Raw genomic sequence first — 72089 nt, forward strand, 5'->3', positions numbered from 1 at the left:
TAGCATCTACAGAAGCTATTATTAGTAGAAATAAAATAACAAAATTTTATGTTCCATGAATCTACTCTCACTGCGGAAAAAAAAGCATATTGCCGTGAAATGTTATTCTAGAAAGAGACGGATTGTTGATCTTCAAAAATTGCTTAACTTTACAATTAAAGAAATGAAAAATCTGACTGCAATAGATTTTAACTATGCAGAAAACCTGAAATCTTATGGAAGAAATAATATGGGTGATTCCTCACGAAAATTCTATAAGCATAGAAACTTTCATAAGAAGGTGTATAACAACACTATGAATATCAACTCTTATACTGATAATGAAAGTAATTTTGGGAGAGCTAAGTTCAGAAAACGGAACCCATGTGATTTTGACTCTCTGAAACGTATCTCGAGAGGTCCTCATATTGGACCTCGAGGAAACCTTTCTTCGGAAAAGAAATTCAATTAAAGAGGAATTTTTGAATGTCTTTGTATCAAAGGAAATCAGATCAAAACCTCAAAAAAAAAACGTAATAAAAGAAAGGAGAGAAAACATAGACAAAGTCACAAGAAAATGAATCTCGAAGTATCTCCATTAAGTAGTGAGACTCTATCTCACTCAATTGATTAACCTCAACAAGAGTGTCCTTGAAACTAACTTGAGAGTTACAAGGACTAATATCGAGATTGCTCGAGTCTGATTCTTGTTTGACTATTTGTTGCTACAGGATTATGTATTACAATAAACATATATCGTCTGTTATCGTTATAATAATTCCTTTTAATTAGAATAGTGTTATTCTTAGTGCTCTAATCAGTAGTGTATCTAGAACACTATTTTTATTAAGCTGAGAATCCGTTGTCATAGATAAGGTGACTAGTCTTTGTTTAGTTGTCAATTTGTAACCTCATCAGTTCACGAATCCTAACTTAAAGGAGTTAAACTCTAGGGTTTCCTTATAAAATGAGGTAAAAAATTCTTATTGTTCATAAACCTTTGGTTAAACGAATAATTAGTTGAGTTCTAGTTTTCATCTCTGCAAAATAATGGAAAGTTCAAAAAGACCTTATGAAACCATCGTTCGTGATGAGGATAACTTTAAGGAAGTAAGTTCATGCCATGAAACAATTCTGAAAAAGATTGCTTTAAGTAAAGAACACAACTCCTGGATTGTTGATTCCTTTAAGGATCTGACTCATGCTCAAAATGACTCGAAGATTGAAATTTCTAACCTCCAATTGCAATTAAATCAGCTCGTCGATGGTCAGCTCAAGATGATCGAAAAACAAAAATTCATGATCAGAAACCAGAAAAAGATAATCTGATAATATACGAAGCTCAGACATCATATTCATATTGTAAATCGGAAAGTCTACGTGCTAAGTCAGGAACTGATAGGCCTCGAAAGGGGTGTAAAAAATTATGCGCAATAAAAACGGGGAACTACAGTAATACCGCAAGTGCACGGTCGTCGGTTGTAGCTCGTGCAAGTACGGGTCGATCCACAGAGATCGGGTGTGTTTCGGAAATGTGTTTTAGCTAATTGGGTTCCTGAATTTGCTTTGGGCTTAGAAGCCCTTTGGAAGTGTTGGGCTTAATGTACTATTGGGTTTGTTCTCAATAAAAGGAACTGAGCTTGGGCTCAGTTGGTCTTTGAAAAGCAAATTGGGCTTGGCTATTTGAACTAGGCCTTTGGTCTTAACTATGGAATGGGCCTTAGTGAATTTGGGCTTTGGTCTTTAACAAATGGGCTTTGGTTAAGCCCACAGATGACTGAATTGGGCTTCAGTTTGAAGTGTGACTTGGGCTTTTGGAAGTGAGCTTTGGAGAGCAAAGCAATCAGCAGCAATGCAACAGAAGAATTGGCTTGGCTGCAGGAGAAGAAGGGGCAGGGCAGCAGCAGGAGCAAGAGCTGCACAGCAAGGCCAACTGCACTGCAGCAGAACAAGCAACAGCAGCTACAGCAGCAGTGCAGCAGAAGTGGCAGCAGAGTTGTAGCAGGAGAACTAACAGGACTGCACAACAGAAGAGCAGCTGCAGGAGAAGCAAGAGCTGCACAGCAAAATGGAAGCAACAGCAGCACTGCACAGGAGAAGCAGCAGCAGTGCTGCAGGGCAGCAGAGGAGGAGCTGCACAGCAGTGCAGCAGCAAGCCAAGTGCAGTAACAAGAAAAGAAGTAACAGCAGCACAAGGCCAAGAGAAAAAAAAAGGAAGCAATTAACAGGAAAAGAAATAGCAGCAGGGGAAACAAACAATGCAAAACAAAGATGAACAACAGCAACAGAAAAAACACAAGATGAACCAAGGCCTAAGCCAAGGGCAGGGGTGATAATGGAACTGAAATGAAGCAATACTAAGGCAAGAATACAGGCATTCCTATAGAATGGGAAGAGAACTAGCTTGCTATAAGCACTAGTTTCTCCCAATACTCAATCAATACAATGCACCTGAGCATACAAAGGGAATGGCAAGAAAATCAGCTTGCTTTAAGCACTGATTTCTTCCATTGCACAATCAGCACATTGCTTCACAGATACCTAGCCTAGCATTCCTTCAAATGTAACAATACATTAAACACAACAGGAACATTTAACTGACACTGAACATTTAACAGTGAATAAAAAGTCTAACATGAACATAAACAAAATGAAACTGAGCAGAAATTAACAAATGAACTGAAATTAACATGTGAATACACATAAACATCTAACACATTAACAGGAGACAAATAACAATTATAACATGAACATAAGCATAAGACAAGCAATTAACAGAACACAGCAACTACTAGCACATTTAACTGAAACATGAAAATTAACAATTTAACAGGACATGAGAGTCCTGGATGTTGGCTAACCCAAACATGGAACTAGAAATTACCAAACATTAAAATTAAACTAACATAAACCTAATTGCACTAACAGTTGAAAATTAAATCAAAATTAAAAGTGAGCCTAACCCAAATTGGGTGGTAACTTGGCTAGTCCAAGAACACCCCTCCATACACACACCTCACTCTCTATTTATAGCAGAAAATACCCAATTTTTATGAACCCTAATTTTGAAATTAGGGTTTTGAAAATCCTAAAATTACTCACCTAATCTTCAAATTGACGTCGACCCATCCTTCTTTTTATCTCTGTGCTCCTTCCCATGCCTTCAATTTCTCTCTAGGCTTACCTAATTCACCAATTTCTCACGCCTAGGGTTTCAAGAAAGAAACGTGAGGGATTGATGGAATAAGTAGCTAGAAGGAAGGGGTAAGTGATGGTGATGTTCGGTGGAGTTGGTGGTTTGGTGGTGGCAGAGTAGGTGGTGGCGGACATGGTGGAGATGGTGGAAGTACGGCGGTTGCAGGTGAAGGAGAAGGTGGTACGGTGGAGTTGGTGGGAATGAAAGAGAAGAAGGAAAGAAAATGTTAGGGTTTCTCTTGTTTTTGGCTTATATATCCTAGGGTTATTTCGGTGTGAGGCGGGTTCATCGAACTTTGATGTCTAGCGAGGAGATGCGTTGGATGTGAAGATGGTAGGTGGATCCAACGGTGGTATGGGGGCATGTATTGAGAGACCGTTAGATGCATAATACATCTAAACCAATGTCTCAGATTAGAACTAGGTGTTGTGGTGTGAAGTAGGAACTTCTAGCTTGATGTACCGGCGTTGAAGCGACCATTGGATGCATCTGTGGGTTGATCTGACGGCTAAGAGTGGAAACAGGCTTGGGTTGGAGATTGGGCTTGGGATAATTCTGAGCCCATGTCTTCTTTAAGAACAAATTCTTCCTTCTTGAGCCCATTTCTATCCTTTTGGTCTTGTGCGCAACATTCTTCGCGGCATCCTTGTGTGATTCCTTTTGGCTTCCACCACTTTTCTGCTCTATTCCTCTCCGCAAGTCATCCAGACTTTATTTATTACCTAAAAATGCAAAATTAAGTAAGAAAAATATTTATTCTTGAAAACAATGAAAATACAGAATATGGGATAAAATGTAGAATTACTGCACAAAAGATGAGTTAAATGCCAACAAAAAGGGATAAATATATACATTATTTGGCACTCATCAGGAACACAACATATCAACCACTCAAGGGGTGGAAGATGTTGGTGAGTCATTCTTTGATGGAATTGCCGAAAGGTATGAAGAAATAGGTGAAGTCTAAAAGTCTGAGATACATGTTATTTTTTTTATTTGTCTAGGAAACTTCTTGTGAGAATTTATTCTTACTTTTAAGAAGGATAACTAGGGTTTGGTATAGGAAAAATTGTGATTACACAAGATATTTACAATATTTTTATCTTGCATGTTTTTAGATTTATTTAATTAAATTCTAGAGTTGTTGGAAGATGAACTTGCAGTATGTAATCATTATTCGATTAATTATTGCATAAGTCTTATGAAATATTTGTACCTTTACGTTTTTCATGGATCGAGCTAATATTTCATATATACTCAGAAGTCAAATCTATTATGTTTTTTATAAACGAAAAATATAATGAACTCTTTGAGAATTTTCTCGCAGTATTGATCTACTCGTGATTACACTTTTGCGTTTTTACTTCTTGACACACTCCGTAAGATTTTATTATGTTGAGTCATATTGATCATTTTTTTTCCCGTAATTGGCGTAGAGATTTTTTTAATTCGATTTTCGGATACAAATCCATGAGATTTGTTAATGTCCAACAAAATCCTTATTTTTATAAAGCAATGTCACTCATGTTGTTCTCTTGTGAATGACATCAAATGGGGGAGAGTTCTTAAATTAACTTGTGCTTGATTGCTATATCTTTGTGGGGAGTGTGGCTGTGGAATTTGAAAGGGGATATTAGTATCTTAAATCTCCTAGATGAGCGCTAAGTATTTCTTACTATGTGATATCATCTAAAAGAGTTGATATGAGGAGTTTCCTTTTAACTATGTTATAATGTGGAATCTCAAACCTTCCGTAAAAAGGGGGAGAATTGTTTAGTAGTTTCATACTACATACATATGGTTTACGGATCATTATATAAGGAGGGAGTGAATCAATAATCTATAGGTTTCACCTATTATGAAAAAGATGTAAGTATTGATTTAAGGGGGAGAAACATATCACCGTAGTATTACTTCAGAGTTGGAATAAAACTTTGGAGAAAGGAATAATACTATGTTTTTGTATAACAACGATTGAGAATATTTGTTCTCAAAAGTTGTTATCACCATGGATACGGTTCTTCAACAACAACGATGCTAAGTTGAACACTTTCAGAATCATTGTAACTTGAAATTAAGAAGAGTTCAAGGAGTTTAAGAAGCCAAGGAAATCAAGACATGTTGGATTTGAGAAGTTTTATAAGCTTTGTTTTTTATCCATATGCATTGATAGTTTGTCACTAAAATTGACAAAGGGGGAGATTGTTAGAGCAAATGTTGTTATCTCAAGCTTTTTTTCAAATTTAGTTGTCAAAACTATATCTTGATTTCTAGTCTACAATTAGTTAAGTCTCAGACTAGAATAGAAATGTAGTTGAGAAACAGAAGATCACGGCAGTCATCATTGTGTTCTACCATTTGAAGGCGAAGATCAACCGAAGGTTTTGGAGAACTTCATCAGCAAATGGTAAGTGAAGACTGAACCACCTATTTCTCAAGTTATATTCACTTTTTTATCACTGAGGCAATGTCGCATAACTTATTAGACTATTATTCATAAACAAGAATTTCTAGTCAAGTTTATCTTGATAGTTCTCGAAATATAATGACTAAGATTAATGAACATTTTTTCGTACTTGATGAATTTAGGTTAAGGACAATTCATTGTTCGAAATCAAAATCATGATTCAAGTTTTATCTTTCGAAAATAGCCTGGAACAGTGATATGTGTCATTGATGTTATTCAGGAATGTTTTGAATCGATTTAGAGAGAACTATAGAACTACTATAGATTTAGATACAAGACAATGTTATCGGTCTTACAAACTGGGAAAACTATTATAACCCTGAACCCGTATCACATGTATTCGTACACTTAATAGAGTAGTTATATATCGACTTGCAGATTTGTGATACAAATATTCATATGTATATTATGTGAAAATCTATTCAACTCGTGAATCGAATCGGTATGCATACTTGTATGCAAATCATTTAGGAACTGTGGTTACGGAACCTGGTTAGTTTGCAAACCGGTACGCAAACCAAAATAGTTATGCGTTCCTGAACTCGGTTTTAATACCCAAACTGGTACGCAAACCATAATAGATCTGTGGACTCCAGAACTGGTCGTAGTTTTAACGTTTCCAAACAGGTACGCATACTTATAAAGTTCCGTTGACTCCGGAACTTGGTTTGGTTAAATGATTTCTATCTATCTTCAAGTGTGATCACATGATTGTGACTCAAGATTAATATCTTAAGTGTTCATGAAGATAAGTATTAAGCTTCAAATCGGCTAGTTTCGGCTAACCATGTTGAACATAGTTTTTGTGCATGGTTCTGTTACGGTCTCACCTAACCAAAGTGTATATCTTGCTTATGTAAATCAGATTCAAAGATTCATCTAATGGTGGATATTGATTGCTTGGTTCGAAAGCTTATCTTAGCTTAAACCTAAAACAACCTATGCTTTGATGTTTATAAAAGGGGAACTTCAAGAAACTGGGATCTTTTGAATCCCAACACTACTTTGGTGTGTCCTAGTTGTACATAAAGTCGTCCTATTATTAACCCTTTTAGGTTTTAGAGACTACAAAGACTTCATAGGGGTTCGTGAAGCCAGGTCCAGTTATCTTTCTTTGATAACTCGTGTATCCTGATCGTGATTGTTTCTTGAGCTTGCTCCCATCGATCAAGATAGATATAAATCATCAAAGTTCTCTTCGTCTCAAACTTTGTTGATTCCACAGGTTTTATACTTGTGAGGTGAATAACAATCTAGGATGCGCACTTCGGGTTGCATGAGTCTGAATTTTGAGGTTAGCTAGGCTTTGTCTATTGTTATCGATTTCCATCACCTTTGATCAAACTATTTGATTGTAAGAGGAAATCATATATAGGATTAATCTGTCGGAGGAAGATTGGTTCAAAGTATTCAATTGAGTTGAAGAACCTCTTAGTCGGTGTAACGTCATCAAAGGGAATCAATTGCACGGAGTTCTGCTGGGATTCAAGAGGCGTAAGGAGCGCAACTGTACCTTAATCGGTGGGATACCTTTTAGGGCTCAACTACATTCCAGTCCGAAGTTAAATTGGTAGTAGGATAGTGTCTATAGCGGCTTAATGCAGTTTGGTGTACAATCTGGACTAGGTCCAGGTTTTTTTTTTTGCATTTGCGTTTTCCTCGTTAACAAAACTTCTGGTGTCTGTGTTATTTCTTTTCCCGCGTTATATTGTTTATCTTTATAATTGAAATATCAAAAGTTGTACGTTGATCAATCATAGTAGATACATCCGACCTAGTTTGTTGGATACGACTGGATTGATTCTTGGACATTGGTCTTTGGTACCGTCCAAGTAATCTCTTTGTGATTAGGTTCACAGACTTGGTTCTGTAAACGTTTTAATCGCAAGAGAGAGATATAACTCAAGATATTATTCCTTGATTGAGTTTAACTCTCGGAGTTGTATTGAGTTTGTCCATACAGATTGCCTAAAGAAGAAAAAAGTGGTGGTGTATTTTGGTACCCCCGCGTTTTCAGATAGAAAAGATTCCAAATGCAGCATAGTGTGCCAGGCTGCCATAACATAGTAAGAAATCAAAGGCAGGTACAACCTTGAGTCAAATAAAAATGCAGTTATCCTTTTTAATAGCCTAAAAAAATCAGCAATAAAAATACTAAGAGGGTGTTTGCATTCCATATAAGAATTATATTTTGAACTTAATTAAGCTGAAATTCAAATGTTAATTGGGAGCACAATTTGAAAATAATTTTTAAAAGCAAAAAAAATACAGTTATTTTGGAATAAAAGGATTCTGATGTTTAATTGTAATAAGAGCATCCAAAAAGCGCAAAGTAATATGGGACTAGCGGTGGGTATAATTTAGTAATTTCTTAAATAAGCATTCGTAGTTGAAAACTGGACGTAATGATTTAAACCCTCACATTAAATTATGTCGTTGTTTAAAACTAAGAATAGAGTTTAAATCACTTTCAAACAGTAAGCGTCATTTAATCTCTTAAATGTCAAGTTAAGTTTAAGCTTTTACAGTCCAGCCACCCCCAAGATTCTAAATCTAACCTAAAACTTTATTATTCAAAGGTAATGTTTGGATAAAATTAAGTAGCCTCCCTGAAAATTTGACATTTAGTTCATCAAGTTATTTTGGCCCACATAGATTGTCAATATCGTTTTCGTTGCTGGTGCCTAAAATACTGGCGTTGTGGTTTAAACTTCGTGCGTGATTTGAAAATCCGTCAAAAATGAAATAACAATCCCACCACCATGGTGAATAAAAAATAATCATATTTCGAAATGGTAGTATACACTTTTAAGATAATTTTTTTACTTCATAATTGCAAATGCTCATAAGAGATGAAAAATTACCAGATCACCTTCTAAAACTTCCAAAACGACTTCTGAAAAAAAAATGTAGTTCTTGCGGATGCTGGAAAAGGCGACGCTGTAATTAAAACACCTCTCAAATACCGACGGATGAGTTTATATCACCGTCTAAAATGTAGGTATGTTTTAAAACACCACGTGGTATATCGCTGTATTTTAAACTTCGCACGGGGTTATAAAATATGTCGAAAATGAAATAACAAGCCCACCACTTTGATAAATGCAAAACAATCATGTTTTGAAATGATATATATATACACTTTTGGAATAACTTTTACACTTTGTAACTGAAATTGCTTTAAGAAACAAAAAGTTACAAAAACACCTTCTGAAACTTCATAGTAACTTCTGAAAGCGAATAAGTAAAGTTTTTATGTACCAAGTAAAGAACCTCCGCTTTTGACTCCTAAAATTTACTTCAACTTCTCGAGAAATAAAAAGTTACCAAAACACCTTCTAAAACTTACAAAACGATTTCTAAAATCAAAAAAAATAAAGTTTTGACGAAGAAAATAATCTCCCACTGCTGAAATTTATTTGTACTTCTCGAGAAACATAAAGTTTCCTAAACTTCTTATAAAACTTTTGAAAGTAAAAATGTAAACTTCTTATGAGACCAATAATCTCCACGCTTGACTCCATAAATTTACTTTTAGTTCTCGAGACACCGAATGTCGGACCTTCTAAAACTTCCAACAGATGAGTTTATATCATTGTCTAAAATGTAGGTATGTTTTAGAACATCACGTGGTATGGCGTTGTATTTCAAACTTCGTGCAGGTTTATAAAATCCGCTGAAAATGAAATAGCAACCCCACCACTGTGGTGAATACAAAGTAATCATATTTAAAAAGGTATGTATGAACTTTTTGGATAACTTTTACACTTGGTAATTGTGGATTCTTTTAAAAGACAAATAGTTGCCAGAACAACTTCTGAAAGCAAATAAGTAAAGTTTTTCCTTGTTCTTGACTCTTGAAATTTATTTCTACTTCTCGACAAATAAATAGTTACCAAAACACCTTCTGAAACTTCAGAAAGACTTCTAAAACAAATAAGTAAAGCTTTTACGAACAAAGAATCTTTGTTCTTGAATCCCGAAATTTATTTATACTTCCCGACAAACATAAAGTTGCCAAAACACCTTTTGAAACTTCAAACCGACTTCTGAAAACAACAAAAATAAAGTTTTCGCGAAAAAAAATATCTCCAATCTCGATTCCTCAATTTTACTTCTATTAGTAGGCGCAATTTCAAATTTCTCATAAATATAATACACATTTTAAACATTCTCATATGCCGAAAAAGGTGACGTCATAAATAAGCACCTCTCAAATACCAACGGATGAGTTTATATCACTACCTAAAATATAGGTGTGTTTTAAAGCGCCACGTGGTAGGGCGTTGTATTTCAAATCTCGCGCGGGATTATAAAGTCTGCCGAAAATGAAATAACAAACCCATCACCATGGTAAATGCAAAACAATCATGTTTTGAAATGGTATATATGCGCTTTTGGAATAACTTTGACACTTTGTAACTGTAAATGCTTTAAGAACAAAAAGTTACAAAAATACCTTCTGAAAGCAAATAAGTAACGTTTCTACGAAACAAAATATCTTTGTTTTCGACTTCTGAAATTTATTTCTACTTCTCGACAAATAAAAAATTGCCAAAACACTTTCTAAATTTTCAGAACGACTTTTAAAAATAAAAAAGGTAAAATTTTAGCGTAGCAAACAATCTCAGCTATTGATTCCTCAATTTTACTTCTCCAACTTAAGAAAGAAAAAGAAAAAAACAAAATTGCAAACACTTGAGGCTCAAGCAAAACTCCATCATGTGGTCAAAACGTTTTTTCTTTTTTTAGTAACGGCGGAGAGAGAGAGAGTCTATCAGAAACCAGTAAGAATTTCCTTCTTTCCCCAAAATTTTGTCCAAACAAAAACCCGGACCGGGACATTAAGAGGGGGCTGGCTCGAGCCTTTAAATCAATACCAAATTTGATCCTCACTTTCTCTCTATTTTTATCGAACCCGAAATTGTTTTCAGCCCCCAAAACCAATCGGATTCACTCGTGGCGTTTTTAGTCGTCTTTTCCTTCTTCTTCTTCCCCCTTTTTACTTTCTCTCCTTGTCGAAGAGGGTTTCGATTCGATAATTTCATTCATCAAAATTAGTATTTTATCGTACCACCGATCGATTCCCTACACCACCAATCGAACTTTAGTGTTTTTATTTGTTTAATTTGATTCAGGTTTGATTTTCAATTCCCCCCTTTTTTATTAGGGTTTCTAGTTAGGGTTTGAACCCCAAAATTTTGAATTTTTCACTTTTGTTTCCTTAAGTAATAGTTGGTACTATATTTGTGGGGGTTGTTTTAATTTGAGTTACTTATTGTTAAGGAAAAAGTTTGTGTCTTTTGTTTGTTTGAGGTTTTGATGATCTCATTTTGTTTTTTGGTTTGTGTGAATTGTAGTGATTACAAGTGATTGGGGTTCAAGTGTTTATTTTACTGACAAAGGAAGTGGATTTTTATTGAATTTAACCTTTGGGCGGTGAAAGAAGATTAGTGTTTTGGTGTGGCAAAAAGGTAAATCATTCTCTTTTATCTTTGTTGTTGCATTCAATTTTGTGAGCTTTATGATGTGATTTTTGATATTCAATAGAAGAAGTAGTTTTCGTATGAGGGATTTTGTAATATACTAGGTCATTGTGTTTCGGTAAGTTTAAGGTTAAAGTTGTTAATCGCAATAAATTCTCTTGCGAGTGTATCGGAGCTTTGGTGTTGTTTTTATGTCAATCAATCATCATATTTGGATGTAATGGTTGTTTCGTGTTAGAGTATTGTTGTGAGAGTATAAGATAAATGCAGTTAAAAATGCCCTTGATAGTTGTGGACAGAATTGTTTCTGGGCGATTATGTTGACTGATTGATTATGAAAGGATTTAGGAGGAGATTTTAGTGCAGTTCTGATAAATGCCAAAAAGGAATATATCCTGTCATCCCTTCTACGTGGTATTGTCCGCATAGTACGGGTTATATTTAGCTTTTTCATTTAATGGTATATACTACTTCCCTTCTTTTTGTGCTTCGAAGGGGAAAGAAAATCCTCGCCACTTCCGACTTTTGATTATTGTCACTTTCAAGTTCGAAGTTCACTTCTAGAGGTGCACATCTTTCCAGCAACAGTTGTTGAGTTTGTTACATCTGAAAATTAATTTAAATGTAATTATCTGGTCTATGCATTGTGGAAACTCATTGTATTTCCAAAATCCGAAGGATGGAACATGCTGATACAACCTTCTGAAACAAATTTCATTTGTATACATAATCGATAGATAGACTCAGTCAGGGTATGTTGTTACATTAACTTGAGTACACATTCCCTCTTTTTGAATATATAATGATAACGAAGGTGTCTGAATTAAGTATAATGAGAATACAGACGGAATTTAATGGATGCAATTATGCAAAATTATATCAGGTTTGCGTTGATTCTTTAGATAGAAACTTCATTACATCTTGTAACCCTACCATTTTTGTCACTTTCCGTCGTACTTAGATAAGAACTATCAGAGGTTTGTGTTGAGTCTCTATCTAGAGCGTGGAACCTACTGTTTGCAGCAGCTTTGATAGCATAGAAGATCCTTCTCGCGTAGGATGAGTTTTAGAGTATTGCACTATTAAACGTAGGGTTTTCAATTTTTGTATCACTTCTTTTAGTTGCAAATAGTCCTTTTTGTGGCATATTTTGGTCTAATATCGTTATGTACACTATCAGATTTATTACACCTTGGGATGGACTCGTCCTCTCATATCCCATATAATACTTCTTATGTAACTTGGACTGACAATCTGCAATTATCTGGTTATGTAACTTGAGCATAGATCCATAAACAATCTTTTTCTGTTATAATATCATGTACAAAATTCATGATTGGCATATATTTAAACAACCCAAAAAACCCAAAGTGGTATTCCTACTCTCTTAGTATAATACTTCTTGTGATTGCGTAAGCTATTTATGTCAAGTTTGACGAGGAGATGCATATGTTGAAATTCTGTGTTAAAGTTGTTAGTAGTATGGATGGGTATGAATTAGTTTAACTTATTACTTACTTTTGGGATTTGATTAAAGCAAACATAACTTTGTATGTTGTATAACCTCAGTTGTCACTGAATTCAGAAATTGTCATTTATGTTTCTCATGTTTGTTGTTGAATATCTGAGCTTTATATGACTTTTCCCTACAGGGGTTACTGGATGATTTCCTGCTGTAGCTGTGTGTCCCATGGAACTTTAGTTCATGAAGACTTCAGCAAAGGGTTGTTTGTGCAATACAACCCTTGGTATTAGCAGCCTCAATGGTGGAATTGTCAAAACTTGTCACAACCTTCTTAAAGTCTAGCATACAGAATAAAGATGCACGCGCAGACCCATATGTCTGGACAGATATCAGGCCAAGTAACCAACCAAGTAGGCCCTCAAATGTCTGGAATGCCCCAACATAATGGCAGCTCACTAGCTCCCCAGATGCAGAATTATACTGGTTTCATTAATAATTTGGATATGGATCCCGAGGTTGATAGGTCACGCACAAAAATGCGGGAAAAAATGTAAGTTTCTAGTTGCTATTTTTTCATTGTTGTGAGTGTTTTTGTGCATATCTGAACAAGGGTCTTGGTTCTAGATTAAATTAAGTATAAAAACAAGAAAAAAAAAGTGTCCAAGTCTCTACTCTTTATGAGTACGTCACCACATGCACGTGTACCTATATTACTTTGGAAAGGTTGGATGGTTTTTGGGTATGAGTTATTCCAATTTCTCTATTTTTGTTCATCAAGTTGCCATATTCTTCTCTTTGTCGATTATTATATGCTTTTTGAGCTACAGTTGGTTAATAGTCTATGGAAAATTTACTGAAATTAAAATTTGGTGTTTTAGTTAATTTTGCACTACCATTCTATCTTTTCCAGTTTATCACTTATGACGCAGCGGCCGGCTACTACAGAAATGCTTCCAAAGCTTAGAGATATGGTGAAGCGTTTGGATGATGGTCTATATAGGAACGCTTCCTCTCAGGTCTGCTATTCTTGTTCTTGAACTTCGTGCCTTGTAGTGAGCTTGAACTTTGGATATCCGGATTTACTATTTTTGGGTCAAATGTTGCCTAAATAATTAAGAAGAAAGTCAAGTACAGATAGTCAAACATCTATCCTCACCTCACTACGTTGACTCTTTTTTTGTAGCCCTTGTGCATTTTTTTGTTTGTTAGAGCTAGAGTATCTTTAGAGCTGCATAAGCTGCATCTATAGGTTGTGGATGATTCCAACTCATATATTCTTGTGTATATTTAGGAGGAGTACATGAACGTTGCTACATTGGAGCAGCGTTTGCGTATTGTGGTCAGGCAAACCCAAGGTCAAAATCACAACCAGCAATTGCCTCACCCCAGTTCATCTTCCTCATCCGTTGGAACAATGATACCGACCCCTGGCATGTCACATCATAATGGAAATGTGAACTCAAGTATCACGTCTTCTATGACCAATTCTATGATTGCTCCAACTGGTTCTAATACCTTGCAACAAAATACTGTGAACATGGGGCAATTGTTACCCGGTACCTCTGGTTCTAGCGGTAGTGTACATGGTGGTTCCTTCAATTCATCCAATGGTAATTCTAACTCCTATGATTTTCGAGATGTTTGAGAGCTCACTTCTTCAGAACAGGGTAATAAGGTGTGGTTTTGCAGGAGGCCTTTCTAATGGATATGAACAATCACCAAGCGGTATCTCTTTTGGATCTGGTGGAGCTAACATGATGGCACAAAGAATTCCAAGCCAAATGATTCCTACTCCAGGTTTGAGTAATACTCAGTCTTCTGTGAACCCTGAATCCATCAATAACGGAAGTGGATTTTCTGGGGTTGATTCATCAACAGTACCACAATCAAAACAGTACATTGGTGGCGGGAATAACAGTCGCATATTGCAAAGCCTGGGAGGTCAAGTAGGAATGATGAGATCTAATTTGCAGCAGAAGGCTTATGGGTTTTCAAATGGTGCTCTGAATGGTGGGTTAGGTGTTGGTAACAGTATGCAACTGATGAATGGGCCTGCATCATCTGATGGCTATCTTACCGCGTCAGCATATAGCAACTCATCAAAACCTTTGCATCAGCACTTCGACCAGCAACGTCAACAACTAATACCATGTACTCTCTCTCTCTCTCTCTTTCTCTCTCTGATATATGTGTACACATAATAGGTCAAGATCCGTTACAGAAATAGTGGTAAGTAATTTGCACAGACTGTGGGGCCCCCACATGGAGACATCTAAATGCTGATTTTGGCTGGGATGAGTTCTTCACCATATTTTATTTACCTGAAACAACTTTGAGATGGTTTTCTGTAAGGATGACCTCCCTCGTAGAACATCCAGGACAAAACAAGTCCCTGATTCATCTGCATGTGGGCCTGCGGGCGCTTAATGCTTCATGAATGGAATTCCTGGTATTCCTGGCCATGTGTGCTCGTGTATATCTATATATATGTATATATCATGCATTTAAGGTCTCTTTGTTCACACAGAAACTAAGGCAAGTATCTTTCTGTATGCAGCAGCGTTGTCCCAGCAAATGGGTCCAATGGCAGGTGATGGATATGGATTAAGTTCTGCTGATTTGTCTGGTTCTGGGAACTTATATGGTGGTCTGACCTCTATTGGGTCTGCAATGGATAACCAAAATATAAATTCTGCGAGCATGCAGCCTAAGTCAAAAACTAACCCGACAATGATGGTCAATCAACCTAATCAGCAGGCAATGAAACAAGTGAAGCCTCAGATGATTGATCATTCATCAAAAGTGAGTTTTCAACCGGCTCATTCTTCTCATCAACAGATACCAAAGTTTCAGCCGCAACAATTTCAGCAGAACCATAATCAGCTCCACCAGCAACAATTCGTCCAGCATCAAAATATGCAAAAACAGCAAAATCAGCATCACCAACAGCTTCTGTTGAAGAATGATGCTCTAAGGCAGGCTCAACTATCTCATCTAGGAGAAAATATGGTAGAGCATGGAGCTGAGACTCATAATAATGAAGTTCTACAATCACAAGATTCCGATCAGTTTCAACTTTCTGATCTACAAAGTCATTTCCAGCAGAATTCTGGTGCTCCAAATTATCAGTTACCGTTACCACCCCAGAACTCTCAGCATATACAACAAACAATGCAACCCCACGATCAAGCTGCTGAAGCTCAAAGTAATTTTAGTTGTTTCTCTGCTAGTCCCCAATCAGAAGCACTATTACAGGGTCAATGGAACATTCAGTCGCATGAGAAGGTGCAGAAATTAGACCAGCCAATGCACGAGCAACATATCCAAGAGGAATTTCGCCAAAGATTAACAGAACAAGATGAAGCTCAACGACCCCATCATTCTTCGGAAGGATCTCTTACTGGTCAAATTGCTGCTTCAGGAAGCATTATGGTACCCACAACGTCCAATGTTGCTGCTGGCGCCAGTGACAATGCAGACAAGGAGAAATTGTGTCTCCAACAGCAAAAGTGGTTGTTGTTTTTGTGCCATGCTCGTAAATGTACAGCTCCTGAAGGAAAGTGCCCTGAACGTAATTGCGTAAAGGGACAGAAGTTTTTAAAGCACGTACGAGACTGCAGTGTGCAACAACAATGTCCAGTTAAAAATTGTTCTGTTTCCAGGAAATTGATTAATCATATTCAAAGGTGTCGAGACGCAGCATGTCCGGTTTGTGTTCCTGCCCGTATTGCTGCACACAAAAGTAAGTCAGGCGGCCGCGCTCTGTCTGTCAATACCGCTTTACCAGTTAATACTGCTTTACCAAATTCAGTGAGTGGATCTTGGAAACCCGTTCATACTGGAGATAGTGCTAGGTTGATGACAGCCAAGACTAGTTCATCAACTGCTGAGGCTACACACGAGTCGCAGTCTTCATTGAAACGCATGAAGGTGGAACACCCATCTTCTTCTCATGTTCCTAAAGTTGAATGTTCTCCTGTATTAGTTCCTGCAATGAGCCAGCTTCATGTTTCCCATGTCGAACATACTCAAGCAAGTCAACATGTCGACCTTCCAGTGGCTTCAATACCGAAGGTTATTGACGTGAAAACAGAGAAAGTTTTTGGGCGAGGGAACCCTAGTTCGAAGGAGGTCCGGAAAGATGAATCTGACGATGTTTGTATAATGAGGACCGATATTGGATCCGTCATCCCAAATGAGACTGGTAAGCTTGCAAAACAAGAGAGCATGAAAGTTGAGAAAGAGGTTGAACCAGAAAGTACTGCTGTTCCTACTGAAAGTGTACCTGGGAAATCTGCAAAGTCAAAAGTGAAGGGTGTTTCTTTGACTGAACTGTTCACTCCAGAGCAAATAAGAGAGCACATCAAGGGTCTCAGGCAGTGGGTCGGTCAGGTGAGCGTACTAATATATTTGATATTTCTTCTTCATTATTTTTATTTTTATTTTTTAGTTTTAGATTGTTAGACAAACATGTATTTGTTAGATGCGCGGAAAGTATACCCAAACTGAAAGATCGTGAGACAGCACCTCTTGATTCATTCTAGTTAGAAAGGAAACTATAAAAGACCCACTATCCTATTTCCATTGCTATCCATGACATGGATTTCTTGTTTGCCTATTTCAAATGAGGCAAACATTCTGGTCTTCCAGTAGATTCGTCTATAATACCTTATGTAGAAACAAGCCTCTTTTAGTAACGCCTTCGGTTCCAAATTTGGATTCTTTGAACGCGGTAGAGAAAGTTACAGAGTTCAATGAGTTCTTGATGCATTCCCACCTGTTCTTTAAAGTCCATCGAGCAAAACCTGATTTATACAGTTGAATAGCAGAATTCGGAAAAGAAATGCACAAAATCAATTTATCGCCCATTGCCACCCTCCGAGCATCTTTCTGCAAGTTTTTTACAGTGTGTGTTGTAGTCCTAAAATCAGATGCATATAGGGTTCTGTGAATTTATATCATAATAACAAGGAAACTAGTCAATTTATTTCTTTCTTCTACTCAATTGCAGAGCAAAGCGAAGGCTGAAAAAAACCAAGCAATGGAACATACGATGAGTGATAATTCTTGTCAATTGTGTGCAGTGGAAAAACTTACATTTGAACCTCCTCCTATATATTGCACACCTTGTGGTGCTCGAATAAAGCGAAATGCAACTTTTTATACCATGGGAACTGGTGAGACCAGGCATTTCTTTTGCATTCCTTGCTATAATGAGGCTCGTGGTGACAGTATCGAGGTTGATGGACATCCAACTCCGAAGTCGAGGCTTGAAAAGAAGAGAAATGATGAAGAAACTGAAGAATGGGTAAGTACTTGTAGCTCTTTCTATTTCTGTTGCATGTTCATTGCAAGACTTAGTTATGACTATTTTTTCCATGTGCAGTGGGTCCAATGTGATAAATGTGAAGCTTGGCAACATCAAATATGCGCTCTCTTTAATGGACGTAGAAATGATGGTGGGCAGGCTGAGTATACTTGCCCGAACTGCTACATAGGAGAGGTCGAAAGAGGAGAGAGAAAGCCATTGCCTCAAAGTGCTGTTCTTGGTGCAAAAGATTTGCCGAGAACAACACTAAGCGATCACATAGAGTCACGGCTTTTCAAGCGTTTAAGGCAGGAGAAACTAGAAAGAGCGCGGTACCATGGAAAGAGTATAGACGAGGTGATTTTCTTAGTTCAGTGCTGATATAATTATTAAGAAGCTAGCCTAACCAATGGGTGGATTTTTTTTTTTGGATAAGGTGCAGCTGTTTTTGAAAGTGGTTGCACATTTGATATTTTCTTATATGTCAAACTCTGCATTATGCATGTTACTGATTTTACAAGCTCATATGTATCATATTATTCTTTGTAAACATTTCGTCCAGGAAAGGCTCCATTTACTCTCTTTAGTGTCATCAAAACAACAATAGTACATGTTTCTGAAGTTAAACTGATTGCTCTAGGATAAGTGATTTATATGAAACATCATTTCTGTTGTTATCAGTGAGGTGAGCTAACTACAGTTGGTATTGCAGGTCCCAGGAGCAGAATCACTTGTTGTCAGAGTCGTGTCTTCTGTTGATAAAAAGTTGGAAGTGAAGCAGCAGTTTTTGGAAATCTTTCGAGAAGACAATTATCCTTTAGAATTTCCTTACAAATCCAAGGTTTTTAAAACTTACCCTCGTATTTTACCATGATTTGTTGGATTCTTTTGTATGAAATATGAAAATATATTTATCTTTCCCTGATATGCGCAAACAGGCTTGATGGTACAGTAGTCACAAAATTTGTTTCTTAAATTTACAATTTATAGAAAGAATTATTTGTGGTCTTGATGGCTTCTAGAGGACCTGGATTTGATGTATTAGACAATGTTTCTTTCAGGTTGTTCTGTTGTTTCAAAAGATTGAGGGCGTAGAAGTGTGCCTTTTTGGCATGTATGTTCAGGAATTTGGCTCAGAATGTCAGTACCCAAACCAGCGGCGTGTATATCTTTCTTATCTGGATTCTGTCAAATACTTCAGACCTGAAATAAGAACTGTTAGTGGGGAGGCTCTTCGTACTTTTGTTTATCATGAAATTCTGGTAATCATTTGAATTTCTATCTGTTCAATTATATGTTTTGCTTTAATATTTTCTCATATTTTATTTTGCTGTTCACCTTTTTATTTGTTCGTACTGTAAATAGAAAGTAGGGAAAGGGACAGCGGTATGTGACCATAAGACAAGACCGGATTGTAGGTCCACATTGTCTAAGGCTGGTTCATGCTGAATTAAGGCTTAGGGGTGGAAATATAATTCTCTCGACACTGGCTATAGTGACATGTGATTTTGCTGAGAATGACCTCTATAGTGACTAATATTCTCACAAAAAATCAGCCTTAAATCACCATTACTTGGACATATGTGGTATCCATATAGAGCGAGGTTCTTAGGCAAGTCCAACTCCATTTGACACGATAGTCACATGTAGACGAAATAGAATTTTAAGTTTTGATTGAGTGTTCTACTTGCCATGTGGATCATCTTCACCAGTCGGCCATTTCTAAAATCACAGTCAATGCTAGAAACTGATTGCCTGAATGTGGTTTCAAGGCGTCACCTCACATTGCTAAAAGGACAATGGTTGAAAAATCAAATCAATAAATCTATAGAATTTAACAATTGTCAATTAGTCTCTCTTAAACTTAGATACTAAGAGCACACACGATTTGTCATCTCTGCATGCTACTGTAGCCTCCATTTTGTTTATTCATCTCTTCACAGTTGTATTTCAATATGATTTGTTTCCTGTGTATAATCCAAGACTGATCTAAAAGATAATTCTTAGACCCTTTACAGGAAAAATAACAAAACTGTCTATGCCAATACACTCCCAGGCTTAGTTTTGAGAATTTTTAACATCAAAAGTTATAAATATTTAGAGAGGCTCAAGAGGCTAAGTGATAAAGTTGGTTTTACAGACGTGACTGTAGGCATGCCTCAGAATGTGTTTAAAACTAATCACAATTTGTTATCAAGTATGGATTGACCTACTTGCGATTGTTACTTAGCGGGTTTAGAAGCGAATTGGTGAGGCTGTTTACACAAGAACTCGATTCTCCAAAAAAAAAAAGGAAGAAGAAGAAAACCTGATGTGTATGTGTTTATGTATAAACCTTCGGGTTGGAAATAATGGTGTCTTTCCTCTTCTTTTTTTTTTTGTTCCCAGATAGGATACCTTGAGTATTGCAAGCTACGAGGATTCACAAGCTGCTATATATGGGCGTGCCCTCCCCTGAAGGGTGAAGATTATATTTTGTATTGCCATCCGGAGATTCAGAAGACGCCGAAGTCTGACAAACTCAGGGAGTGGTGAGTCCATTAGGTTAATAATTGTTTTGATTCATTATAGCACTGCTGAATTATAGTCATCACTAATGTCTCTTCGGATGTTGTTGGATTCTCTCCTGATCAGGTATTTGGCTATGCTTAGAAAAGCTTCAAAGGAGAACATTGTGGCTGAGCTCACTAATTTATATGACCATTTCTTTATCTCTACTGGAGAATGTAAGGCCAAGGTTACTGCTTCACGATTGCCATATTTTGACGGTGATTATTGGCCTGGTGCTGCCGAAGATATGATCAATCAACTCCGACAAGAGGAGGACGGGAGAAAATTACAAAAGAAAGGGAAAACGAAAAAGATTATCACAAAAAGGGCTCTAAAAGCTGCTGGTCACACTGATCTTTCTGCAAATGCTTCCAAAGATGTTCTTTTAATGCAAAAGGTAATTTATACCCCAAGTGTTGCTTCAGGTTGGTCAATTACTTTACTGGTAACCATTGGTGATTTATTAGACATTAAGGTGCGGTTAAGTTCTGTGGTTTCCACTCTCAACAGACTTCGCCACCTCTACTCGAAAAACACCTACTTTCTTGTCATTGTTCGTACTATTGGTCGTTCTTATCGTTGGTGGAACTCGTATGAGTTTTAGCATGATTGGACCTCAGCTGTACAAAATGATAACTATTTCTTCTTCTTCTTGAGAATTGTTTTAGTTCTAAGTCTGTCATCATTTCTTTATTACAGCTTGGTGAGACCATATGCCCGATGAAAGAAGATTTTATAATGGTACACCTGCAACATTCATGCAACCATTGTTGTAGTCTAATGGTATCTGGGAACCGGTGGGTTTGCAACATTTGCAAAAGATTTCAGCTTTGCGACAAGTAAGCAATTCTCTATGCCCAACGTATCTAGCAATACTTCTGACTCACTTTCTCAATTTTAACATGAAAGCCATGTATACCTTCCCCACACATATCCTACCTTTAGTTTTAACTGTATGAAGGTATATAGTTTCTATTGTATCTGTACTGTAGTTAAACCCATAAACAAATATTAAAGCAGGGTGTCTGGATTAAGAATTTTACCAAACATAAGAAAAAGAACCTCACTGAGAGAAGAAAAAACAAAGACAGAAGAATCATAGAGGAAGAACTAGAAGAAAAGAGAACAGTTGGTTACCCTTTGTCTTGCTCGCTATTTCTTTCTATCTTTATTGGTCTGATAAGTTACTCGAATATTACGGAGTTTTTTTTCCCTCTTTTAAACTCCTGGCTGCATAACTGAGAAGTTGTGTGGTTTAGGATTTCGGCTAAAACCTGCTTAACTCACCTAGTAACTTAATTATATATGACCTGAATGATTTGTATTAATTGGCCTGGCCAAGTAATTAGCAGATTGACATAGTCCATAACTCTGAATATGACTGCCGAATAACATAATGGATGCAAATGAACCATTAGGGTTGTGCTTAGAACAGTGGTAACTGGTGTTCAATCCATGTCACTCACAAGATCAACGGTTATTCATTAGAGTTAACCTTATGGTCTCTCAAAATAGAAACGAAGAATTTTAAAGATAAAAAACTGTTAAAATAAGATGAAATTATAGTTCATATATGTAATCTCTCGAGTTACAATTGAACTATTGAAGCTTCATGGAAAAGTATAGTAAGTTCAATGCTTGCTGGTGATTGATGATAAATTCTGCACCTCTTCTCAAAATGCCTTTGTACTTCGTTGCAGGTGCCATGATGCGGAGCAAAAACTTGATGACAGAGAAAAACATCCTATCAATAGCAGGGACAAACATGCTTTGTATCCGGTAAGTATTCAGATGCAAGTTTCTTTGTTGATTCTTGCCATACGATGCACAACTTCGTATTTCCTCAGGTTGTTTAGATCCATTTTAGGCAATCACATGTGTTCATTTCTAGATAAACACAAACCTATCTTTAATGCAAAATACATCTGATCAGGTTGAAGTGAAGGATGTGACACAAGATACTAAGGACAAGGATGAGACTTTAGAAAGTGAATTCTTCGACACAAGACAGGCATTTTTAAGTCTTTGTCAAGGAAATCATTATCAGTATGATACTCTGCGAAGGGCAAAACATTCGTCAATGATGGTTTTATATCATCTTCATAACCCAACTGCACCCGCTTTTGTTACTACATGCAACATGTGCCAGCAGGACATCGAAACAGGTCAAGGATGGAGGTGCGAGATCTGCCCTGACTATGATGTGTGCAATCCTTGTTTCCAGAAGGATGGTGGTGCTGATCATCCTCATAAGTTAACGAATCATCCATCCGCCACTGAGAGTGCACAAAACACAGAAGCTCGACAGAAGCGAGTGTTGCAGGTACGTAGATTTCCTTGCTTCTTCTGTTTATAGGTCTTAGAGCATCCACAATGGGTATGGTTAAAACTAAAATGGTACATATACTATATAGAGGGCGGCAGTGGGAAGACCAAAACAGTATATATTAATACTATATAGCATATGCTAAATATAGCTAGACGAGGTTTTAAACTCCGCATGGCTAAAACTCTAATGGCACACAGGGTTCCGTTATAAGAAAGTCAGGCCTCTAGGAGGAGTTTCGAACCTCTCCTAAACTCTGCCTAGACTTCTAGGATATATTTCATACTGCGCTTATCATATTTAACATCCTCTCCAATGTTGAATTATGACTTGTACGCTGAAATGTGGATGCCCTTACGTGTGTGACTTTTTCTTTGATATCTTGTTGCTAGCTTTCTCTGTTGTAAACTGGTTCCGCATTTCTTGTTTCCGAGTAATTGGTAACCAAGTTTGCTGAAGACTATGTGTAATTAGATGCTTGATAAATAAAATCTGCTAGATAGGTCCATCTTCTTGCAAGGGTTATCTGGTGATGTTTAGACATTTTTCATCCAAATTTAGTATCTGGTGGCAGTCTGGTGGGTCTACAACTTCTCATATGATATTGTGTTCAATACTGCAGCTTAGGAAAATGCTCGATCTTCTGGTGCACGCCTCTCAATGTAGGTATCCACAATGCCAGTACCCCAATTGCCGTAAGGTTAAAGGGCTGTTTCGCCATGGTATACAGTGCAAAAAGCGTGCTTCTGGTGGCTGCGTTCTATGTAAGAAGATGTGGTATCTCCTTCAACTTCACGCTAGAGCATGCAAAGAATCGGAGTGCCATGTGCCGCGTTGCAAGTGCGTACATCTTTCAAGAAATTGTTTGTGATTTGATGTCGTAATACTAAAAAAAAAGACCATTATCTGGATTTGTCTTCTCATAGCTTTGCTGTTCCTTTGTTTTTGTTGTTCAGAGACTTGAAAGAGCATTTGAGAAGGTTGCAACAGCAATCTGATTCTCGACGTAGGGCAGCCGTGATGGAGATGATGAGACAACGAGCTGCAGAGGTTGCTGGGAACAATGGATGAACACCGCTTTGTACATAATTGGTGGACATCTGAATAGAGATACAGTGAAGCTGGGCAAAAGATCTTAGCTGCTCCTACAAATGATTATCCAATCAATGGAAATGTGTAGATGATGATGCCGAAAATGTGAAGAGCAAGGAGTTGGGGCAGTAGGAAACCATTCCAGTTGAAGGGGATTTTTCATTGTGGAAAGGCAAGAGTGTTTATCATCACCCTCAGATTCTTTTTGAGCAGAACAAAATGAGTTAATGGAGTATCGTCTTGGATGGTGTGATCATTCTTGCCGTGGCTGCTGAAAGTAAAATGTCCTTCCAACTTGGTGGTTGTACTTACAGAATGTTGTCTTGGGATCCCCTCTGTTGAGGTGATTCTTTGATTTGTCCTCTTTTTTGTATTCCAGTGGCCATCATCCTTGTGTGGTGGGTGTACTATATTAAAGTTTTTCTAATTTGTCGAAGCCTTCCGGAGAGAAGAGAAATAGGGTAAAGAAAAAAAAGTAAAAAAAGAACAATAGGGTGTCTGTCTATTTTGATTCTTTCTCTCTTTTTGCTGGAAAAAGGGAGGGGGTGGAGGCAAAGCATCTCCTCGTTTGTTTCCAGCTGCCCCTTTTGATTTTGTAGAATACTGTTCTAATTTAATGTTGTGGAAAAGGAAATAAGTAGTAATTCTTAAACATTTCTTCTTGTTTTCTGCTATAGGCAACCTGAATCCATTGTATCATATATTCATATAGGAATGGTTACCTTGTCATGAAAATGTTAATTCAGTTCAGTCATATTTTTGAATGAAATTGGAGCGGAATTTTGATCCATATTTTTTTTGTTTGTTATGTGATTTCTGTAATGATGGCACACCAATTTGCAAATTGGATGTCATTCATTAGAGTAACTATGATGAAACAATTTGACTTGGATTAAGAGATTACAGAGGGGCCAAAACATGGAATTGCATTACTAGCTTATTTGGTACATTGGATAGTTTGGACTTCGGATGCTGTTATATATGAATATTCAAAACTTCTGAATCACCCTAAGTTTAGCACTCCTACATCTGCGATTCAATCGCTCTTCCTCTTCACAAGGTGTTATCGGTCTCTTTGTCAGGTTGATTCCTTTCCTTCCAACGATCTTCTGTTTGATCCATGTTTCTTTCACTTCGTCTTCCTCTCTTTTTGTGATAATTTTCTCTTCCTTGAGTAGTCCATTACCATCTCCAACTTCAATGATGTCCAGAAAAGTCTTCTTCACAATCCTGTCCTCTAAACTGTGAAATGAGATAACAGCAAGCCTACCCCCAGGGGAGAGAGAATCGAAACACGCGTAAAGTGTATCCTCGAGTATCTTCAGTTCATCATTAACTGCTATTCTCAGCGCCTGAAATACTCGTGTTGCCGTCTTCATCCAACCCTGTCTCCCTGCATTCCCATTCAAAACGTACATGAGATGCTTTACTTCAAAATAGCTAGACAATATCATTTATAAGATCTGGAAGGGTAAAATATCTTTCACGTCGTGCTTTGTTTTAACTTCCTAGATTGAATAACCTACCTGCTGACTGCGGAGTTGAACCACGAATAAGATTCCCCAATTCACCGGTGGAATGCAGACCCCCGTATGAACGAGCCTTCACAATTTTATTTTGCAGAGAGTACCAGTTGCTTTCCTCCCCATAATCTCGCAAAATTCGTCCAACTTCAGCCTCAGGCCAGGAGTTCAAAATATCTTCTGCTCTCAAAGTTGCCTGTGAGAAACCTGCTCAGATCAGTTAAAATGATCAAACTATTCTGAGAAGAAAAGTTAGAACATCTTACATGAAAAAGTATACACTTTCCAACCATTAATCAGAAGGAGTATGTTTTCCGCAACAACAGATTAAGTTAAAGTAGAACCAACAGATTAAGGTGGACAATTGTTGGCAAGTAAATTCAAATTCCAGTATCAAATTGCAGGTCCGCAACAAAAAGATGATGGTTGCAGCATGTGTAGACATTGCAATGCAAGAAGGGGACGCATAAGTAACTCTATCATCTGATTTTAATAAACTGAAATAAGTTCATACCCACACCAAACTGAAAGATGATGATAACCTCTAGAGAGACATGCAGGGATTACCATATCTACAGACCAAATTAGTACGCCACACATGCTAATCATGTCTATTCATAACTTGCTTACCAGTATTACCAACACTCCGAACCACAAATTTTTATTAGAAATTTCAAATTTGGTTTACCACATTACAACATAAATTTTCAGAGGTACTTCACAAGTCATTCTGCATTCAGGGCTAGTTAGAAATTGAGATCATGTTTCTAATTTTATGTAGGGTGTTAAGCTGGGACGAAACCTGCTAATAAAATTTGAGGTCAGAGAAATGAGTTACACTGAAAACTAAATTATAAAAACGAGATTCTGCAATCTTGTGCTTCCTTATTTCATCTTAGCTTTTTTCACTTGACTTAAAATTTCAATTCTCAGTGCAGGATATGAAAAGTTCAATTAAAATGAATTAATAGTTGAACTACGAACCTGAGGATCCATCCGCATATCAAGAGGTCCATCACAAAGCACACTGAACCCTCTTTCAGCATTGTTTACCTGTGCAAAATGATCTAAGAATAAAAAAATGTGCCACAGGTTCTAGTTTTAAAGACAACACAAAGCAAGCCATACTCAAAGAACTTTTATTTTTCTCCTTTTTTTTCAACTAATTTGGATTTAACAAGATTTGCAACACATGGCAAGTTGACTAAGGGAACCACTATTAACATTACAAGATTTAGTAAGTGCAAGGAAATGGAAAATACTAATCCTCATTCATCAATCTTTTGCCGGTTAACTCATGGTCAATCAACTAAACGAATATTGATAAATGAAGACTATACATGAAGGTATATATGGCATCTTAAAAGGCAAACCTGCATAGATGACATTCCCAAGTCCATTAAGATTCCATCAACACCATGTGTCAAGATTTTCTCATCAACCTCGGAAAGAACAGATTTGATATCCTTGAAATTCTTAAGACGTGTGATCACCTTCAAAGCTGAAGCTTGCTCATTCAGATTTAAAACATCATTTATATGCAATTTAGCCTTTTCATGTGCTTTAGGATCAACATCCAATCCAACTAATAGCTCCAACTCTGGGTGGGCACTGATTATCTATTTGTCATATCGACCAAAACAGAAAAGGGAGTAAGTGCAGTTTAATGCCTAAAGAAAACGGGTCCAAGAAAAAAAGAAAAAAAGAGAGGGAGAGAAAACAAAACATCTGGGGCCATAACATTGAGTAAAAGCCGCTAATGCTAGTTTAATTTTTCCACTAATGCTTTGACAGGCGAGACTGAGGATATTGTTTGCCTAGAGAAAAATTTATACGCTGATGTCCCAAAGTTATAAAGTACTTTCAGGGATTGAAAAAAAGATATAGATTTTACTAAACTCACTATCACCTACCACATTCAGACTTCAGATAACAAATATAAATGGGAAAGACTGGTGGTCACTGATTTTCCGAACGAGCTTAACCACCAACATAGACATAAAACTCCTTAACAGCATAGCCTTAAACTAGTAAGTGACTTAGTTGTATCCTCTTCTCTTTTCTCGTATCTACACACTACACCCATTAACAACGGTCTATCAAGTTGCACTTTTTCATCGAAGCCATTGATCGTGTTGTTAGTAGAAGTACAACTATAAATTATCGCAATGTTTTGACACACAAAAAAACTAGTGTCTGTCCATAATGAGCTAACTACCAAAAACGTATCCAGATTCTAGCCACATTTTGTCATCCTTGGTAGCAAATTATGAACATACAACAAAATTCACGCTTTGTTTTTCTGCAATGCGTTGATGTTTCGATTTTGTAAACATTGTAACATACAGTTGAAAGGCATTATCTACACAAAAAAGCATTATAAGGGCAAGAAAATACAGAGCTACTTACTGCAGACGAGTGACCAGCAGCACCAAGAGTACAATCAACAAAAGAACGAAGTGGAGACGGATGTTTTTCAAAAACCTCTAAAACCTCACCAAGCATAACAGGTATATGACTATTGAGTTTACTGTTTTCTCCATGAATTACCAATTGGTGATGAAAATCTTCAGGTATTTCAAATACCCTTTGTGAACGTGTCCTCCTCTTCAATTTCTCCTCTCCACCACCACCACCACCAGAAGAAGAAGAGGAAGAAGGAGAAGACCCCTTCTCTGTTTTCTTCTTCTTCTTGCTCTTGCTTTTGTCACTGATAGTGTTTGTGATAAGAGTGGTTTTACTTGCATTGGAGTATGGTCTAAAACTATGGGAATTAATGAGCTTAAAGTTGTAATTTTTGGTACTGGGAAAGAAGAATTTCAATGCTGGTATTGCTTTTGTAGATTTGGAAGATGAATTTATGGGTAAAACAGAGGAGAAGAGGAACAGCTTTGCTGCTGTAGCTGAGGCCATTTCAGCTCGGCCCTAAAGAGAAATTGAGTGAAGGGGTGAAAAAAAAAGGAGCCTCCTTTATTAGGGCCACACTTGCCTCTATATTGTGGGACACTAAAAAAAGACCCACCCATAATAGACCTCCCTTTCTACTTCAATTCAATTCTATTCTTTCGTCAGTATGAAACTATCTTCAATCAGAATTAGGGTTTCAAATCTGTGCACCCATTTGAGATATCATTCCAGCTTAGCTACAAACCCTTTGAAACCCATTAACAGCACTGAGCTTGAAACCTTAGTACTCCAACAATATAAACAAGGTAAATTCTACAACCTTATTGAAAATGTCATTTCTAAACCTACTGTTCTTCTTGCTTCTTGTAGAAATCTATCAAACAATGAATCAATCAGTGAAGATTCTGTTTCTAAGAGAATCTCAATTGATGAGATTTCTGATGAGCTTAGACAGAATAGATTTAATGTGGAAGAATGTTGTGTTAAAATGGTGGCCAATAGAATAAAAGGAGAGTCTTTGGTTTTACCTAATTTGAAATTGAAAGTTTTGATTGAAGCTATTAGGATGGTATTAGAGATTGTTTATGATAAACGTTTTGCAACTTTTGCTTATGGTGGGCGTGTTGGAATGGGTAGGCATACTGCAATTAGGTACTTGAAAACAACTGTACAGGATCCTAGTTGGTGGTTTAAGGTTTCGTTTAAGCCCCATAGTGTGTTTGATGATAAACATGTTTGTAGATTGTGTTTGATTGTCGAAGAGAAGATAGACGATAAGTTTTTGATAGAGTTGATAAAGAAGTTCTTTGAATTTGAAGCATTGAGGATTGAATTTGGTGGTTGTTGTATGGGTAGAGGTTTTCCTCAAGAGAGTAGCTTGAATTCGATGCTCGTGAATGTTTACTTTGATGGTTTGGATAAAGAAATGCAAGAGTTTCGTAAGAAGATTGATAGGAAGGAGAAGAAGTTTAGTGTTGATTCGGTTGGGGGTAGAGTTTTTCATAAGCCTGAAAGGGTGTATGCAATTAGATATTTAGATGAGATACTAGTGATAACGTCTTCGTTTTCTAAAAGGCGCGTGGTGGGGTTGAAAAATGAAGTCGTGAAGTTCTTAGAAGGGGTGTTGGAGATGGAGGTAGATAAATTGGAAACGGCTATCCATAGTTCTGTTTCAGAAAAGATTGATTTTTTGGGAATGGAGCTTCAGGCAGTTCCACCTTCGGTTTTGCATCCCCGTCCTTCAGAAAAAGAAATTAGAGCAAGGAAGAAGTACAATAGACAGAAAGAGATGAAACTGTTGGAATTGAAAAACGCTAGAGCGACTAGGAGGAGGAAACGGGGGTTGAAGATAGTTGAACATGTTTTAAGAAAGTGAAGCGAGGTGATGTATTCAAATTTGATTATCAGATAGAGAGAGAGGTGCGAGAGATTTTTAGAAGTTGGGGGGGCGAAACAGTACATGATTTCTTTGAGTCTTTGGAGGATCGAGCTGATTGGCACCGGAAGTTCACAGGTGGTGATTTTTTCTCTCTGAGAACCATCAGAAGTCAATTGCCATGTGAACTTGTGGATGCTTACGACCAGTTCCAGGAACAAGTGGATAAACATTTAACACCTTTGAAGGCAAGGAACGCCTTGGAGGAAGTTGGAAAACGAGCAGAAGAAGAAGAGAAAAAGAACTACGCAGAGAGCATTGTGGATGATTTAACAAAGTTGTGCATGAAAGTAGTTGCACCTCCAGAGCTCGTAAAGAAAGCAGTTAGGCTGGCTGGATTTACAAATTCAATGGGCCGTCCCAGGCCAATCAAATTACTTATTTGTTTGGAGGATGCTGATATAGTCAAGTGGTACGCAGGTGTGGGGAGGAGATGGCTCGAATACTTTTGTTGTTGCCGCAACTTTAAATTGGTGAAAACTGTTGTTTCTTATCACATGAGATTCTCGTGCATATTGACATTGGCAGAAAAGCACGGCTCCACAAAACTCGAGGCTATAAGGCATTACACAAAGGACTTAAAAGTTTCTGATATGGCTGGTGGAGAAGAAGTATACTTTCCCACAGAAAAGGAGGTCAAGATGATGGGTGATAAAAACTTTACGGATCCGAAACCTGTGGATGGGGCCTTAACAATAGCTGTGGTCAGATTGGCTGTCGATGAGCCTAAGTCATATTGTATGGCTCATTTCTGTGATAGAAGAGAAACTGCTCTTTATCGGATCCGCTTGCTGCAGAACCGTCTCAACATCGATCCACTGAACACAGAGAAGTGGGTTCCTGGAATGGGTGCTATTCATGAAAGCCTGAACCGCAAGTGCCTGTCTCTTTGTTGCGACCATATAAGCGACTTATACTTGGGTAAAATCACCCTGCAGGATATCGATTGTACAGCATTTGTGGACGTGTAATAAGTGCTATGTATATTCCCTCTGTCTCCATTGGTCTTAGATCGTAAGATTTGGACCAAATCACAGGAATTTTGAAAGCATAGTGTAACTTACATGAAAATTATTGGCTGACATCAGTGGCATGTCATGCAGTGCAGACACAGAGACTCCCAGGCCTGGAAATTTCGGAGAGGTTTTGCATCATGCAATTATGCTGAAGTGCGGTCCAAATTTCTACTAGGTGAAAAAGGAAATTTGCATTAGGTGAAAGAAACTACCACCAGCATAAAAATTGTACTGGTAAAACCATGTGCATAGATTCTTGTTAAGAGCTCACTCTCTTTAGATTTAAATGGACAGAATTATTAAAGAGATTTCCACATAAGAGAAACATGGTATTTATTAGGACACCCCATAGCCACTTTTTATATTCATTTCTATTCCACGTTCAGGAGATTAACTCCTACTGCTATTCAACTCTCTCTTTTCCACCTTCATATTCACGTCCCTATAATCCGATTCTAAACTCCACATCCGGGGAATGGTGAACCCCACCTGTGTATCTGAATGTGAATCTAAATCTAAATATGTGGTTTAAATTGTAGGGAGGTGGAAAAGAGGAAGTTGAATAGCATTTTCGATTAACCTCTTGAGATTGTTTTAAACTATAGTTCATTCAATCTCCTAATTTCAATGAGAAATTAAATCAGTTATTAACTTTGAAAATACAAAAAACCCGTCGTCTGTTTGGCCAGCTTGACCTGGTTAATAGAATGGAGCTTGACCTGACCTGACTTGGTTAATAGAATGGACTTTGGCCATCAAATAGCTGTCCTATCCGGCTTGACGCGTTTGTTGGGTAGCTGAATATGAGGCATGTCTGGCCTAGCCAGGTCTCGATTAGGAACGGGCCAGGTTGCCCAGACCCTATATAGTGTATCTGTTAGGACACCCCATATAGCCACTTTCTAGGTAGAATAATCATAATCGTTTGGTATTTATTAGGACACCCCATAGCCACTTTCTAGGTAGAATAATCATCCTGCAATCCCCCAAAAAGAAACCTTGTTGGACCATAAAATGTTTGGTTTAGGGTTTCGGGCTCCAGTTTTGGAAAATTCAAAAGAATGTAAAGAAGATTCGAAGAAGCAAGTAAGAAAACGGGAAAATCAGTGAATCGAAGAAGAGAGGAGCGGATTGGAGGTAAGCTATTAACCCTCATCTCCATTAACAAAATTCTGCTTAAATCAACACTACTAATCACCCAATATCCAACAATTTCTCAGTAGTTTTTCTTCATGATGATGAAAAAGTGCTCTAGGGTTCAGCAGCACAGTGTAATTTATAACCAGGATCTTATAACTAGGGTTTTCTCTAAATTACCAATGGAAAACGTTTTGGAAGTAAAAGAAGTTTGCAAACCTTGGAGACAATTTGTGAATGAATCAAGCTATGTGGATGATAATGAATGTGGAGGAAAATTTGGTTTTATTGGGATAGCTCAGGATGGTGAGGATGATGAAAAGTATTATTTAAGCCATATTGAGTATGATTATGATGGAATTGATGATAATATTATCGAGAAGAAGAAAGTGAACCATCCATGGTTTTTCAATTTCGAACCTACCTTAGTAGGGTCAAGAACGGGCTGGTATGTATTGCTTTACCCTTTTGTCCAGAAGAATTAGATGCAGAATGTGATGATCCTACTTATATTTGTGATCCTATTTATATTTGTAATCCATTTACTAAAGAGTATACTTTACTACCAAAATTCAAAGGTGGAGAAGATATAGATGGTGGTTGTATGAATTTTGGATTTGCATTTCATAATGGTAAGTATAAAGTTGTTCGAATTTTTTGGGAGGACAAAGAAGAGTTAGGAACTTGTGCTGGAGTTGTAGAGATGTTTACTCTAGGAACGGAGAAATGCGAATGGGTTTCATTAGGAAATACTGATTGCTTTTTTTCTGGTAGCTTTCCTAGGGGTGTTTATGCTGATGGTGTATTGTATTGGGTCTCATATGGTTCAGAGAGAATTATGGGTCTTGATTTAGAAACTAATCAGTTTCATTCGGTGCTGTCTCCACCCTTTCCAACCGATTTGGTACAACCGTTGGAGTTGAACCAGAAGTTGTGTCTTCTGCATGAAGATGACCCGGAAGATGGCGGTGAGATTATTGTATGGATGCTCCATGATTCGGTCTGGAAAAAATTGTTTAAGTTTTCTTTAAAAGATTCTGAAGGAAATTTGTTAGGTTTGAGTCCATTTATCGTGAATGAAGATCATGAAATATTTGCGTTAGTGAAAAATCATCAAGTTTTGTATTGGAATGATAAAAATTTACTCAACTCCTATGACATTCTCAATGATGCGGAGGATACACTTTTTGAGGATGAACAAGATATCAACCATTGTTGCCTACCACATGTTCATTCTCTCATTTCCTTGAAGAAACTTCAGCCAAATACTTTAAAATTTCTAGAGGTATTTTCTAACCGAATTTTTAATTTTTGAATTTTTCTTTGGCTTATAAAAGACTTTGAAATCTAATTGCTTATGAAGTTAAGATTCTGAACTGGAATTGTGTAAAAGAATAGTGGAACTAGACATAATTGTGTTTGAATTGTATTTTGGATTTCTTAACTGGAATTGTATCCATGAAAGTTGTAGTTTGATACTAGAGATGATACTTGTGAGTAAGTTTTGGTTACTCCAGCATTAAACTATGTGTGCGGTCTGCTAGATAATGTCATGATTGGCTTTCAAATTAAAATTGGATACTAGAATGGTACTCAAGTTGTTTCATTGTAACACTTTTATGTTGAGGCGTTTTTTCAATTGCTTTCTCAAGTTTTTAAGAATTGCATCATTGCAAGTTTTTGAATTGTTCTGGTGATGATATTTGTCTTCATTACTCGAGTATTAACTATGTATGACTAGATAATATTTACGAGTAACCACTGCCATGGTGGGAGCTGACATAAATTTAGACCCATTTCCAAGCAGCAATGCAGTAAATTGAAAAGAAAGTATAGTTACTTCTTCATCTTGCTTAGGGGACACTATTTCTGATTGACAGGAATTGCCTTTAGTCACCACAAGAGGTCCTCTTATGTCGACCGATAAACCATTTTTAAACTGTCTGGTAGTCTAAGTAGTCGACCAATAAACCATTTTTAAACTGTCTGATAGTTGTAAGAAATTTGACTTAAGATAAATACACAGATAGTTGTCAGAATCTATATGATGTTAGTGTTTGATGCCATGTGTTTGGTTTGCAAAACCTTTTTTGCTACTTTACTACCTTTTTTTTTTTAACTTTACTTTGAAGAATATTACAAGTGAAATCTGATATGTTAATGCTTAGCAATTTCGTGTTGGATGTTCTGCAACTTGGATCAGCTAAATGGATATGTTTACCTATGTGTTACCTTTGCTAATATAACCTTAATCATACGTAGCATACATACACCGGCATGATAACCAAGGACAATGGAGCTAAGATACATGTAGCTCAGCGTCTCAGCTGGCAATTATCGACCTTAAATCTATGGTTCAAAACATATGTTGTATCCTTCATTTTTTCCATTCCATAGCAAAAGTTCCAGAGAACAATGTTGATTAAATTTTGCCAGTCAGCTAGAGCTAGCCCTGTCAAATTGACTTTTGCTTTCAGCTTCTATATTTTGAATCCTGATTTTTTTTTCTTTCTCGGATTTTGTCCTCGATCTTTTTATATGTTCTCCACTAATTACTGAACCATTCAATTGGCGGTTCGATGCATAAGCTTCAACCATCTTTCTTTTACATTCCTTACTCGCAAAATCATGATTCATAACTGAAACAATTTTTTTATTTTTTATTTAAATCGTTCAATGCTTAAATCCACAAGTAAATGTTTCCTGATGGATCCACCCCAGGCTAAATCAATGTGCATGTCAATTCAATAACTAGCTAAGTTTCTGATAATCTCGTCCAGTAAGGAATGCCAATATATCACTGTGCCTTAATACTTGGTGAGTAGGTTTTCAACAACCTACTTGGTCTTCGGTAATCTCGTCCAGCTATACAGTTCAATTTGGTTTGGACACCTAAAAGTGCAGTCCATGGCGCATATATATACATTCAGCTGGCATATCTGTGATCAATCAATTTTGTCAAACATTTCATCTATTGTAACTGCAACAATCTCCATTTGTTGTTATAACTGATGCTTATTTTAGTCTACACCCTTTTGTAAGAATTCTCAGTTCTGAGTGCTGAAAGTATCTTATTTTTGCAGCCGATTGAATTGCGGCTGGTGGAGGTACCTTCCGTCACTCTTGTGAAGAAACCCTTTGTGGTAATTTAACTTGCATTCTGTTTTATTTCTGATTTATGGTAGCTATTAAGAATCCATGGGCAGTCAAGAAATATTAAGAGAAAAAGAAAAGTAAAGAAGCACTTTTCAGACAAATGTGTAATTATTTGGATTTTGCGGACTAACTCATGTTCCCACAGGTAAGGTTAACTCTCACAAATCATCTGAACAAGGAGATGGGCCCCTTCGAAATTTGCTTATCAAGACAGGATCTTCAAGAGGACGAAGCTGTAATGATTCATGGTGCTCAGAATCTGGTATGATATACAATTGCTATTGTCAGAAGTCGATTGGGTTTGAGGAATTTTACAAGCTGCATTTGGGAACTCAAGCTTACTTATTTAACAATCTTGTACAGGTAATACAGCAGGTGCAAGCATTCAGCTCGGTGGAAATCAACCTGGTGAGACAACTATATATGATATTTACCTTGTCAGTCTTAGGATTTTATAGTAACTGCTCCCAAGAGTAGATGAATTTTACACTGACAAAATGGTTTTCTTCTCTCCACAAAATCGAATTTCACACTGGTGCAAACTTACAAAAATTTAAATGCAAGTAATCCTAAAGCTGCAGAGAAAGCATGTCAAAATAGATTGTTAATATAAACACATTACGTGGAGATGATTATCATGTACCAAAAAAGGTCAGACCTGCTTTTTTCTTTATTGATTTGATTTTTTTGCAGAATTTAATTGCTACCAGAGTCGGGTTTCAAAAAATCAGAGGAATAACATTGCTAGACCAGGATGATAACAAGACGTATAACCTTGTACCAGACTTGGAGGTTTGTGGTTTTCGTTATCTTTCTACGTGTATGTGATTTTATTTCTGATTTCAGGCGAGTTCATTAAATCATTAGACTGTGCGTGGTTTTCTAAAGCCAGAACTGACATTATCTCACTTCATTCTGGGTTTGAATTACAATTGAAAGTATTGTTTGCTCACTGTAAGAAATGTTATTTGGTGATACAGATATTTGTGGAATCAGATTGATATTTTAAATCAGTGGATGGATGCATACCCTTGACAAATCGGACTGAGTTGAGGAGAGAGAGTGTCTGAGGATCGGTGACCGACTCAGCTTTTTCTTCTTCAATTTTCTTCGTTTTGAGTGATTTCTACATCATTATTTTGTTTCTTCCAGTTATTTTAATGATCTGTGTTAGTTGAAGCTTAAATCTTGTCTACACAAACTAAATCGATGAGACTAATAAAAATCGTCCAGAAACTGAATCTGGATCGAAAATGTTTAACAATAATTTTAGGGTTTCTTGTGGGAATATTGAGTGTAATTCAGAGAGAAATATTTCACGAACATCCATCATTATATATTCCAGATGAGGATATTGCGATTTAGTTTAGTTGGGAGGCTGGATTTTATCAAATTGAAATCGGCAGTAGCAGAAAGTCGATGGAAAACTTCGGGTAACTTTTCAATTGATTCCAATTGGTAAGGATTTTTCATTATAAAATTAGTAAATGAAATTGATATGAAATATATTTGGAATGGTTATTGGATGGTTGAATCGCAGGCTTTTAAATTAAGATTATGGGAACCAAATTTTAACCTTGCTGCCCAAAAATCAATTACTGCTTTTGTTTGGGCTCATTTTTCTGGTTTGGGGATTGAGTAAAAATTATATTGTCTTTAGGAGATGCTATTCGGAGAGCTATTAAGGTGGATGAAACTGTTAGAATACGGGCATCCAACTCAAAATCAATTGGCCATGAGTGGAGAGGCCCTAAGGGATTATAAGCTGCAGGATCTTAGATTGCCCAATAATGTAGGACTAATAATCTCAACATGCCTCCTCATGTGTAGTCTTGTTGGGTCTAACACGTGGACAATTAAATCGAGTGACGCGGAGTAAATTCGCGGTCTAATGACTCGTCGCAAATAACCTGCTCTGATACCAACTAGGTTTCAGGAAGAAAAGTTTTTTTTTTATCATTTATTCATTGCTTAATTCAGTAGAACAAGACTAAACATTAAATAGATAACTAGAGAACGGACACACCAGAACTACTTCCTAAAACTAAGGAAATAACTAACAAACTTAGACTAGTTTCAACGGACACACCAGAACTACTTCCTACAGAATCCTACACTCCCCCTCAAGTTGGTGCATAGATATCAATCATGCCCAACTTACTTACTAGGAAATCAAAAACAGGTTTGTATAAACCCTTTGTAAGTATGTCTGCAGTTTGCTGGGAAGTAGGCATGAATGACATATAGATTGTTCTTTCCTCGAGCTTCTCCTTTATAAAATGTCTGTCAATTTCTATGTGCTTGGTTCTGTCATGTTGCACAGAATTTTGCGCGATGCTTATAGCTTTCTTGTTGTCACAGTACAACTTCATCGGTTTACACAAAGGTACATATATTTCTTCGATGATTCTCTTAAGCCAAATTAGCTCACATATTCCAGTAGCCATGGTCCTGAATTCAGCTTCAGCAGTGCTTCTTGCTACCACATTCTGTTTTTTGCTTCTCCAGGTGACTAAAATTCCCCAAACATACATACAATAACCAGTGATTGACTTCTAATCATCAATTGAACCAGCCCAATCTGCATCGGTAAAAGCTTTAATTCCTTTTTGTTCATTCTTTTTAAAGAACAAGCCCCGTCCTGGTGTCCCTTTTAGATACCTCACTATTCTGTAGACAACATCCAAATGTTCTCTTTGTGGAGAATGCGTAAATTAGCTTACCAAACTAACAACAAAAGTGATGCGTGTCGTAACCACAACTAATTAATCGAAATATTTTCCACTAATTAAATAATAATATAGCGGTAGTAAGGATCGTTTCCACAGAGACCGTGTAATTGATATGTTACTTAGATAGCAAAATAAGATAAAATAAAGGGGGATTGGTTTAAAGTAAAATAAAACGAATAACAAATAAAAGAAAGAGATGATCAAGGAATCCTTCGCCGTTACCAAGCGATAACTGGATTAGTGTACTTATCCATCTTCGTTAGAACCATTCATCACCAACCGTAGAACAACAGCTAGCTCAGTGATATCCCCAAAACTCCTTTTACCACGGATACGGAAGCTCTCCAATATCATATTCTATTCAACCGAACCACCAAGTAGTAGCTCACTCAAGGTGTAATCCAATCGAACGCTTAGGCTTTGTGAATTAGGTTGATACCAGTAGTTAAACTCTTAGCTCAAGGTTCACTTGCTGATGTTGTCTTCACTCGCAATTGCTCCACAGAATCTCTCTGCAAGGTCTCGCGATTTTTACTTGTGTATGAATTATTCGGCGGTTAACTTATCTCCTAACTCAATACTAGCAATAGAATGATCAAAAGATTAATCTAGTGTGCACTCCAAACAATCTAATTAATCAATCATTAACCCTAAAAATAGTGAAAACAAACGATGATGTGATTAAAACTCCGAACAGATTTATATAATTAATAAAGCTTCACGCTTAGAACATTGAATTCATCCTCAATCAACAAGAATTTAGCCTCTCATGTTTACACCGTTTCCCGGTTTCCACCTGAAGGGGTAAACCCTAAAATATTGATGAAGAACAAACTACAATATGAGATGTAGAGATGATATGATATATTTTTTAGGTTAAGAAGTATCTCTTATATAGGAGTCTAAATTATAGAAGTGCCCGTATGCCGAATCCCGTGCGAAACAGGTCACCAAAGTTGCAAAAAAGTAAGTCACCTCCAAGGATGGCCGTGAAATCGAGAGTAAACAGCCGCATGGGCCCTTGCAAAACGTCTGTTAAGTCCAGCCCATATAGTATTTGGCTTGTCAGTTCTGGTGGAAACTGACAGCTTCTTTTATTCACGGCTATGACATTCTAGCCGTAAACTTCCCTGTAACTTCTTCTTATTTTTCTTTTACTTTACGGCTAGGTCATCCGGACGCAAATACTCCTGTGGCTTTTTCGATTATTTTCTCAGCTGTTTTACGGCTGAAACTTCTAGCCGTGAACTTTCCTGTATATTTGAACTCTTTCCATTTTTTCTTGTCTGACTCTAACTCTCGCCCTTGCTGCCATCATTCACCACCGGACTCCTTCCAGCGATCACTACTCATTATCACTGCCATTTCTCGACTTACAGCCAACCATTCACGTCTTCATCATCAGTCATCATGCCAAGCTCCATCTATGATAAACTCTGTCTTCAGTTCGTATAATAGCTCCTTCCAACATCCCTGTCAATCATCAGTCACCGTTGCCTCGACCTTCATCAACACATGCAACTCCTAACAGACGCGAGCAACAACACAGCTTCCTCCATGCATCTTCCATCTTCATCGTCCCTGTCAATATCTCTCGAGCTCCGCTTTCAAGAATGCCTGTGTGATTGTATGCTTGTATGTTTATGATATTCTTATACTAGGTACAAACATGGATGTTATTAATACCACTAAGAAACTGTTGAATGAGAACTTTGACATGAAAGACTTAGGCCCCGCTGATGTCATATTAGGGATGAATATTAGAAAAACTTCTAATGGCTATAGTCTGAGTCAGTCTCATTATGTTGAATCCATACTAAAGAAATATAATCAGTTTGAATGTAAACCTGTTTGCACTCCATATGATTCTTCTTGCAAACTCATGAAGAATAAGAGTGTAGGTGTTAACCAACTTGAATACTCGAGAGTCATAGGAAGTCTGATGTATTTGATGAATTGTACGGGACCAGACATTGCTTATGCTGTGAGTAGGTTAAGCAGGTATACTTGTAATCCAGGACAGAAACATTGGGATGCACTTATTAGAGTGCTAAAGTACTTGAAGTACACAATGACCTTTTGTTTGAATTACGAAGGGTATCCGTCCGTCCTTGAGGGATTTTGTAATGCAAACTGGATAGCAGACTCAGAGGAGTCTAAGTCTACGAGTGGATATGTATTCACTCTAGCGGGTGCGTCTGTATCTTAGAAGAGTTACAAACATACATGTATAGCTCGCTCAACTATGGAGTCAGAGTTTATTGCGTTAGATAAAGCGGGAGAGGAGGCCGAATGACTAAGAAACTTTTTAGAAGATATTCCTCTCTGTCATAGGCCTGTGCCAACTATATCTATACATTGTGATAGCAAATCTGGAATAGGTAGAGCTAAGAATAGCTTCTACAATGGAAAGTCTATACATATGCGTAGAATACATGATTCTTTGAAATTACTAATCTCAACAGGCGTTATTTCCATAGATTGGACAAGGTCCAAGGAGAATATCGCAGACCCTTTGACGAAAGGTTTGTCCAAGGAGATAGTTAGTAAAGCATCGAAGAGGATGGGGCTTAGGCTCAAATAATTAAACTTGCCATGAAGGATACTCAACCTTGTTGACTGGAGATCCCAAGATCAAGTTTTCGAATGAGACAACTAATTTTTGGTGGGTAAAGGTAAACACTATCAGAGAATTTCATTCTCTGTCCCTTCCTTATGGTGTTGATGTGATAGTGTGACTGCATGTGGAGGATGACTTTTAATTAAGTCTTAATGAGTTCTATAGTTTCAATTTAAGATTGAAGTGGGGTGTAGCAGTAAGCACTCTTGATGGAACTCACCTATCTGAATGAGGAAGTGGGTCGCTTCCTATGAGAATGGAGCCAATTCTTTAGAGCATTCTGAGAAACAGGATATGTCCAGGGCCAAAATGGACAAAACGGCACGAACTTAGCAACACTTGGAGGATATCATGCGTGGATATTATTTGAACTACACCAAACGCTAGCAGTTCAAGACATCGCGTTCACTGTTTAGCTAGTAGTTCCGGTAACTTCTCACTAAGCAAGGTTCAAGACCTCATGGACACCTTTGCCTAAATGGTATTTTCCTTACTCTGATTTTTTCGTTTTCCGATATTTCATTCATGTGGGGGATTGTTGGAGAAAATGAGTTTTAATTAAAAAGATTTTATGGTCTTGGTATGGTTTGATCTAATGACCTAAGGGTCTAAGGATACTCACTCATTTTTGGGTGAATGAAGTGGAACCTTTAGTCCCACATTGTGGAAAACTAAAGAGGAGCTCCACTATATAATCATACACTTATGTATGAATTGTAAAACGTGGGTGGAGCGGGTGGGCAAAAATACATATTTTGACCCATGCGATATACGCGTATACCATGCACCAAGTCCCTTTCCTATTCGGATTTACTTTTTGGAGAATTTTTTCTTTAGGAATTTAATTCCAAAATTATTTTTTAAGAGTTTTATTTGTGGGAAATTCCTTTTACGAGTTTTACTTGTTTTTGAAGAAAACAAAAAAAACCTAACTTGATTTGCAAGTATCTCATCCTATAAATATGACTCGAAATTCTGTTTTTAAAAAACACACAAGCGACTATCTCTAGGTCTACTTTTCTTCTTCTTCTTATATTTTGTGCGGCGTTTTGCTTCCATCCCTGTTGCTGAGTTCAAGAGTGGGTAACTTGCGTTGTGCTAACTCAAGTTATATCGGGCAGTCTTATCCTGGACACATCTTCGCACGTTGGGGTTTAGCATTACTTCAGAGTATACCCGCGAACTAATGTGTTAAGGACAGCTTGTTGAACCTGTGATTCTGCCCTCATCAATTTGTTCGTGGTAGAGTTGTTTGATACTGTTCTTTATATTATTGTTTGATACATCTGACGTTTCTTCAATTGTTGCAAGATTCCAACAATCTTAACACATTATATTCCTTGTAACAATGGGAAAGAACGATGTTGAAAGACCACAGAAGTTTAACGGAAAGGATTTCAAGAGATGGCAATCCAAGATGCTATTTTATCTAAGCCATCATGAACTGGATTATGTACTTGTTCCACATGCTGAATTGATGAATGCTGAAGGTTTAACTGAGGAGGCGATCGAGTATAACAAGAGGTGTAATTTTCTGGCGAAAAATCATATCATGAATGGTTTGGAAGATGCGATGTATGATTTTTACAATGCTAAAGAAAATTTCAGTGCTTATGATTTGTGGACTGCGTTAGAAGCAAAGTATCAAGCGGAGACTGCAGGGAGCAAGAAATTTCTGGTGGCGAAGTTTATGGACTTCAAGATGACGAATGATAAACCTGTTGTTGATCAATTTCTCGAATTTCAACAGATCATTAATGAGATTCTTGCTGAAGGTATGGTCATTGATGAGACGTTTCAAGTATCTGCGGTAATTGAGAAGTTACCATCTTCTTGGTCTGAATACAAGAAAAAGCTAAGACATGAAACTGGCGAGATCAACATGGTTGAATTAGGAAAGAAAATTCAAGTGGAAGAGATGCTGTGCACCAAGGATAAGAACGTGTCTTCTGCAAGGGACATGAGTAACAAAGCTCATATGACTGAACACAGATCTTCCAAAGCTGGAAAAGGTGAGAGTAACAATCGTAACTCTAAGCGTGGTCCTCCCAAGAAAGGTATGTTTCGAAAACCAGAGTCTAGCATTACTAAAATTAAGGGTGCTTGTTATGCGTGTGGAGTTACTGGACATATGGCAGTTCACTGTAGACATCGTAAGGACAAAAAGGATAGTGCTAACTTGGTTGAAAAGAACAAGGACGAGTTTTCTGCAGTAGTGTCTGAAGTTAATTTGGTGACCAATGTGATGGACTGGTGGGTAGACTCTGGAGCTACCAAGCATGTTTGTGGGAACAGAGACCTGTTCACCTCCTACCAGAGGGTAGGGGAGGCGAGAAACTCTATATGGGTAACTCATCTGCATCAGAGGTTGCAGGAAAAGGAAAGGTCGGTCTGAAGCTCACATCTGGCAAGACTCTCACATTGAATGAAGTTCTTCATGTTCCAGACATCTGCAAAAATCTTGTTTCTTGTTCTGTTTTAGATGATAAGGGTTTTAAAGTTTCAATTGAGTCTGGAAAACTTATAGTAACTAAGGGCAATGATTATGTGGGTAAGGGTTATAAGACTGGAGGTCTTTACAAACTTAATGTAACCTGTCCTGAAGTGAAATTGAATGATTCTTCTGCTTACATGTGTGTGTCATCGAATGTTTGGCATGGTAGACTTGGTCATGTAAATTACAAATCAATGCATAAACTGGCTAGCGTAGGCTGCATACCCAAATTCACTTTGGATAAAAGTTATAAGTGTGAGATTTGCGTAGAATCTAAGCATGCTAAGAAATCATTCAGGAAGAATGTCCAGAGAAACACTAAACCCTTAGAATTGATTCATTCAGACGTAGTTGACATGAAGTCAGTTCAAACTAGAGGTGGTAAGAAATGGTTTGTCACTTTTATAGATGATTGTACGAGGTACTGTCAGGTTTATTTGCTTAGAGGGAAGGACAATGCCTTAGAAGCCTTTAAGATATATAAACGTGAAGTTGAAAACCAATTGAATGCTACCATTAAAACTTTTAGGTCTGACCGTGGTGGTGAGTATCTAATTCCTATTGGAAGAACATGGGATAATACATGAAACTACAGCCCCTTATTCACCTCAATCCAATGGTGTAGCTGAACGAAAGAACCGTACCCTTAAGGATATGATGAATGCCATGTTGATTAGTTCAGGATTACCTTCGAATTTGTGGGGGGAGGCTATCCTCTCAGCCAATTACATCCTGAACAGAGTACCCTTTAAAGGATCAGATAAAAGTCCATATGAGTTATGGAAAAGTAAACAACCATCTTATGATTACTTCAAAGTGTGGGGGTGCTTGGCAAAGGTGGCCATCCCTCCTCCTAAGACAAATAAGATAGGACCCAAAACCGTTGATTGTGTTTTTATAGGGTATCCTGAGCATTCTAGTGCTCATAGGTTTATGGTTGTGAGTTCTGAAATTTCTGACATAGGGTTGAATACTATCATGGAGTCTAGGGATGCTGAGTTCTTTGAGAATGTTTTTCCTATGAAACGTGATTCTCGAAAGAGATGTTTAGATGATCCCCTAGAATTTACATCATCCAGTCAGTCATTACCTTTAGAGGAAGATGAACCAGAAATAGAACCTAGAAGAGGTAAAAGGGTTAAAACTAAAAAACCTATCCTGGTTGCATTACATACCTAGCCGAGTCTGATCCTCAGACTTACAAGAAGCCATGACTTGTCCTGAAGCTCCGTGGTGGAAAGAAGCTTCAATTAGTGAAATGGATTCCATTCGAGAAAACGGTACTTTTGAACTTGTAGATTTACCTCCAGGGTCTAAGGCCATAGGTTGTAAATGGATTTTCAAGAGAAAACGTAATATAAATGGAACTATTGAAAAATACAAGGCTAGGTTGGTAGCGAAAGGCTATAAACAGATAGAAGGTATAGACTTCTTTGATACATATTCACCAGTAAGTAGAATTAGCTCCATTAGGATGTTAATTGCTATAGCTTCTGTCCATAACCTACAGATACATCAAATGGATGTAAAGACAGCGTTTTTGAATGGTGAATTAGATGAAGAAATTTATATGGAACAACCCGAAGGATTTGTAGTTAAAGGTTGTGAGAAGAAGGTTTGTAAACTGAAGAAATCTTTGTATGGATTGAAACAAGCACCTAAACAGTGGCATGAGAAATTTGATCATGTGATGATTTCTAGTGGTTTTAGAATTAATGAATCTGATAAGTGTGTTTATACTAAACTTGTCAAGGATGCCTGTGTGATTGTATGCTTGTATGTTGATGATATGCTTATACTAGGTACAAACATGGATGTTATTAATACCACTAAGAAAATGTTGAATGAGAACTTTGACATGAAAGACTTAGGCCCCGCTGATGTCATATTAGGGATGAAGATTAGAAAAACTTCTAATGGCTATAGTCTGAGTCAGTCTCATTATGTTGAATCCATACTTAAGAAATATAATCAGTTTGACTGTAAACCTGTTTGCACTCCATATGATTCTTCTTGCAAACTCATGAAGAATAAGGGTGTAGGTGTTAACCAACTTGAATACTCAAGAGTCATAGGAAGTCTGATGTATTTGATGAATTGTACGAGACCAGACATTGCTTATGCTGTGAGTAGGTTAAGCAGGTATACTTGTAATCCAGGGCAGAAACATTGGGATGCACTTAATAGAGTGCTAAAGTACTTGAAGTACACAATGACCTTTTGTTTGAATTACGAAGGGTATCCGGCCGTCCTTGAGGGATTTTGCGATGCAAACTGGATAGCAGACTCAGAGGAGTCTAAGTCTACGAGTGGATATGTATTCACTCTAGCAGGTGCGTCTGTATCTTGGAAGAGTTCCAAACATACATGTATAGCTCGCTCAACTATGGAGTCGGAGTTTATTGCATTAGATAAAGCAGGAGAGGAGGCCGAATGGCTAAGAAACTTTTTAGAAGATATTCCTCTCTGGCATAGGCCTGTGCCAGCTATATCTATACATTGTGATAGCAAATCTGTAATAGGTAGAGCTAAGAATAGCTTCTACAATGGAAAGTCTATACATATGCGTAGAAGACATGATTCTTTGAAATTACTAATCTCAAGTTATTTCCATAGATTGGACAAGGTCCAAGGAGAATATCGCGTACCCTTTGACGAAAAGTTTGTCCAAGGAGATAGTTAGTAAAGCATCGAAGAGGATGGGGCTTAGGCTCAAATAATTAAATTTTCCATGAAGGATACTCAACCTTGTTGACTGGAGATCCCAAGATCAAGGTTTCGAATGAGACAACTAATTTGTGGTGGGTAAAGGTAAACACTATCAGAGAATTTCATTCTCTGTCCCTTCCTTATGATGTTGATGTGATAGTGTGACTGCATGTGGAGGATGACTTTTAATTAAGTGTTAATGAGTTCTATAGTTTCAATTTAAGATTGAAGTGGGGTGTAGCAGTAAACAACCTTGATGGAACTCACCTATCTGAATGAGGAAGTTGGTCGCTTCCTATGAGAATGGAGCCGATTCTCTAGAGTATTCTGAGAAACAGGATATGTCCAGGGCCAAAATGGACAAAACGACACAAACTTAGCAACACTTGGAGCATATCATGCGTGGATGTTATTAGAATTACTCCAAACACTAGAAGTTCAAGACATCGCGTTCACTGTCTAGCTAGTAGTTCCGGTAACTTCTCACTAAGCAAGGTTCAAGACCTCATGGACACCTTTGCCTAAATGGTATTTTCCGTACTATGATTTTTCGTTATTTACCGACATTTCATTCATGTGGGGGATTTTTGGAGAAAATGAGATATTTAATAAATGGATTTTTGGTCTTTGTGTGGTTTGATCTCATGACCTAAGGGTCTAAGGATACTCACTCATTTTTGAGTGAATGAAATGGAACCTTTTGTCCCACATTGTGGAAAACTAAAGAGGTGCTCCACTATATAACCATGTGCTCATGGATATGTTGTAAAACAATGTGGGTGGAGCGGGTGGGGGAAAAATACATGTTTCGACCCATGCCCATGCGCGTATACCATGCACCAAGTTCCTCTTCTACTCGTATTTATTTTTGGCGAATTTTTCTTTAGGAAATAAATTCCAAAAATATTTTCTTAAGAGTTTTATTTGTGGGAAATTCCTTTTACGAGTTTTACTTGTTTTTGAAGAAAACCAAAACCTAACTTGATTTGCAAAATCTCATCCTATAAATATGACTCGAAATTCTGTTTTCAAAACACATAAGCAGCGACTATCTCTAGGTCTGCTTTTCTTCTTCTTCTTGTTTTTTTTGTGCGGCGTTTTTACTTCCATCCCTGTTGCTGAGTTCAAGAGTGGGTAACTGGCGTTGTGCTAACTCAAGTTATATCAGGAAGTCTTATCCTGGACACATCTTCGCACGTTGGGGTTTAGCATTACTTTAGAGTATACCCGCGAACTAATGTGTTAAGGACAGCTTGTTGAACCTGTGATTCTTCCCTCATCAATTTGTTCGTGGTTGATTTGTTTGATACGGTTCTTTATATTTATTGTTTGATACATCTGACGGTTCTTCTATTGTTGTAAGACTCCAACAATACCTTCTTTTGATCTTGCAACTTCCATGCCCAGAAAATATTTCAGGGATTCTAAGTCCTTCATCTCGAACTCCTTAGCCAGTCCCAACTTTAGTCGATCCAGCCCATCTATATTATCACCATTAACTATTATGTCATCAACATACACAATTAAGACTGCCACCTTTCCATTTTTTGAGTGTCGTATGAACAAAGTGATCTTCTTGAGCTTGAGTATATCCTTTCCTTTTAACAGCTTGAGAAAATCTTTCGAACCAGGCACGAGGTGACTGTTTTAGGCCATAAAGAGCTTTTTTTAGTTTGCACACCTTCGAACCAAATTCCCCCACAAACCCTGGTGGCGCTTTCATGAAAACTTCTTCTTCTAGATCACCATTCAAGAATGCATTCTTGATATCTAGTTGATGCACGGGCCATCAAGATTGACTGCAATTGATAATATCACTCGAACAGTATTCAGTTTTTCCATAGGAGCAAATGTCTCAGTGTAGTCTATACCATATGTTTGAGTAAAACCCTTTGCAGCCAGTCGGGCCTTATACCTCTCTATGGTTCCATCAGCCTTGTATTTCACTGTAAACACCCATTTGCATCCAAAAATATATTTTCCTTCTGGTAAATCAATCTTCACCCACATTCCGTTCTTCTTAAGTGCAGTCATTTCTTCAAAGATTGCCTCCCTCCACTCCAGAATTTCTAGAGCATCATGAACATTTTTCGGAATCTTCACAGAAGACACATGAGTTGAAAAAGCAGAGAAAGATGATGACAAATTTTTAAAGGAGACAAACTTTGACATGGGATATAAATGAAGATTTGTACATGACCTAGTACCCTTTCGAGTGGCAATAGGAAGACTCGAATCATCTTGAGTACTCAACTCATCTTGAGGTAATCTCAACAAAAACTACTCTTAAAAGAGAGGTTGGATACTATGCTAGTGTTCCAGTAGGTGTGGACTTAGCACAACATATCTCCAACCATGTAGTAATAAAGTATGGTATTTTTAATCAAGAGATCCAAATACCAAAATTACCTACATTCTGTGATCACTGTAAGATTGTGGGTCATTAGGTAGTTGAATGCAGAAGTAACAAAAAAAAAAGGAAACATCTCAGGAATTCTAAAGAAGTAAATCTTGTTTTGAACATAAAGGTTTGTCAGGTTAAGAAAAAGAAGTCACTACAACCAGTTGGTTTTGATATATGTGAAACTCCTAAGAGCATGGAAAAAATATTGAAGTTGAGAATTTTGGTGATGTAATTGTGAATGCAATATTTCCAAGTAGTCAGAATGGTAATGTGAACTCCTCTGCAGAGATAGGTGGTACTTTTGGTAAATTTCATGTTTCGCAAGGCACAAAAAATGATATTCTTGTAATTAGTGTTACTAAAAATTTGGATGTATCTTCAAGTAGTTCTTCATCAATTCAAGTTGTTAAGTGAAGTGGTGATGGTAATGAGGTTACTTTTGGTTCTCTTAATTCAAATTTTGTTGATAAGCCTTGTGTTATATTATATTCTTCTAATGGTAATATTTTTCAAGGTGATGAGGAAAGTAATTCATCTCATATAGAACAGTTGAGCTATGATCAATTATTGGAAATAATTAATTATTCTAATGATATAAATGCCATATAGATGGTCCGGGTTAATAGAAATAACAATGTTAAGAAGAAACCACCTGCAAAAGTGGTTAAGACAACTTCAGTTCCAGTAACAAAAACTAATAAAGGTAATTTGAAGTCAATGAGTGATAAAGGGAGTTCCTCATCTCCTCAACCTACTTCTTTTAAATGAAGATAATTTTCTAGAATATCTGAGGCTTAAGGAGACCCAAAGCCAAGGATAAACTTAGATATTTAGTTTCTAAAAATAATCCTACGCTAGTCTGGATTGCTGAGCCAAAAATTAAGGTAAATTCTAAATCTTGTAGTTCTTTAAAATTACCAGGGATGATTCATGTTGTTATTCATAACTCTTGTGATGATAGAAAAGGTAATATTTGGTGGTTCTGGAATTTCTCTATCAAACCTCTTTCTATTATTTCTATTTCAAGACAAAGTATTACTATAGAAATTGGCGGCGTTCTTATTACTGGTATTTATGCTGACACCTATAATGTTGATAGCAGAGAATTGCATGTGTGTCGCAAAAGGGATATCCTGCGTAGTCTTCAGACCTTTTAGGTTTTACTTCATGTGTTCGTTACAAAGAACTCGTAGTTATGAGGCTGTGAAAATTTAAATTCACTTGTACTCGAATCAAGTTTAAATTTTTGGGTTAAAAATTTCCTGCATTGCAAAGTGTTCAATTTTCCTTTCTGCTTTTGAGTAAGTTTGTGAAACCTACAGACGACTAACCAAACGATGTACGTTGTACTGAGGATAGCTTCTGAGGCAATGGCAAAAAAAAAAAGTTGCACCAGAAGGAAAAAATGGCAAAAAAAAGAAAACAAAGTTCCAATTTTCCTTTCTGCTTTTGAGTAAGTTTGTGAAACCTACCGATGGACTAAGAAAATGATGTACTCTGTACTGAGGATAGCTTCTGAGGCAATAGCCAAAAAAAAAGGTGCACCAGAAAGAAAAAAATGGAAAAAAAAACTCATATTAAGAGTCGCTTGATTATGTACTAGAGGCAACTTCGTATAGGTTAGCATGAAAGTATTAGGATATGAGACATTACAAGTATTGCGAAGACTTGAAGATGTGAAGAAGCAAAGAGTTACAACGACAACAATCATCCTTCCACTTGAGGTTAATGATATTTGACTTGAACTATTTCATTCCCTAACGTATCTTTCAAGTCGTGCATATTGAAAACATAATTGCGAAGCATATTTGAACTCTAAATAGACATAGTATTAAGGAATACAATACGAGGTTTATTGCTTAACCATTAAACTTTGTAGATAAGACATCGCCATAATCATTTGAATGCTATTGTGATTATGTATGGGTATGAGGTGAGGATTTCATCCTAGGGAACAATGTTTACATGTGTTCTAAGGAAATAAGTTCATAAACTTGTTTGTGAACCGTAAAAGAAATTGCCAGGTGTTATTGGTTTTGTTATTCATTGTATATCTTATGAACAACCAATATGTGCGATTGAGTATAACCGCTCACAACTTGTTTGTGTTCTTGGTAGAACTATTCACAAAGGCCTGACTTATGTATTGGTATGACTTTTATTAGTGAAACCGATCTTAAGTAATCACCTGAGATGGTATGATCGGGTTTGTGTTATGTCTGAAATTTTTTGGGAAAGGGGAACCAATCTTAGTAAGAGGTGCAGTACATCACAAAGGGGAACCGATCCTTGTATGATGTGCAGTAAGGTTTATAGCAGAAAGGGGAACCGATCCTATGGACACGTGCAACACGTTTTTAGGCAAAGGGGAACCGATCCTATGGACATGTGCAACACATATAAGTTAGATACCATATATATGTCGGGAACTGATCCTATTACCTAGTCAACCGAAGTTTTGGAAAGCTATTGGGACTATGAACAATACTCACATGGAGGTAGAACCGAAACTTGTTTTGGTAGAACCGTTAAAACCATGATTGTGATTGAATGTTTGTTTGATTAATCACATAGTTCTTGAAAGTCAGATGAACCAATTCTAAACTTGTTTGGAAGTGTGGAAAATCGGTTTCAAGGTTGTAACTGTGAAAGAGAACTTACAAAGTAAGGATGTCGACATACTTTGAACACGTGCTGTGAATGTTTATTTCTTTAGTTGTTCAAAGTTATTCCTTAATAGCTAAAGGAAGAAAATCCCAGGATCGAAACATAATTAAGTTAAGAATCTTGTAATTAAGGTTATTAATTTCATTTTGTAGGGAAATATAAGAATTAGTAATGTGCATTTACTAATTAGATTTTCCGAGAGATTTCGATCATTATTTTTGGACAGAGCATTTCCAGGAATTATGGAAACCGAATTTGTGCTTTAATGAATATCTTGAGAATATTTTCGGTTTTGGAAATTCCTTGGTGTCCAAACTTCCTTGTCTATAAATACTTGAAGTTTGCCTTTCTAGGAAACTAATCCTTCGTAACAACAGGCTTCCTCTTTTGTTGTTGTTACTGGTGTAGCCGCCTATTCGGAGAGGAGAGTAACCTAATTAGGCGAAATCTCTTACGACCGCTCAGTTTAAAGTCTTCTTTGGGATTGAGAAGCTCTAGCGTGTACTGTTGGTGGGAAACTAGGTAATTGCGGTTTATATTTTGTTTTTGATTGATTTGATTGACTAACGGTGGTTGAAATCTGATTGCACCTAGTTTTTTTATGCTTGAGAATCTTATCTTCTGATATAAGATTCACTCAAACTGGTTCAGAGTTTCGACAGGGATCTTTAGATTGTTGTTAGTTCTAAAGACGATCTTGTGATAATCCATTGTTAACGGACTCCGTTCTGTGCATGATTGATCACAAGAGATTCAAGTGATTGTGTGCAGGTTTTTATTGAAGAATTTAATAAGATTTGAAGACAAAGAAGATATTGAAGATCTGACTTGGGTTTATAATCTTTGGTGTGCACAATACTTGTTTTGGTAAAAGAGGATCCAATTAATAATCGGTTTATCCTTGTGGTAGATTGGATTGATTAGTTGAGTAGATCGGCATCAACACAATTCTTTGAATTAAGAGTGTTGTTGGATTAATCTTAAACGATTACTTAGGTAACTAAACATAAGATAGATCTAAGGACCTGGCGAAGGAGTTTATGTTAAGATAAACGAAAGAGCCTTTGTACGACTCATATCACTTGGTTGAATAGAGTTGATACCAAACAGATTTGTTGTTCCTTTAATGTTTGGCAAATGAACCAAAGGAATTGTTCCAAGTACGTGACTTATTCATAAGTTGGAGACGTGGGAATACATATGGAACTAGGTGAACTATAGGTTTAGTTTCTTGGTCTCAACTATACGAAGTTAGGTGTAATTTTGTGTAACGGCTTAATCCTGAGAGTATTCAATTTTGGACAAGGTCCCGAGGTTTTCTGCGTTTGCGGTTTCCTCGTTAACAAAATCTTGCTGTGTCATTTACTTTATATTTTCGCATTATAATTGTTTTATTATAATTAAAGTAAATTACACAAACATTAATTCCTATTTACTTGATAAGAAATCCTATTGTGTTTGGTTAAGTCCGAACCTTTGTATCAAGTAAACATACTTCGTTGTTGTATTGTCTCGATATCGTATCCATAGACGATCACACGAAGTGTGAACCGATTAGTTGTATTGTCTCGACTTAGTCCATAGAAAATGACTTTCGGAGAAAGGACTTATAGGTAGGAAAAGTTTTAGATTGTGGTGTATTTGGGTACCCTCGCCTTTTCAATTGGTATCAAAGAAGGCAAACAAGAAAAAATCTAACAATCTGTGTTTGGTGCGATCCAACCTATAAGAATGAACTCGAGTTCTCATGAATCGACTTCAATTAACGTACCTCCAAGATTTGACGGAACAAACTATCTATGGTTGAAATATGCTATGAGATCTTTTCTTCAATCACGAGACTTTAATACTTGGCTATTAGTCATCGATGGGTATATTCGTCCAAAGATAAAAAATTCGGAAACTGAGTTTAAACGCTTAGTAGATTTTTCGAACGAAGAAAAGGCACTTGCAAGGCAGAATTCAGATGGTTTGAATGTTATTATTCATGCTGTAAGTCGTGATTTCAACATCATGTGTCAACATGTCAAACTTCGAAAGAAGCTTGGGATAATCTTCAGATCGTATTCAAAGGAAATTCATCATAGAAAGAAGCTAGACTTCAAACTCTCACTCCCTATTGGGAAAACCTTCGAATGGATGACAACAACACTTTTGAAGATTTTCATATTAAACTCTCTGAGATAATCAATGCTTCTTTCTCGTTAGGAAAGATTATTTCTGAAAAAGATATAGTATGCAAAATTATCAAATCGTTGCCATCTATATACGACTCTAAGAAGCATGCAATCATAGAAGCAAACGATCTTTCAACTCTCTCACGAAGCACACTCGTTGGTAAGTTAAATATCTTTGATCATGAATCACAGTCTATTCAAGGTAAAGGAATTGCTTTTAAAGCTACAAGAATTCCGAAAGCTCCAATACAAAGGAATAGATAGATGGATGATTCAGATGAACAGATTACAGAAAACTCTGATGATGAAATTGAACAATCATTATCATTGATTACTAGACAGTTTCGAGATCTCTTAAAAAAGCGAAATAAGAGATTCATTAAAGATACTCATCGATCATCTCGCCCACATGATCGAGTTCCTGTCAAAAAGGATTTTGAAGATGATGATGAATATCAGCTGCATTGCTTCAAGTGTCATATTTCTAAAGACTCTCCCAATCTTAAGAAATACACTGGAAGCAAGGCATTGGTTGTAACTCTAGATGAGACCTCTGATTCATACGATTCTGAAGAAGAGGAAACAACTAATATTTCATTAGTTGTCAATCTTATTTCTTCCTCCTCCATTAGTGATTTACCCATTTTAAGAATGGACATGTCTTCCAATGTTATTAAATCATCTAATGGAAAAAGGAAAAATAAGAAAAGGTGCAAAAACTGTCTTAAAAGCAAAATTGCTAAAAGTTGCATATGCAATTCCAGTCAATCTCAAGATACTTCGTTAGTTCGGGGTAGCAAAATGAGATCTTTTCATACTATACTAGATCAAGAACACTCTGGTTGTTCAAAATTCCATAATGAGAGAAAATCTTATACTAATACCACTTGATCGGTATTGGAATTATTTCCTCACCACGTGTGCCGAATCTTTGAGTGAAGAAGAAGAAAAATCAAGGCACTGTTGTGTACATTATGGAAATAATATCTAGTATTTGAAGATATTTGATATATTCATATTTTTAGAATATTATATTTTCGGTAGTATGAAAAATATAAAAAGATTCTTCTCCTACTTTGATCAATCCTTGTCTGAACTATGGGTCTGGATCAAATGGTTTCTCTGGAGAAGATGCAAGATCAGAAAGATCATCTTAAGTTTAAGTCTGGATTGTCTCTTGATATTAAGGGTAAAATCAGAAAGGGAGATTCGCCTAGCAAGAAGGAAATAAAGAATACCCTAAAGAAAGATCAGTGTATTGAGGCATTGACACATTTTTGTGTTCAATCTAAGACAAAATGACATGCTCTTGCAGAATCCTTCACGCAAATTTCTCATCTGCAAGAGATTCTGGTCAAGCAACAAGGTTTTCTACTTGAAGAAATTCAAAAGCTGAAGAGTAGTAATCCACCTTCATTCAACTCTGACATGAAGGACTAGGTTGCAATAATAATATACATCAATTTTTGATTTCTTTCATTGATTGTATTGGTCTATTTATGAATAAAACTATTATGAATAAAATTATTTGATTGGTAATTTTTCTTGTGATAGTTTTCGGTTTACATATCCTGTGCTTGAATGCTTTTATCTTATTGCTATGTATGTTTATGGGATGTTTGATTTCGGTTTTACTACCTTAATATTCGATCTCATATATTGTGAAACCTTATGATTTGGGTGACTTATTGATTTAGCAGGATTAAGTTCTAGCCCACGTTGGTAGGCTTTATCAAAGAATCATGGGGGGTTCTGGTAGAAACAATATGTGAAAAAGTCACAATATGTTGAATCGGTTTTGGTTTAGCATAAAAGCATATGTGTTTCGACGGTTTTCAACTTTTGCTTTCAATTGTTAAAACCGATTTTCAACCTTTCTCTGGTAAAGGTTGGTTGTTGTTATTCTTTTATTTATGCATAAGGATGACAACATGATGATATTTCGATATCAATTCTCCCTGGACGAAGATGCAAACATATTGGAGAAGTGGATGCGAAATTTGAGGTAACAATCTTGTTAGTTAATTGTTTTCCTGTTTAAGAAAATCCTGAGTTTATATCATATATATTTATTGCTTTTGCTTAATAAAATTTCAGTACAATTGATGCTTATTCCATGATGTGTGTATGGATGTGTGTGATTCAATTGGTTCCAGTTAAGAAAAACTATTGTTATCTTGCTTTATTGTGTGGTATAAATTGTTTAGGCTTACAAAATTTCGGTAACATTGATGTTGTCTGTGATTCAATTGGTTCCGGTTAAGAAAAACTATTTTTATATTGCATTTGTATGGTATCAATTGTTTAGGCTTTCAGTGCAATTGCGGTGCTTTTAATGTCTATGTTGTTGCAATTGCTTCCCGTTGAGGTGATTAATTATGCAAGTTGATTTATGTTAGTTTGTATGAATTATTTATGGCTTCACGAAATAAAAGGTGTACGGGATGAGTTGTTTAGTCCAATTCGATTCTGGATTAATGAAACTAAGTTAATTCTGATCTTAGTTAGACTTATTGAAGTGAGGTTTCGGTTATTCAAGTCTAATCGAATGCCTTAACAAGAAATGCTAGTTAACTAACCTAGTACTTGTCTTGTTTAAAATTGAAAGGTCTAAGTTTATGGATAATTAGAACCTGATGAGAAAAATAGAGTTATCTTTATTTTGGTCTTATCGAATTAAGCGGTTGTTTTTGAACAATCGGTTTAGCAAAGGGACTAAGGTGCTTAGTTGATTTGTGTTTTTCTAAACTAAAGTGGAAAAATTATTTCGGACAGTTGTTTCCTTGGTAACATATCAAAATAAAACTACTTGTAGTTTCGGTTTTGATATTGGTTATCAGAACATGATGTGTGGAACCCTCGTGCCTAACTCTACAGGTTGCAAGTCTATTGATATTTGTAAGATTCTTTTCGTGTTTTCCTTTATTTTTTCATTTCTTTGTCATATTTGTGACAAAAAGAGGGAGAAATATATGGAGTAAACAGGTGATACTGGCATTGATTTTATATTGATTGGTATCGCTAAGGAAAAGAACAGTGGTGCTTGAACGTTTATCTAACGAAAGAGTGAAAGCACAAACTAAGGGGAAGTAACATGTCATATGAATTAGTATAACAAAGACGTGTGGATTGAATATCTACCTATCTTCCTTAGGGGGAGTAATAGCTTTTTTATTATTATGTTAACAACGGCATTTTCAAGGATTGAATGTAAGCAGTTTACTGTGCTCTTGGATTCGGGAATCAAGCGTATGTGTAATGAATTATTGTAATTTGTTTATCCATAGGATGTAAGAGTTTTGTCACTAAAATTGACAAAGGGGGAGATTGTTAGAGCATTGCTCGGTTGAACATACCAAACGTTGGTATGTCAAGTTTGGTTGTCATATTTTAGTGAATCAAAACTCATATTAAGAGTCACTTGGTTATGTACTAGAGTCAACTTCGTATAGGTTAGATTGAAATTATTAGGATATGAGACATTACAATTATTGTGAAGACTTGAAGATGTGAAGAAGAAAGGAGCTACAACGACAACAATCATCCTTCCACTTGAGGTTAGTGATGTTTGACTTGAACTGTTTCATTCCCTAACATATCTTTCAAGTCGTGCATATTGAAAACATAACTGCGAAGCATATTTGAACTCTAGATAGACATAGTATTAAGGAATACAATAAGATGTTTATTGCTTAACCATTAAACTTTGTAGATAATACATCGCCATAATCATTTGAATGCTATTGTGATTATGTATGGGTATGAGGTGAGGATTTCATCATAGGGAACAATATTTACATGTGTTCTAAGGAAGTAAGTTCATAAACTTGTTTATGAACCGAAAAGGAAATTTCCAGGTGTTATTGGTTTTTTTATTCATTTCATATCTTATGAACAACCAATATGTGTGATTGAGTATAACCGCTCACAACTTGTTTGTGTTCTTAGTAGAACTATTGACAAAGGTCTGACTTATGTATTGGTAAGACTTTTATTAGTGAAACCGATCTTAAGTAATCACCTGAGATGGTATGATCGGGTTTGTGTTATGTCTGACCAAATTTGGGAAAGGTGAGTGATCCTATTAAGAGGTGAGTACATCACAAAGGGGAACCGATCCTTGTATTAGGTGCATCAAGGTTTATAACAGAAAGGGGAACCGATCCTATTGACATGTGCAACACGTTTTTAGGCAAAGGGGAACCGATCCTATGGACATGTGCAACACATATAAGTTAGATACCAAATATATGTGGGGAAATGATCCTAGTACCTAGTCAACCGAATTTGTGACTATGCACATTACTCACATGGGGGTAGAACCGAAACTTTTTTTGGTAGAACCGTTAAACCCATGATTGTGATTGAATGTTTGTTTGATCAATCACATGGTTCTTGAAAGTCATATGAACCAATTCTAAACTTGTTTGGAAGTGTGAAAAATCGGTTTCAAGGTTGTAAGTGTGAAAGAGAACTTATAAAGTAAGGATGTCGACATACTTTGAACACGTGGTGTGAATGTTTATTTCTTTAATTGTTCAAAGTTATTCCTTAATAGCTAAAGGAGGAAAATCCCAGGATAGAAACATAAGTAAGTTAAGAATCTTTTAATTAAGGTTATTAATTTCATTTTGTAGAGAAATATAAGAATTAGGAATGTGCATTTACTAGTTAGATTTTCCGAGAGATTTCGATCATTATTTTTGGACAGAGCATTTCCAGGAATTATAGAAATCAAATTTGTGCTTTAATAAATATCTTGAGAATATTTTCGGTTTTGGAAATTCCTTGGTGTCCAAACTTCCTTGTCTATAAACACTTGAAGTTTGCCTTTCTCGCAAACTAATCCTTCGTAACAACAAACTTCCTCTTTTGTTGTTGTTACAGCCGCCTATTCGGAGCGGAGAGTAACCTAATTAGGCGAAATCTCTTACTGCCGCTTAGTTTAAAGTCTTCTTTGGGATTGAGAAGCTCTAGCGTGTACCGTTGGTGGGAAACTAGATAATTGCGGTTTATCTTTTGTTTTCGATTGATTTGATTGACTAACGGTGGTTGAAATCTGAATGTACCTAGTTTGTTTATGCTTGAGAATCTTCTCTTCTGATATAAGATTCACTCAAACTAGTTCAAAGTTTCGACATGGATCTTTAGACTGTTGTTAGTTCTAAAGACGATCTTGTGATAATCCATTGTTAACAGACTCCGTTCTGTGCATGATTGATCACAAGAGATTCAAGTGATTGTGTGCGGGTTTTTATTTAAGATTTAAGAAGATTTGAAGACAAAGAAGATATTGAAGATCTGACTTGGGTTTATAATCTTTGGTGTGCACAATACTTGTTTTGGTAAAAGAGGATCCAATTAATAATCGGTTATCCCTGTAGTAGATTGGACTGATTAATTGAGTAGATCGGCATCAACACAATTTTTTGGATTAAGAGTGTTGTTGGCTTAGTCTTAAATGATTGCTTCGGTAATTGAACATAAGATAGATCTAAGGACCTAACGAAGGAGTTTATGTTAAGATAAACGGAAGAGATTTTGTCCGACTCATATCACTTGGTTGAATAGAGTTAATACCAAACAAATTTGTTTTTCCTTTATTGTTTGGAATACGAACCAAAGGAATTGTTCCAAGTACGTGTCTTATTTATAAGTTGGAGGCGTGGGAATACGGAAGGAACTAGGTGAATTATAGGTTTAGTTGCTTGGTCTCAGCTATACGAAGTTAGGTGTAATTTTGTGTAGCGGCTTAATCCTGAGATTATTCAATTCTGGAAAAGGTCCCGGTTTTTTTTTGAGTTTGCGGTTTCCTCGTTAATAAAATCTTTTTGTGTCATTTACTTTATATTTCCGCATTATAATTGTTTTATTATAATTAAAGTAAATTACACAAACATTAATTCCTATTTACTTGATAAGCAATCCTATTGTGTTTGGTTAAGTCCGAACCTTTGTATCAAGTAAACATACTTCGTTGTTGTATTGTCTCGATCTCATATCCATAGACGATCACACAAAGTGTGAACCGATTAGTTGTATTGTCTCGACTCAGTCCATAGACAATCACTTTCGGAGAAAGGACTTATAGGTAGGAAATGTTTTAGCTTGTGGTATATTTGGGTACCCTCGCCTTTTCAGTATAACTTCTATAAAATAATAAACTTGGGACCAAGAAAATTTATTATTTTAAAGAGATATTATATTATCGATAATATAATAAATAATTATTTTATAGTTAAATAATAATTCTTTTTTTTATATAAAATATTAAATAATTTTAATTTTTCTCCTTTTAGTTAGTCAATATATTATTATTATTATATAGGATAATTTACTAGCTTATTTTTTTCCACTTATTTACTAGCTTGTTACTCGGCTGCCAACTAAAACTCTGTAGTTTAATATAATAATTATGGAGGGTTGAATAATAATTGTAGATCATAAATATAATATCGACTTATTTTGTTGAGATTTTATATTATTGAATAATTGCAATAAGTTTCAACCACTCCAAGTATGAATCACACTTCAACACTTCTTTTTGCAATACAACAACTTGTTGTCCTATCTTAATGTTACCATATTTGGATTGCATTCTTTGGTGCATGCATTACAACCCTGTTTCGCTATAACAATTTCATGTTGAGGCGTTTTTTCAATTGATTTCTCAAGTTTTTTTAAGAATTGCATCATAGCAAGTTTTTGAATGGTTCTAAAAATGATATCTGTCTTCATTAATCGAGTATTAACTATGTGTGACTGGCATCACATCCTTTAAAAAAGTGTTTTGATTCTAGAAATGATGATTGTTAGCAACTTTTAGTTACTCGGGAATTAAACTTTGTATGTTGTCTGCTAGATAATTATTACTAGTAAACACTGCTACGCTGGGTGCCGATGTAAGTTTATACCGATTTTCCAAGCAGCAATGCAGTGAATTGAACGAAATTGTAGTTACTTATTCTTCTTCCTTTAGGGGATAATATTCCTGATTGACAGGAATTACTCCAAATGTTTGGTATGTGAGTTGCAACAACCTTTTTTTTTGCTATTTTACTATCTGATTTTTACTTTACTATAAAGAAAAATATTACAAGTGAAATCTGATACAGTAGAACCTATATAAAAGAATATCCTAGGAACCACAAGAAATTATTCTTATACGGAGGTTATTCTTATATAGAGGTCTACCTTGAAACAATCAATAAAAATTTGTTATATATGTATCTAGGAGAAAACATAATTACATACAACAAACATCACAATGTACCTAGGAAATAAAAATATTAGTTAAATTTTGTTTAGTTATGATACGCAAGTTAAATATATATAGGAAGTTTTCTATGCAACACAATATACCGAGACAATACCTGGGAAAAGATAAATATTCTTTAGTTTCACATGTATTAATCAATATACAAAGTTTGCTATGTAACACAATCCACACAAAATTCAACAATGACATGGAAAATTGACAAATAAAATCATATGATCGAAGATATTTGAATAACTCATACAAAAAAAAAACATCACTATCGAAAAAGTAAAAGAATTTTCCAAATTGGTTAAAAGAAACTTTTCGTCTTAATCTTTAATGTACGATATGACCTATATTATCTATACAATATTGCAAATTATTCTTATATGGAGGTAAGTTCCTTAAGACGGGACCGAAAAAATTATGACTTATTCCAATATGGAGTTTATTCTTAAATATAACTAGCCCAAATCGAGACCAAAGTTTTGTATTTATATATGGAGGTTATTCCTATATGAAGTATTCTTATATAGAGGTTTTACTGTATGTTAATTCTTAGAAATTTTGTGTTGGATGTTCTACAAGCTGAAGCTAAATCGATACATTTACCTGTTTGTTACCGTTGGTCCTTTGCTAATTGTTGATGGTGGTTTTTAGTTCAGAGTTAAATTTGTAAAACTCTGCATTTAGTAGGCCGTCACTCTGCAAAGAGACATGGCCATGTAAAAGTGATGAGTGTTCAACCTCTTCACTGGCGCATTTATTGAGCAACTCAATATTTTCTCATGAAATTTACCCAGAATGGTGCATGTAGCAACAATCCCAGATATTCTGTAAATTTTGGCACCTTGCCTGTATTATTCAGTTAATATAAGTTTCTTTGAATGCTTTCTGTGCTATGTTCCCTGGCTGAACCATTAATGTTGATATGGCATGACAATTTGTGTTCACTCGCAGCAGAGTAGCACAAATTTCCAAGTATCAAGGATAAGGTCTTTGCATAAAGTATTCGATCGGAAAACATACTGCTCTATGGCAATGAACTTAAAAAACTCTGTGTCAACACATAGAATACAATCAATTTTGTGATGATTCGTGCCTGTCGAAAAGCCCTAATCTTTAAGTTCATTGCCAGAGAGCACGAATTTGCAAAAATTAGGGTTTTGTGCCTCGCGCAGTATATCAGACCTTTCCTGTCGAAATTAAGCCTAAGCAAACTAGGTAATTCATCCGTCATGGATTAGTAGGTTCAAAGTCCTACCCAAAATCAGAAAGCAAGGATCCGCGGAACATGAGTAGCAACAAAGAGAGGTGTGGCCACGCTACAGGCCAACTGGCGCCACTTGCAAGTGGCCACACCCCATGTTGTCGACCGACCCCTCTTTCCCATCGACCAATCAGGTAGCTTTAAACCTGCCACATGCACATAAGTTGTAGCTGGGCCCATACTTGCTGACCCTATTTCCATCGAACCAATCAGGTCGCTTTAAATACGACACGCCACAGTAGAAGTGTGGTCTCTCCCATGCTTGGGAGACCCCTCTTATATATTAACCAATCAGGTTGCTCCAAACTTTTCACAGTGTTAAAAAAGGAAAACCGTGCCAAATGGTCACAAATCCATTGTCTTTCCAAAAACCGCGCCAACGTGCCAAACGTGCCATGTTGCGCCAATGAGCAGCAGCATGCCAAACGTGCCACTTTGCCGCAGTAGCATGCTGAACGTGACAACGTGCCGTAAAAAGCGCGAATACGTGCTAATCCACCTTATGTTTGTGGACAACGCCATAACAGACTTCAATTGGGATAACCTAGTAAAAAAACACGACCTTGCCTTAGTGGTGATGGTCGAAACCCTGATTTCCAGTCGTGGAAACAAATCATGCCACTGCGGGTCAACAACATGCCACGAGCCATGCGGACCCAGGAAACCCTAGGAATGGCCCCATATCATAGCCACTCATAGAAACCCTTGTTCCTGTGGCCGTTTCCACACTATGGTATTACCATAGTTCCTTTGGCATGACTATGGCACCATTTCCACAAAAAGCGTTACCATGCCGCGGCTGCATGCCACGCGCACTAATTAGGGTTTCGGCATGACAAACCCTAATTTATGCGAAGTTACTACGCCAACCAAGCCAATCATGTTACCCTGAGCATTTGGATTGACGTGGTGATTAGAACTAGTGTTGCCAAGCCATATTTGGTCTAACACCAATATGCCAAAATCTAGCGGCCATGGCTACGCCAGGCGCTACTTGCACCACCGTGCTACCGGCATGCGCTAAGTACGCTACTATGTCATTGGAATGCCAATGGCGCCACTGTGCCATTATCAGGCGCCAAGCGGAATGTGGCCATAATCAATGGCCACCCTTTCTCATGAGTTACAGTCTAGGCCGTCCAAATTCGCCACAGAATTGACAGGCCTGTGGAAAGTCTTAGGCGACCAACCAAGATAAGCCTAAATATCGCCACATTCTATTCTCTTATTCCAAGTCTCTTGACTTTGACTTGCCACACGTAGCAATCTGCAACATGTTTTTCACGAAAACATTCGAGACATCAAACATGTCACAGACTGGGGGATACTCATCAGGGTATTGGTCTGGCGGTTTACAACGTGCGGCGTGCAACACGTCCATCATAAGAAAGTTTCAGGAAACAGGGCAGTTAGTGGTGGCAAGAAGTAGTGGGTGTAAACAAACCTGTCTTCTTCATAGTAGAGGCGTGGTTTCTGGCAGTTATACATTACTCCATTCCTCCATCACTCGATCACTACCACTTTCTAGGAGACCAGGGTGTATTAAATTATGACTTGTATAAATAGGTTTTACCTGTTTTCCATCAAAACAACAAGTTTTGGTGAGAACAACAACACAGTATCCAGAAAAATACCAAAGAACTGATAGCTTTCATTCCGCAAGCCAGTTCCAAATTCTGATACAAGTCATAAAATAGCCACACCTTCAGAATTAACCATTCTGGTCTCAACACCTTCTTCGCTTCCCTCCCTAAGACCAACCTGTAAGGACCCTCAAGGACGTCAACGCTATTAGACTAGTCAAGGGACGTCTTAGTCTCTAATTACTCGATTAGTGTAACTTGAACGTTAACTAATGGAAATTAATCTAATAACGATCTAGAAACGAAATTAGTATCACTAAATAGGTCTCGCAAAGTTATGCAGAATGGACTACTCGAACGTGTTAACCGGATAGTGGACGAAGGAGATATCATTGGATAGATATGAAGGGGTAAAATAGTCTTTTGCAGTGTGGACCGACCCTGGTCCCTGAATACCCATATCTATTTGGAGGGTGCAATTATCAGTTGTCCTTGGTCTTATCGGGACAAAATCGAGAAGATATACTTGAACCTCTTTTCTTCTTTTCTTTCTTATTCTTCTTCTCATTTCTTATCGTTTCTCTTTCTTCTTCTTCTCTTTCTATTTTCTTCTTTCTTCTCGTTTTCTTTCTTCTTCTCTCTGTTTTCTCCTCCGTCGCTTTCTGAGAGATGGAATTGGGTTTTGGTTGAGAGAATTAGTTGGTGATAAAGCTGTGTAGATGTATGAGATGCAGTTGTTGTGAATTATGAAGAAGAAAAGATGAATCAGAGAAGATTGTATTAGAGTTTTAGATTTGAGTTCGGTTTTATATAGTATTGATGAAGGTATCGGACTGCTAGTAGATATAGAACAAAGGGTTTGATGTTTAATTAATGTTTTTAAGTGGATTCAGTGATGATTGAAGAAGTTAGGGTTTCTGGATTTGAAGCTAGATTTGCATGGAGACCATAATGATGATTTCTAGTTGTTAATGGATGAAGATCGAATGGGTTGATGTTGTGTTTGTGAATTGAAGTTGTTATGAAGATGAATCGAAGAATGAAAGAGTTAGGGTTTCATAAAGGAAATTCAGGGAAGGTTCAAAAGATGAAATTGACGTTTTAGAGGATTGTTTTGGAGATGGGTTTGATACGAATTAGAATATACAGATGAAAAGTGGTTTGAATTTTATAGTCAGGGATTGGCTTTATTTGATGAGGGTTGTTTGGAATCGACACTGATGAATTAAAGGATTAGGAATGAAAAGGTGACGCGTTGCTTAATTGAATTCAGTTGCTTGAGTAGAACTAATCAGAGGTAATAATTTTATTTAGTTAATTGAGTAAATTTTTATGTTCAATTTAGAGTTTATGTTGTTGTTGATGGAAGGATTGAAGAATCAGAGTTACGTAAAGTGGGATTTGATGATGTTGTGAGTTTAATGATTGAAGTTGAATGAGACTTGAGATATGAGTATAGAACTGGTGGTGATGGTGATGTTTGCTGTGACGATTAGTTGAATTGAGTCAAGGGAAGAAGGAACTGGACTCCAACTGCCTGAGTGAGTCTATTACGAGGTAACTGTTCTTCAAGTAAACTTTTTAAAGTTGTTATTGTTAATGGTTGAATGTGTGTGTTATAATTGAAGCTAAATTGGAATTAAATATGAAGTAGAACTGTTGGGATGTTAAGGTTTGAGATGAAGTTAAGATATTTGAATTGGAAGTTGAATTACCATTGAGTTTAAAATGAATGGAGTTTTGTTCTAATGAAGGATATATATGTGTTGAAGAGTGTTAATTGAGATTGTGGTGGTAGTATGTTTTACTGTATTGATGCAGTGGTGGCTAAAGTGACGTGTAATTTAAGATGAGGTTGTTGGGGTTATGTTGGTTGTCATGGTTAAAGAGATAGAAGATGATATGAGGTACAGTTAAAGATAGCTGCAGTTAGGAATGAAACTGATGATAAATGAATTGTGCTATGTTGTGTGGTTACAGTGAAAGGGTTTATATGAGTGGATTGATCTGAGATTGAGCTTAGTTTGATAATGATGATAGAATTGTAGCTAGTGTTCCTGTGAAAGCTTGTAACCTCTGCATTGCAGGTAAATTAAGCCTGTGTTATAATTAGACTTTGAAGCTTACTTAAATTAAGTATGTTATTGTAGTGTGGAGAAGTTATAGTGTTATCTGTTAGAAATGAAATGAATTTGAAGATGAAACTGTAGCCTAGTTAGAATATTACTTGGTTTAAGCTTGTAGTCAGTTTAGATAACTTAACCTTGTGTCTGATTCAGTCAATCTGACTGAATCGAGTCGGTTTTTGAATCGGGTTTGAACCTCTGAGTCACTAGTCATGACTCAGTTGACCGAGTTATATATTTGACCTGACCTTGACCATTTACCCTGGACTTTGACCTTTGACTCGACGTTGACTGTAAGTTGAACCGTTTGACCACCATTGGCCGTTAGTTGACCCAGTTGGGTCAGCACTTGTGCAATGGGCTGAGTCTAGTGGGATTGGGCTTAGGTCAGTTTTCTAGTTTGATGTTTTAGACCATTTATGGTCTGAATTAGACTTTGACTTCTTCTACAAAGTTGTAGATATTCATTTGACTTAACTATGGACTGTAGAATCAATCTAATTGGATTAGTTAAACCTTTAGATATGCAAGAGATGGATAATAAAGAAGTGTAGAACCATAAATGGGCTTAGAGCAATTAGATAGACTTGTATGATTCTTGTATGAGCCATTTCGGATAGCTTCTTAGACTTCTTATATGATTAACAGTTAGTCTATTAACAACAATCGACTCAAAGGATGAACCAGTGGATCGTGGATCTCGAGGTAGACGTGGCTTGTCATCAAAAGAGGTGTGAATACATTTGGCTTTTTTGTAACCATTGTTGTTTCTTTTACAAAAGTTTATCCTTAACAAACTCATGTATTGTCTAGTGTGCATTCCATGTTTTGTTTAAATTGCATTACTATACTTCTGTTGATTTGTTAATCTTTCCATGGTTTGGAAAGGAATTGTAATGTTTGTTTGTCATATGAATTGTTATGGGAAATACGAATTTCCACTTGTGGTATATAGGATACGCTCCTTCACATTTATATCTACATGAATTCAACATTTATGCTTATATCGGTCGACAGTTTGCGAGTTCGGAATTGTCGACATCCATATTTACGATTAGGTGTGGATTTGCGAGTTCGGAATTGCACAACCATAGTATACATTGTTTGAAGAAGGAGTTTGTACATATACATGTTTGTTTACTTCTGTGAGGATATGCTCTTTCACATTTATATCTATATGAATTCAACATTTATGGTTATATCGGTCGACAGTTTGCGAGTTCGGAATTTTCGACATCCATATTTACGATTAGGTGTGGATTTGCGAGTCCGGAATTGCACAACCATAATATACATTGTTTGAAGAAAGAGCTTGTCCATATTCGTGTTTGTGCATCTCAGTGACTTGGTCACTATTTAATGTCTGAGAAAACATTATTGTTTTTCTTAATATTGTTTATGATTACTTAGAAGTTAAATATTAATTATTCCCACTTTCAGTTTTCAGAGACAGATCAGAGTTGCGCAGCGAAAGCCACAAGTGTTGACTCCGTTAATTAGTTAACTTCTGCTATGTTTATTATGTTATTTATTGTATATGTAAACCAGATGACTATTGTATATGTATCATTTGAGAGAAGTTCATGTATATATATTCTGAGCGGGGTTAGTTTTGGGATAAGTTTTGTAGCAGATTTGTTAATTGATTGTTTAAGTAAATGATTTAGATTCGTAGTGCCTTTATATTTAGCTAATGTCTCGGATTAGTCAGCTGCTAGCTTAGGGAGCGGTACGGTGTTGGTATCGGAGCTCACTATTAGATCTTATATGGGAATAGGTAGAATTAGCCAGTGCCAGTTAGTGAACTAGATTAGTTTAGAACTGGGTTGGGTTGTGAGATAAATCTTAATTACTAAAAGCTATCAATAATTAAAAGATTTATTTGATTGATTGATTGATTTGTTTGTTTTCATATGTAGTGAAGTAAAAATTGTAGGGTACACCATTAACTTTAGCTAATAGAGATTTGGAAATAATTAATTTAAAAGTATGAACACGTATATTATTCAATACTAAAATTAGTGAGTTTAGTATTATTGATAGAATGTCAAATTTATTGAACATCTTGACTTATACATAAGGTCAATAATTTAAGATCACATAAATGTTAATATTATTTTTGAGACTCAATAATATTTCTAAGAGTAGTTAGAATCATAGTTCGACCATCAGTGTTAATAACAAAAATACTATAATATTAATTATAAATGATAATAAAAGTAGTAATAATTTTGATAAGTAATGTTAGCATTTATCAATTAGTATTATATTAACCTTAGTTTAACTAAAATTTCAATGAGGATATATTATAAATTGTGTGTAGACTCAAATTTAAATTATATTAAATTACCAATGCCAACATTTAACGAGATATAGTATATGGACTCAGTATGAATAAGTAAAATCTATCATATTAACCCTTACGTGAATGTGAAATTTTATTTAGAAGATTAATACTTAGTATACCAACTGGACTATCAACTTAAAAATAATGAGAATGATAATGCAATTGATAATAATATTCAAGAATTAGACAAGTATCAAATCTATAGTAAATAATATTTAGAAAATTTGTATATGTATTAGACTAAAGTTAAAATATCAGATATTATAAATTGACGTGAATCGAATTTGGATTATTTATCTTAATAAAAAAAATAATAATAATGACAAATAATAAAATAAATTTTGATAACTAAGTTGTTTAAAATGTCGTGAACCATTTATATATTTACGAAGTAAATTAATAAGAATTACGGTAAAAGTTTAGAAACTAATTAATTTTAATAAATTAATAATTAGTTAATCCAGCACTGGGGACTAGAGAAAGGTTGTGTTTCCTCTGTTCGTAGGAAGACATTGTTGGGCTTGGCCAACCTTGACATGGCAACTGCATTCAGAGATGACTGACCATAGAAGTATAATTTAGTTCTTTTAGAAAAACCGATAATTACAAACTCAATTAGAAAGATTCGTAGGGTATCTCCCTTGTAATTAGAGACAATTATCTTATGAAATAGAAATTAGTATAGTTGAACCTAGAGCCGCAAATCGTAGTAGTAGAAATTCATATAGGTTTGTGTTTTGTTTTATGTTGTTTGCGCTTAGAAAATAGTGGATTATTCTTTAAGGTGGGGAGTTTTGAAGACCATAAGGTGGTTCGAGTTTCGAGGACGAAAATGATACAAGGTGGGGAGAATTTAAGGACCCTCAACGACGTCAACGCTATTAGACTAGTCAAGGGACGTCTTAGTCGCTAATTACTCGATTAGTGTAATTCGAACGTTAACTAATAGAAATTAATCTAACAACGATCTAGATACTAAATTAGTATCACTAAATAGGTCTCGAAAAGTTATGCAAAATGGACTACTCGAACGTGTTAACTGGATAGTGGACGAAGGAGATATCATTGGATAGATATGAAGGGGTAAAATAGTCTTTTGCAGTGTGGACCGACCCTGAATACCCCTATCTATTTGGAGGGTGCAACTATCAGTTGTCCTTGGTCTTATCGGGACAAAATCGAGAAGATATACTCGAACCTCTTTTCTTCTTTTCTTTATTATTCTTCTTCTCATTTCTTATCGTTTCTCTTTCTTCTTATGCTCTTTCTATTTTCTTCTTTCTTCTCGTTTTCTTTCTTCTTCTCTCTGTTTTCTCCTCCGTCGATTTCTGAGAGATGGAATTGGGTTTTGGTTGAGAGAATTAGTTGGTGATAAAGCTGTGTAGATGTATGAGATGCAGTTGTTGTGAATTATGAAGAAGAAAAGATGAATCAGAGAAGATTGTATTAGAGTTTTAGATTTTAGTTCGGTTTTATACAGTATTGATGAAGGTATCGGACTACTAGTAGATATAGAACAAACGGTTTGATGTTTCATTAATGTTTTTAAGTGGATTCAGTGATGATTGAAGAAGTTAGGGTTTCTGGATTTGAAGCTAGATTTGCATGGAGCTGATAATGATGATTTCTAGCTGTTAATGGATGAAGATCGAATGGGTTGATGCTGTGTTTGTGAATTGAAGTTGTTATGAAGATGAATCGAAGAATGAAAGAGTTAGGGTTTCATAAAGGAAATTCAGGGAAGGTTCAAAAGATGAAATTGATGTTGTAGAGGATTGTTTTGGAGATGGGTTTGATACGAATTAGAATATACAGATGAAAAGTGGTTTGAATTTCATAGTCAGAGATTGGCTTTGTTTGATGAGGGTTGTTTGGAATCGACACTGATGAATTAAAGGATTAGGAATGAAAAGGTGACGCGTTGCTTAATTGAATTCAGTTGCTTGAGTAGAACTAATCAGAGGTAATAATTTTATTTAGTTAATTGAGTAAAGTTTTATGTTCAATTTAGAGTTTATGTTGTTTTTGATGGAAGGGTTGAAGAATCAGAGTTAGGTAAAGAGGCTTTTGATAATGTTGTGAGTTTAATGATTGAAATTGAATGAGACTTGAGATATGAGTATAGAACTGGTGGTGATGGAGATGTTTGCTGTGACGATTAGTTGAATTGAGTCAAGGGAAGAAGGAACTGGACTCCAACTGCCTGAGTGAGTCTATTACAAGGTAACTGTTCTTCAAGTAAACTTTTTAAAGTTGTTATTGTTAATGGTTGAATGTGTGTGTTATAATTGAAGCTAATTTGGAATTGAATATAAAGTAGAACTGTTGGGATGTTAAGGTTTGAGATGAAGTTAAGATATTTGAGTTGGAAGTTGAATTACAACTGAGTTTAAAATGAATAGAGTTTTGTTCTAATGAAGGTTATATATATATATAAATGTGTTGATTTCTGATGTAGTTCAATGTGTATGTATGAAAATGATAAGAATGGAAATTTACAGTGGTAGTGTTGCAAGGGAACTGAGATTAGATGTTTTGAAGAGTGTTAATTGAGATTGTGGTGGTAATATGTTTTACTGTATTGATGCAGTGGTGGCTAAAGTGATGTGTAATTCAAGATGAGGTTGTTGCGGTTATGTTGGCTGTCATGGTTAAAAAGATAGAAGATGATATGAGGTACAGTTAAAGATAGCTGAATGAAACTGATGATAAATGAATTGTACTATGTTGTGTGGTTACAATGAAAGGGTTTATATGAGTGGATTTATCTGAGATTCAGCTTAGTTTGATAGTGATGATAGAATTGTAGCTAGTGTTCCTGTGAAAGCTTGTAACGTCTGCATTGCAGGTAAATTAAGCTTGTGCTGTAATTAGACTTTGAAGCTTACTTAAATTATGTTATTGTAGTGTGGAGAAGTTATAGTGTTATTTGTTAGAAATGAAATGAATTTGAAGATGAAACTGTAGCCTAATGAGACTGTTACTTGGTTTAAGCTTGTAGTCAGTTTAGATGACTTAACCTTGTGTCTGATTCAGTCAATCTGACTGAGTCGAGTAGGTTTTTGAATCGGGTTTGAACCTCTGAATCACTAGTCATGACTCAGTTGACCGAGTTAGATATTTGACCTGACCTTGACCATTTACCCTGGACTTTGACCTTTGACTGGACGTTGACTGTAAGTTGAACCATTTGACCATCATTGACCGTTAGTTGACCCAGTTGGGTCAGCACTTGTTCAAAGGGGTGAGTCTAGTGGGATTGGGCTTAGCTCCGTTTTCTTAGTTTGATGTTTTGGACCATTTATGGTCTGAATTAGACTTTGACTTCTTCTACAAAGTTGTAGATATTCATTTGACTTAACTATGGACTATAGAATCAATCTAATTGGATTAGTTATACCTTTAGATATGCAAGAGATGGATAATAAAGAAGTGTAGAACCATAAATGGGCTTAGAGCAATTAGATAGACTTGTATGATTCTTTTATGAGCCATTTCGGATAGCTTCTTAGACTTCTTATATGATTAACAGTTAGTCTATTAACAACGATCGACTCAAAGGATGAACCAGTGGATCGTGGATCTCGAGGTAGACGTGGCTTGTCATCAAAAGAGGTGAGAATACATTTGACTCTTTTGTAACCATTGTTGTTTCTTTTACAAAAGTTTATGCTTAAAAAACTCATGTATTGTCTAGTGTGCATTCCATGTTTTGTTTAAATTGCATTACTATACTTCTGTTGATTTGTTAATCTTTTCATGGTTTGGAATGGACTTGTAATGTTTGTTTGTCATATGAATTGTTATGGGAAATACGAATTTCCACTTGTGGTATATATGATACGCTCCTTCACATTTATATCTATATGAATTCAGCTTTTATGCTTATATCGGTCGACAGTTTGCGAGTTCGGAATTGTCGACATCCATATTTACGATTAGGTGTGGATTTGCGAGTTCAGAATTACACAACCGTAGTATACATCATTTGAAGAAGGAGTTTGTCCATATACATGTTTGTTTACTTCTGTGAGGATATGCTCTTTCACATTTATATCTACATGAATTCAGCATTTATGCTTATATCGGTCGACAGTTTGCGAGTTCGGAATTGTCGACATCCATATTTACGATTAGGTGTGGATTTGCGAGTCTGGAATTGCCCAACCATAGTTTACATTGTTTGAAGAAAGAGCTTGTCCATATTCGTGTTTGTGTATCTCAGTGACTTGGTCACTATTTAATGTCTGAGAAAACATTATTGTTTTTCTTAATCTTGTTTATGATTAGTTAGAAGTTAAATGTTAATTATTCCCACTTTCAGTTTTCAGAGACAGATCAGAGTTGCACAGCGAAAGCCACAAGTGTTGACTCTGTTATTAGTTAACTTCTGCTATGTTTATTATGTTGTTTATTGTATATGCAAACCAAATGACTATTGTATATGTATCATTTGAGAGAAGTTCATGTATATATATTCTGAGCGGGGTTAGTTTTGGGATAAGTTTTGTAGCATATTTCTTAATTGATTGTTTAAGTAAATGATTTAGATTCGTAGTGCCTCTTTATTTATTTAATCTCTTGGATTAGTCAGTTGCTAGCTTAGGGGGCGCTACACAGCCCTTCTCCTTCACTTTGTGACCGAAGCAAGACTGGAAC

The 72089-nt window shown here is 36.3% G+C and overlaps 4 protein-coding genes and 1 pseudogene across 4 annotated transcripts; 3 read left to right on the forward strand and 2 right to left on the reverse strand.

Moving 5' to 3' along the window:
- The first annotated feature begins 10480 nt into the window (after positions 1 to 10480).
- Positions 10481 to 24638, forward strand: LOC113355572 (histone acetyltransferase HAC1-like). The gene is made up of 18 exons (XM_026598467.1): positions 10481 to 10780; positions 11003 to 11116; positions 12781 to 13143; positions 13504 to 13609; positions 13885 to 14203; positions 14283 to 14744; positions 15151 to 16985; positions 17605 to 17901; positions 17980 to 18258; positions 18614 to 18742; positions 18963 to 19163; positions 20290 to 20432; positions 20536 to 20848; positions 21151 to 21290; positions 22152 to 22230; positions 22385 to 22774; positions 23400 to 23617; positions 23734 to 24638. Exons 3-18 carry the CDS (start codon positions 12950 to 12952, stop codon positions 23846 to 23848), a joined length of 5220 nt encoding a protein of 1739 aa, XP_026454252.1. The 5' UTR covers positions 10481 to 10780; positions 11003 to 11116; positions 12781 to 12949; the 3' UTR covers positions 23849 to 24638.
- A 118-nt stretch (positions 24639 to 24756) lies between these two features.
- On the reverse strand, positions 24757 to 28308 carry LOC113355574 (ribosomal RNA small subunit methyltransferase H-like). Its single transcript, XM_026598468.1, has 5 exons — positions 27802 to 28308; positions 26766 to 27011; positions 26377 to 26445; positions 25396 to 25588; positions 24757 to 25262 (listed from the first exon to the last, which is right to left on the reverse strand). The coding sequence occupies exons 1-5, from the start codon at positions 28303 to 28305 to the stop codon at positions 24859 to 24861; spliced, it is 1416 nt and encodes a 471-aa protein (XP_026454253.1). The 5' UTR covers positions 28306 to 28308; the 3' UTR covers positions 24757 to 24858.
- A 134-nt stretch (positions 28309 to 28442) lies between these two features.
- LOC113355573 lies at positions 28443 to 31059 on the forward strand (annotated as a pseudogene).
- Positions 31060 to 31784: 725 nt separating this feature from the next.
- LOC113355575 lies at positions 31785 to 36367 on the forward strand. Its single transcript, XM_026598469.1, has 6 exons — positions 31785 to 33172; positions 34971 to 35030; positions 35189 to 35305; positions 35407 to 35451; positions 35737 to 35835; positions 36024 to 36367. The coding sequence occupies exons 1-6, from the start codon at positions 32288 to 32290 to the stop codon at positions 36042 to 36044; spliced, it is 1227 nt and encodes a 408-aa protein (XP_026454254.1). The 5' UTR covers positions 31785 to 32287; the 3' UTR covers positions 36045 to 36367.
- An 11001-nt stretch (positions 36368 to 47368) lies between these two features.
- On the reverse strand, positions 47369 to 47770 carry LOC113359158 (uncharacterized mitochondrial protein AtMg00820-like). Its single transcript, XM_026602835.1, has one exon. It carries the CDS (start codon positions 47768 to 47770, stop codon positions 47369 to 47371), a length of 402 nt encoding a protein of 133 aa, XP_026458620.1.
- Positions 47771 to 72089: the final 24319 nt, after the last annotated feature.

Source organism: Papaver somniferum, chromosome 3 (assembly GCF_003573695.1).
Source record: "Papaver somniferum cultivar HN1 chromosome 3, ASM357369v1, whole genome shotgun sequence".
Lineage (NCBI taxonomy): Eukaryota > Viridiplantae > Streptophyta > Magnoliopsida > Ranunculales > Papaveraceae > Papaver > Papaver somniferum.

Excerpts from the sequence above, each read along its gene's own strand:
- LOC113355574 (XM_026598468.1), bottom strand. The coding sequence starts at position 28,305 with ATGGCCTCAGCTACAGCAGCAAAGCTGTTCCTCTTCTCCTCTGTTTTA. Across the intron at positions 27,012-27,801 it reads CTGCTGGTCACTCGTCTGCA|ATAATCAGTGCCCACCCAGA; the intron begins GTAAGTAGCTCT and ends TATGACAAATAG. Across the intron at positions 26,446-26,765 it reads TGGGAATGTCATCTATGCAG|GTAAACAATGCTGAAAGAGG; the intron begins GTTTGCCTTTTA and ends CATTTTGCACAG.
- LOC113355575 (XM_026598469.1), top strand. The coding sequence starts at position 32,288 with ATGGTTTTTCAATTTCGAACCTACCTTAGTAGGGTCAAGAACGGGCTG. Across the intron at positions 35,452-35,736 it reads GCTCGGTGGAAATCAACCTG|AATTTAATTGCTACCAGAGT; the intron begins GTGAGACAACTA and ends ATTTTTTTGCAG. Across the intron at positions 35,836-36,023 it reads ACCTTGTACCAGACTTGGAG|ATATTTGTGGAATCAGATTG; the intron begins GTTTGTGGTTTT and ends TTGGTGATACAG.
- LOC113355572 (XM_026598467.1), top strand. The coding sequence starts at position 12,950 with ATGCACGCGCAGACCCATATGTCTGGACAGATATCAGGCCAAGTAACC. Across the intron at positions 13,610-13,884 it reads ATAGGAACGCTTCCTCTCAG|GAGGAGTACATGAACGTTGC; the intron begins GTCTGCTATTCT and ends GTGTATATTTAG. Across the intron at positions 22,231-22,384 it reads ACAAACATGCTTTGTATCCG|GTTGAAGTGAAGGATGTGAC; the intron begins GTAAGTATTCAG and ends ACATCTGATCAG.
- LOC113359158 (XM_026602835.1), bottom strand. The coding sequence starts at position 47,770 with ATGTCAAAGTTTGTCTCCTTTAAAAATTTGTCATCATCTTTCTCTGCT.